The sequence below is a fragment of the Pezoporus occidentalis genome, unplaced genomic scaffold (assembly GCF_034315485.1).
Source record: "Pezoporus occidentalis ecotype Australia unplaced genomic scaffold, CSIRO_AGI_Poc_V1 ctg20, whole genome shotgun sequence".
NCBI lineage: Eukaryota > Metazoa > Chordata > Aves > Psittaciformes > Psittacidae > Pezoporus > Pezoporus occidentalis.
This window is the reverse complement of record NW_026913856.1, coordinates 7,213,259-7,284,053: the sequence shown is the minus strand read 5'-3', so window position 1 is coordinate 7,284,053 and position 70,795 is coordinate 7,213,259. Positions and strand designations below refer to the sequence as shown.

General features: G+C 41.7%; 3 protein-coding genes across 8 annotated transcripts in view; 1 reads left to right on the top strand and 2 right to left on the bottom strand.

Moving 5' to 3' along the window:
* The window catches only part of LOC134163487 (uncharacterized), an 11,340-nt gene extending 2,785 nt beyond the window's left edge, over positions 1-8,555 (bottom strand). The window contains exons 1-8 of the mRNA XM_062618352.1: positions 8,292-8,555; positions 6,016-6,150; positions 4,589-4,713; positions 4,228-4,296; positions 3,635-3,748; positions 2,091-2,206; positions 1,731-1,786; positions 215-267 (exon numbers count right to left, since the gene is read on the bottom strand). Coding sequence (XP_062474336.1) covers positions 215-267; positions 1,731-1,786; positions 2,091-2,206; positions 3,635-3,748; positions 4,228-4,296; positions 4,589-4,713; positions 6,016-6,150; positions 8,292-8,489 — 866 coding nt within the window. The 5' untranslated portion in view covers positions 8,490-8,555. The remainder of the gene's footprint in view (positions 1-214; positions 268-1,730; positions 1,787-2,090; positions 2,207-3,634; positions 3,749-4,227; positions 4,297-4,588; positions 4,714-6,015; positions 6,151-8,291) is intronic.
* Positions 8,556-13,407: 4,852 nt separating this feature from the next.
* On the top strand, positions 13,408-35,158 carry ZDHHC7 (zinc finger DHHC-type palmitoyltransferase 7). 4 transcript variants are annotated; one of them, XM_062618350.1, is made up of 8 exons: positions 13,410-13,561; positions 19,983-20,075; positions 23,680-23,996; positions 26,724-26,848; positions 31,777-31,873; positions 32,314-32,395; positions 33,568-33,698; positions 34,745-35,158. In XM_062618350.1, the coding sequence occupies exons 3-8, from the start codon at positions 23,691-23,693 to the stop codon at positions 34,919-34,921; spliced, it is 918 nt and encodes a 305-aa protein (XP_062474334.1). In that variant the 5' UTR covers positions 13,410-13,561; positions 19,983-20,075; positions 23,680-23,690; the 3' UTR covers positions 34,922-35,158. The 4 variants fall into 4 exon arrangements, with proteins under 4 accessions (XP_062474332.1, XP_062474334.1, XP_062474333.1 ...); XM_062618349.1 differs by having other exon boundaries at positions 13,411-13,561; positions 19,983-20,068; positions 23,674-23,996; XM_062618348.1 differs by lacking the exon at positions 19,983-20,075 and having other exon boundaries at positions 13,408-13,561; positions 23,674-23,996.
* Positions 35,159-41,129: 5,971 nt separating this feature from the next.
* LOC134163484 (hepatocyte nuclear factor 4-beta-like) lies at positions 41,130-64,873 on the bottom strand. 3 transcript variants are annotated; one of them, XM_062618342.1, is made up of 10 exons: positions 64,656-64,872; positions 57,765-57,936; positions 55,822-55,916; positions 48,029-48,135; positions 46,770-46,925; positions 46,203-46,290; positions 45,265-45,417; positions 43,284-43,520; positions 42,523-42,636; positions 41,130-41,309 (listed from the first exon to the last, which is right to left on the bottom strand). In XM_062618342.1, exons 1-10 carry the CDS (start codon positions 64,768-64,770, stop codon positions 41,245-41,247), a joined length of 1,302 nt encoding a protein of 433 aa, XP_062474326.1. In that variant the 5' UTR covers positions 64,771-64,872; the 3' UTR covers positions 41,130-41,244. The 3 variants fall into 3 exon arrangements, with proteins under 3 accessions (XP_062474326.1, XP_062474325.1, XP_062474327.1); XM_062618341.1 differs by having other exon boundaries at positions 41,176-41,519; positions 64,656-64,871; XM_062618343.1 differs by lacking the exon at positions 41,130-41,309 and adding an exon at positions 41,394-41,519 and having other exon boundaries at positions 42,462-42,636; positions 64,656-64,873.
* Positions 64,874-70,795: the final 5,922 nt, after the last annotated feature.

Sequence of the window (70,795 nt, the reverse complement as noted above, 5' to 3'; positions counted from 1 at the left end):
ATTGAACGGAAAACAAGTGATTGCAGGTAAAAGCTGCCCTTGTGACTAATTGCAAATGGAAAATTGGGTGGAGAGAGTGGGGAGCAAGAGGGTGTGGATAGAAATTTGGGTGTGCAGGTTCAAAGCAAGAATGTCCATACAGGTGTCCTGCAGAGTGATTTCTGCCACTTTAAGATGCATATTTTTAGCAGCATAAACTTCCTTGGTTACTTACTTAGTTGTGGTAGCTGGCAGATTAATAACTGTTAAATGTGCTGCAGTCCCATCCTGAAAGACAGCAACAAAGAAAAAGCAGTCTAATTTGTGTCATTGGACTTATTTCTGTGTGTCATAAACTGACTTGACCAAGAAGACACTGGATATAACCCGGGTTATGCAGTGGCCTCTGATTTTATACTTTTAGATCTTCTCAATACATCTTCGATGAAAATCTGGATGAAAATGTGTCCAAAAAATATAAACCAAACACATTAAATACAAATTAAGGACAACAGAAGGTCCATAGCAAACAGACTTAAGAGGAGGAGGGGAAAAATACATGCAAAGATGTCAGCTAGCCATGATCAAAACCGATGGACAGCCTACCAAAGCTGGCCCTGCTTAGGCCAGACATTTCTTCTTACTCTGTGCCTGACAGCAGCATACAGAAAAGATGTTTAATTAGAAGGAACTGGAATCTCATGTTTTACTCATTTCTCTTCCACCCTTGAGTCTGAATACCTTCATACTCCACTTGGGCTGCTCTGAGGCAACTGTAAGCCTACACTGTGCTGTTACAAATATGTACAGTATGAGGACTCTAAACTTCAATCATCCATAAACTTTAATTCCATCTTAAAAACCATTCAGATGGCTTCTAAAAAGGAGAGACAGGGCCACAGTAATTTTGAGTTCTGAATAACTAAGAAAAAAAGGAGAGATTACTACCTGATTATACACTTCACAGTGCAAAAGCATAGTCTTATCAAAAGGTACAAATGCAGGTGTGAAATCACAGCAGCTACTGATCTGCAGAAATGTGTGATTTTCCACAGTGTGTTTTTATGCTAGCCAGCATATATCTGGGAAAAGAACTTTTATGCTGAATTCAGTTTTGATTCCTGTAATGTTGCTTATAAGAGAGAGTTTAGAACTGTTTACACCTGCGTTGGCAAAGGAAATGCCTTTTCAGGAGCATCTGTTAGGGTTGCATGCCAGCTTGTAGGGCCAGAATTCAGCATTTCCCCAGGCTGTGCACTCCCAGCAGCCACAGCGATGACTCTCCTCCAGCACAGCCACCATTACAAAGCAAAGAATTAGATCACAGCACAGGCAGAAATACTTGCTGACTGCTGTCATGAAGGTTTACGATGCCTTCAAACACCTCAGGCTCTCAATTAGTGTGAATCAGCACTGCAGCAATTCCATTGAGTACTGGGTATTTGCAGCAGCTGAGAATCTGTCCTGTGAAGATGCCTACCTAATCTTTCTTCAAAAAGCCAAAACAAACAATTTTAAGCTACTCAAACAACTGTTGATTCAACCAGTGTACAGAATCTCAGTTTTTATGCACACAGCTCTGCTTTTGAGAGCTGCTCCCAACACTGATACGTGCTAATGCTGACAGCATTTCTGATTGCACATGGTGGATGCTCCCAGTGCCTAATTTCTGAATACTCAAATGTGACTGACAAGTTCAGAATCACCTCTAATTTCATGGTTAAGTAGCACTTTGACATGTTACCACCTACTTCAAAGTGTGCCAAAATCATGATGTAACGGTAGATCTCAGACCAGTCCCTGATACCTGCAAAAAAGAACAAAACCACACAACTTGAAGTACACCATTATTGGAAAATGTGAACTAGTAGTATCTGACTTGACAGTAACTGTGGATAAAGAAATATCCCATAATTGATAACATGTAATTGATCACATGGTAAGCATATGCATGTCCCCACAACAGTAACAGTGTTTTCTCTGAAATGTCTTAACTTCATGCCCAGTCATGAAATTGGTTATTTTTAAAGATCACCTTTAGTCCCACTGTCTTGCCAGTACCAGCTATAGTGAGGGAAGCCAAGTGAGTGAATTATTGCTGGTGCTGTTACCATAAGAGTGGCTCCGAACTCCTTTGAGGAGAACTTTGGTTTTCCCGTGATTTTCTATTTCAATTTCTCCAACAGACTGGCCCCACTCCTCATGTCGGAAATGTTGTTCCCTTTGTCTGGAAGAAAGAAAAGACTGAGTCGACACAGGCAAAATCAGTAAGTTCCCTCTTCAAACACCCTCAGTGCCAATCTGGTGCACCTATATCCCAAAACGGAGAAGAAATTTCAGAGCATCTGTATCATGGCTATGACAGATTTTACATGAGAGCAACCATTTTTAAATTTCCCAGTTACTGCTACATAATGCCTATGAGACACCTGAGAATGAAACAACAGCAAATCCCCACCCTGACAGACTACAAGAATGCCCTTTCTTTGAAAACATAATGTACTACCAAACAGTTGCTGCTTAGTAGTCAACAGATATCACCAGCAACAATGCACTATTCTATCACAGAATCATAGACTAGTTAGGGTTGGAAAGGGCCTTAGGATCATCTAGTTCCACCCCCCCTGCCATGGGCAGGGACACCTCACACTAAACTATCTCACCCAAGGCTTCGTCCAACCTGGCCTTGAATGCTGTCAGGGATTTAGCATTCACAACTTCCTTGGGCAACCCATTCCAGTGCCTCAGCACCCTCACAGTAAAGAACTTCTTCCTTATATCTAAACTGAACTTCCCCTGTTTCAGTTCAAACCCACCACCTCTTGTCCTATCACTACAGTCCCTAATGAAGAGTCCCTCCCCAGCATCCCTATAGGCCCCCTTCAGATACTGGAAGGATGCTCTGAGGTCTCCACGCAGCCTTCTCTTCTCCAGGCTGAACAGCCCCAACTTTCTCAGCCTATCTTCATACAGGAGGTGCTCCAGCCCCTGGTCATCTTTGTGGCCTCCTCTGGACTTGTTCCAACAGTTCCATGTCCTTCTTATGCTGAGGACACCAGAACTGCACACAATACTCCAAGTGAGGTCTCACAAGAGTAGAGTAGAGGGGCAGGATCACCTCCTTGGACCTGCTGGTCACGCTCCTTTTGACACAGCCCAGAATACAGTTGGCTTTGTGCTTGTATGTAAATAACACACTACCTATACTCATGTTTCCTTTCATATTTTCAGGTCTCCAAAGCTTGTATCATAATTACAATGCCCACTTTAGCTCTTCTTCTACACAATTATATTTAATCCTTTGCTTAGGTATACCTGGATTGATGACTTGCGAAGCAACCTAAATCAGGTTGTTAGCCATGAAAAAAAGAGTAAGAAATATGCCAGACGCTCAAGGTTTAGACCAAAGCTGCAGGCAGATCCCTCCATCCACATATTAGGAAGACCCCGCCTGTGTGCAGGATCCTTCTTTGAGGTTGCCAGGTCTGGTGTAGGAACGAAACCAGAAGACACCTGACAGGAGCCATGTCCTTTATTAGCTCACTTCAGATTAAACCCACCTGCTAAAGTCACCTATAACAACACATGACAGACCCTTAAGAGATCTTTAGAAAAATTACTGTTAAGCCAAGAAGAGATTAATCCTGCCTCTCACTTTTTGACCCTGTGGAAGAACTCTATGGTCCATGGTTCCTGAGCAAAAGCATGTGCAAATGTGCCAGGGTGACTGTCGACATTGAAGTTAAAGACTTCTGTGAAGTTCTCCCAACTAGGAAAAGGAGACAAGGGGAATAAAAGACATTATTAGCATTCAGGTCACTCTAGGCCAAGTTTGCATTTCCTACTCTGACAGTGGCAATGTTGCATTTTATGATTATTGGAAAATTCTGGTTTACAGAGTTTTAAATGTGTTTGCAAAAAAGCAAATGGAAGGAAACCGACAACAGTCTGCAAGAGTCAAGAGATTATCTAGGAAGGGAAGCTGGCAGGGCAGAGCTGCAAGCCAAAGAATGCTGCTTTCTCTCATGTATCTGTTCAGAGGCACAAATACAGCATCACTCCAGAAATGCTGTGCTACTTTGACAGCAAATCTTTTTTTATCAGACAAATACAGTCCATAAGCAAACAGAGAAAGCAGAGGCAAATGCTTCTTGTGTTACTTTGTGCACATGACCCTCTGAAAACAGTAACCAAATCCCTAACCAGGAACTGGATACGCATCCCAGAGCAAATGTGAAACACTCTTACTGGAAAGAGAATTTAACTGGTACAAGTTCGCCATCCTCTTCACTCCACTGCTGCCGGTAGGGTCCTTTTCTATAAGACAAAGCACTATAATTCTGTATCACTCCTAAACAAAGAGCAAAATGTTTCTTAAATGTTTGGAAATGGATGCAATTGGAGACATTGCAGAAGAATAATGCTGTTGTGTGCTAAGGTAGGATAGAAAAGCTACATACTAATCCCTGTTTTCATTCCATAAAAATCAATGCATGCTTTTTGTTATCAAACAGCTTTTGGTTCAAGTCAGTTAAATACATTTCCAGCTTTCAAAAAGCCTTGTTCTTAAGTGTGCATAAACAAAACTATAGATTGCTGCAATCAATACCTGAGTAATCCGTCAAAGTTTATTTTCCAGATTGTTTGGGGCTCTAAGTATTCAACAGTGAGCCCTCCTCCACTCCAAATCTCTTCAGATTCATCATTCACCATCATGTTTGGATGTTGTGGGTGCTAAAAAGATATTACAGGAAAACATTTGATTAATTCTGAGGATGCAAGGTGGGTGAATTCCTGCTCTGATGGTTCTCTGCAGGCGGAACTTTTGGTTGAATTGGATTTTCAGTTTTACCTGCTTTCTGGTAATCAGATTATCAGAGAGGAAAACTGCACCTCAAACACCAAAGATAACACATTATTGTTTCACATAACAAAACTGAATTACTAGTGTGAAGGTAGGGCACTGCAAGAGCTCAGCTCCTTATGCTAGTGACTGTCAAGCTCACAGCCAAGCTGATGCAGGGCTTTGGGGGTATACCTATTTTTAGACTAAATTTGATGAAACTCTAAAATGATGTAAACTTCCAGTGTATGCAACTTTTCTCCCAAAACTCTTCAGCTGCTCTTTGAAAAATATGTCTTGTTTCCTAAAGCTGTCACCTTTCTAAAAGAGACCTTATGCCTGTTGCTGTAGGGAAGAATCTATGAAGGTCCTGAACTTGGCTGGCAGTTCTAAGTAACAAAGCCACAAAGTGGTATCATTACACTAAATATTACTAGAAAAGAAGATAATTCACATCAATCTCATTTTATTTTATTTTATGATCTGCAAATAGGATGTCTCCTACTTTTTCTGGTCATGGCTACTTCGTGACACATATCTGTGAACATAAAGACAGTTGAGTGCAAAAGGCTTTATGCCAGATCTTCCCTCCTTCTTTACTATGTAGTCAGCTATTAACAAAATAAAAACACAGAGGCAAAATGATTATACATATACCAAATATTTATATATATCATATATACATACTCTATATGATTAATACTGTTTTCTTTTTAGCAAGAATGAAGCAGATGTACATATAAAGATTCCCCTAGAAGTCCCTAAAAGCTTTCCTTTCTCTTTTAAAGAGGCAATTCCACAATGTTTTTATAGCATTCACTACTTAAAACGGGACAAAATCAACCATAACCGTACAACGTAACTTATTAACCATGTGCTGCATGTTATCAGAAAGACTGAATGCTCAAACTCTTCCCGGGAGACATACCAAGTCATTTTATAGAAAATACGATATGTTTTGTGTGAATTACAGGAAAAAGGGAATGAGTGTCAGGCACCTACTGCAAAAATTAGACATAGACAGTAATCTTGCCAGTTCTGCCACTGTCTTTTGCACAGCACTGATGTCTTACTGTTAGGATGTTAATGTAGTGAAGGTGCAGAGAACACTGTATTTTGTTTGGGATCCTAACATAGGTTTGAGACAGGAGTTAAGCACTGCTCTTGAGTGTCACCCCACAGCCACCACTTACTTCAAACTCCCCTATTCCATCCACCCTCAGGAAGAGCCACATCTCACAGACCCCATCGGGACGTTTTGCAAGACGAGCAATCACAAAGGTCTTGTTGGTCTCTGCAAAGCCGGTGAAGTAAACCGAATCGATTGCCTAGGGAAAGGGAAATCGATAATGGATTTCAGCTCCAGCTGGAGGCTGGAAAGGGTGGGGAGAAGATGACTAATTCTTTGTTTTCCATAGATTTCTTCTCAGGAATGAAATTTTACTTTCACTTTCTATATCCGATATCAGGAACCAAAGAGAACAGCCAGGGAGTTCTGCTAGTAACAGTGAAGACTCATCTGTAAGACAGGACAGCCCATGTCCTCAGGAAATAACTGAAATCTGCAATAGTTAGTCTATCTGGCACACAATAATCACAATGTTCATTGACACAAAAGCATTTTTCCGTCTTGTTTGCCCATTTCCTCATCAGAGCGAGCACAGAAAGCAGAAAGACAGCAGACGAGAAGCAGTGTTAGAGAGGGAATGCAATTACTGCATGATAGCTGCAGACAAGGTGAAGTATAATAATATGAATTAAGATGTTTATTTTGCAAAAATTAAGTTCCCTTGACCATGAAATGTGTCCTCAAAGAGTGTCTGTGAGGAGGAAACTGAGCCACAAACACAGTTTCTCCATCTAACTCTGAATTGTATGGAGGATAACTTATATGTAGGGGAAACATAGGAATAAAAAAGGGAAAAAGGAAGAGGAAGGAAGTTATAGAAACCACAGCACTTTACCAACATGATTAGCAGCTGGGCTGCCGTATGGCCAGTTAACATCTCAAATCTTAAAACCCAGTAGAAACAGAAGTCCGCAAGTTCAAGTTCAGATGTCTGTATTCATATATTTCAGCAGAACTTACTTGAAGTTTTAAAAGCTGGAACATGGAAATTATGATTTATGTGTGAACTTTCAGGCATGGATGAAGTTCTGAGTCTGACAAATTATCCTTCTTAAAATGCCAAAAAAATACTAAACCTGGATAATTATTGCCCTTACACATACAGGTAAGGGGCAATTGCAAGTGCACAGAGCTTGGAAATATACATGGAGTGAGCCTGCTGGATGCCAGTGTAAAAATCCAGAGACATCATTTCTGGAAGTGTTTTCCAGATTCGTTTTTAGATCTCTCTTGTATAACTTGTTCCAGTGTGGCTGTTTGGAGGAGCAGACCTTGGTTATATCTCAAATCACTTTGGGTATCAGTTTTATTGGGAAGACACTGTCACTCCTGCCCTATCAAATCAAGATTGGCAAGACACTTCAATATGCTCCAAGCAGCAGCTTAATTAGTAGAAAGGGAAAGCTGTAGAAAACAACTTCGTTTTTTAAAGGCTAAGCAGAAGCATCAATGCATTTGTTAAATATTATGATTTAAGGATTACCACAAGGTTCCAGGATATGTCAGCAAGAAGTTCACAAAAATAACTCAGGATTCAGCATCTCAGCTGGCACCCACAAGGTAAATCTTGATGAGGCAAACAAAACCAAGGGACATTCTACCTCACCAGCCTTTCTGCTTCCCCCTTTCACTAAATAACACAGCAAAGCCAACTCAAATGTCCCGGTTAGGTACAGTGAGTATTTTGATAGGATAGTACATGAACACACGAAAGGTACAGGTTGTAGGTAGAGGGTTTATTATTTGTTAAGCAGACAAGTACACTAAATAACCATTAGATTCAATTCACTATGTGTGCTAAAATAGAAGGCACATGCCCTGTAGTGCATTTGCTTTTCCCCACTGACATCAGCTGCTCCGATTAGAGGTAAGCCTCCCTACAAGAGACAGCCAAGGTGATATCCCCAACCTGCCCTCCCTGGTATGTGTGAAAGGTGGGTGGAAGAAGGATGTGGGTTCCAATGCTTCAAGGGTTCAGTGGTATGGATGTCAGATACCAGGATCAGGGATGGGGGTCCCTGAGCGGTGTAGGTGCCAGATGGGTGCAAGGTGCTGGGGATAGAGGGGGCAGGTCCCTGAGGGGTGTGGGTTCTGCGAATGAAGGTGCTATGAGTGTAGGGGCTATGAGTCCAAGGAGAATGGGTGCTGTGGAGGTACACTGGTCCCAGGGGATGGGGGTTCCAGGGACTGGGGGGGAGGGATGCTGGGGAAGGATGGGGTCCTAGGGAAAAAGGGCTTGCCAGGGATGGGGATGCCGAGGAAGGGGCTGTCACGGAAGGCGGTAGCGGGGAAGGCTGTCCCACTATTAGGGGTACCGGGAGGGGGCTGCGGGACACTCACGTGCGGGTCGGGGCGGAGCGGGCGCGGCCGCCGTGGCTCCGCAGGGGCTCCGCCGGCCGCCCGCTGCCTCCAGGCGCCGTGGCAGAGCAGGAGGCAGCTCAGGGCCCAGCGCTTCAGCGGGGCCGGGGCTCCGAGGGCGGCCGCCCGCCGGGCCCCGAGCAGCGCCAGCAGCACCAGCAGCGGCAGCAGCAGCAGCATCGCGGGCCGCGGAGCGCAGGCGGAGCTGCGCGGAGCGTTCGGCGCTGGCTCCGGCCGCCGACAAACCCCGCCTCGCGGCCGCGCATCGCGGTGTCCCAGGCCGGTCGCGGTCATTTCCGCGAGAGGCTTGTCCCGACTCGCTGAGGTCACTTTGGGAAGTGGGATCGGCTTCTTTCAGTATGTTGTTGTTAGCATTATTGTTATTATTATTGTCAATATTATTATTACTATTTGTATTTTTCTCCCAATAAATGTGATCTCAGCGCGCATCCCGCCCAGCTGCATGGAAGTGCCCGAAGAGAAGTTCAAGCTGTTGCCCTGGAAAGGCACAAGCAAGTGTCCAGGAACCCTCCGGGTTAAGTGCTCTGATGCAGGAGCTTTAAGCGTCGGGGTCTCTCCCTGGGCCTGTCAGGGTGTACAAGGGCCGTATCAGCGGCTCCTCACGGAGGATGAGGGCTGCAGATGTTCCCAGCTCTTCAGATCGCAGTTGCTATTGCAGGTTTCTGACCCTGTTTTCTCTGGCTCTCAGCTCTCACCACCAGCTCCAATCCGCCCGGCAGCCCATTTCATCCTAGAACACCTAAAAATAAATCACAGTGGGCATCCCTTCAGCATCTCTTGTAGGTACCATTTCTAGAAGCCGTATTAAGGAAGGCTTTTGGTGGCTGCACAATAGATCTTTTTATTCCTTTTGGAATTAGCAAGCATTTAGCCTCATTTCCTTATGCTAAACCACACCCAACCTCTCAGGGGTGGCTGAAGTGTAGCTGACCTCACTTTGGAGAAAGATGGGGCTCTCAAAACCTGTGCTTTTGTCTGTTGGGCGTTTTGTCTCCCTAATAGCTCTACAGGCTCCTCAGGTGACTTCCTTTTACTTGAAATAGCATTTATTGTATGTTTTTATGCGTCAATTGTCCCTCAGTTTGGTTTTATAACCACCTGTGCTGCGGTCTTCTGTTTAACGGAACAGTGCTTCTGGTTCTTTCAATTTCTTCTCTGAATGCAACTGTTTTTAATAACCTCCTTAGCTCTGCTGCTTCTTTTTGCCCTTTATCTAGGCTTTTCTGATACAGATGTGCTCTTCCTCCACCTCTGTGATCATGTTTCTGTCTATCCTTCAAAAGCTTTTATTGTCTTAAATGTTCCTCTTACTTTCTTAAAAAGCTTCCTTGTCTTTACAGTTCCTCTTTTTACACAATTTCTCTTTTTCTGAGACTGTGAACAACTGTTCTGTATTGCTTTATTGCTATCCATGGACCACATAAAATCAAAACAAAAGGGCAGGAGCTAAAAAGCAGAAAGCACCAGAGATTAAGGCAATAAGGTTCAGAAATGTATATCTGTAAATTCCCATTCTTCAGTTAATATTGAAGGGGTACATCTTAAAGTCAACCACAAAGAGCAAGCAGAGAGTCAAAGAGATAATAAGGTTATTTTCTTACTTCAGATTGTGTTATGGAGGAACTGAAAGTGGTCTAAAAATAGGAGATGTGGCACAATGTTATCACCCTGCACCTGCAGCACAGCAGGAATGGTTCAGTCCAGAGAACAGCTGCAAAGGGAATGGACTATGAAAACAAGTTTTTATTTTTAGTTAGAATTTAAACACAGGATTGACATGAAGCAGTATCCAATGGGGAAAGTTTCACGCAAATGGCAGACCTCTGGGACCTTGCAAATAATTAAACCCTCAGCAGCTCTAGTCTGCTGGAGATGGAAGGGCTTATAGCAAATGTCAGATTCTTGTAAAATCTCCCTTTTCTCCCTAAGGCAACGCATGAACAGCTTTACTGCCCTGTGCCAAACTGCTGGAGTCCTCATACAAATCATGTCAGTTTCAGTATTTACATTTCTGAGGGGAGGATAAATGGGGCACAAATACTTCATATTTTCCTCTGACTGACATGTGATGGATGCAGAAAGTAAGTCTCACCCACGCACCAGTGAAGATATTGTGGCTGTCTCTATGCAATCTGCAACAGAGATAAGTGCTGTTCCTTCCTATGAGGACAGGAAGCTCAGAAACAATTTGCTTTGTGCAGTGTTATGTTCCAACCTATCTTAGGTAATTTGTTTGAGGACTTCAAATTATCTCTGGCAAACAATTTATCTTGGCAAAATTGTTTGCTGTGGAAATAGGCTCTAAACCAGCAGGGCTTGCAGAAGAACCAAAGTCCTGACATGGCTGGTAATGTTTTTAGCATGGTAAAACCAACACTGTGCACATTAAAACAAGTTTAAAATCTCCTACACATGCAAAGATGTGGGGAGGAAAATACTGAACCAATTGGTTTTAAGTTCAAGAGGAAATGAGGAACCTGCAATTGATGCACAGTGCTGAAAATACAGAAAACAAAGCAAGCTGAATTTAAGAATTTCTGCTAGCCTGCATTTGCTGACTTGCTCCTAATCATCTACAATACTGACCATAAAACTTCTCATTGTGTAGTGAACACTTTAAACAGCGTTACCTCTTTCAAATCCAGCTGCCTGGCAAAGGAAATTGGTGTGTTAGGACTATATTCCATCAGAAAAAATGTACTCTGGCACCCCGAGAAATCAAGGGCCTACAAAATCAGTGTTGCTGTGAGGTCCACACTGGTTCTCACAATCTTTGCACTGCAGTGAGCACCGATTCTATGTACTGTGCAAAGCCACCCAGTCTCTCTAGCAGTCTTCAAGCAGAAATCAAAGCCAAGAGAAAAAATATGTACCATTGCCTTAGAGAGCTGCAAATGTAACTGGATTTTCAGAACTACATCCAGAAATAGCAGCTAGACTCACAGCTGTAGTACGTGACCCAGACATGGAAAGCTCAGATCTCAGAGAGAATTTCATGGTTTCAGCCTATATTTAATATACACGTCATTATATGTGTCATACATATATTTCTTTAAAAAAAAAAATCAAATAACTGCCTTGTCTTGTACACCTTTTCTCCCTGTTTTCGCAGATGCGCTGTTTGCCAGCGTCGTATGGTGGTTATGACAAAGGCTATTTGGGCTGCCCCAGGGCTGCAGAAATAAGTCATGCACCATCCAGTGGACAAACGCACTCGTTGCACTGCGGCGACGAGTAATTAAGCATCAGTTCCACGGAAATCGCCTGCAAAACTTCCACTTAATTAGAAGGGATAAAGGATGTGTGGGAACTGCTGAAGTACATAGCTCCAGGGTGTGAGAACATGCAGAGTCCTCTCTAGCTGATAATGCTAAAAAAAAACCCCAATACAGTACCTAACTTTTTTGTAGCTCCTGCGTAACCATCATTTCTCATCATAGCCATCCTGAGATAAAAGTGCAAGGACATCAATGCATGTCAGTCTTAAGGGTTAAGCTCACTATAATCAGTGCTGAACCTCTTGTAAGTATGTACCCAAGAAATAAAGCATTTCTTCATTTTGTTTTTACTTCTGGCTAGATGACACCAGTTATATTAAGGGCAAACATGGAGGGAAATAGTTCTAGAAAAAGATCAGCCCTTGTAATTTGTGTCTATAGACGTTTCCATACTTTCATTTGACCAGCAGAGATATTGGCAGAGACTTACTTATTTTAGCATGTGAAGCCCCTGGAGACAGGAGACTACACACAAGCTTTTCTTAAATCCTTAATGTTTCATCACAGAAGCAGTTGGAAACGAAAAAGAAGCACACACAGAGGCGTGTGGGCAGCTGAACGTTGTACTTGCAGCACGCACAGCCCTTCACGCACTTGCAGCCCAGGTCCCACTAGGTGGTGGTGGTGCTGCAAGATAAAAAAGATGCAGAAACGTGCCCAAGCTGCTTTAGTTTTGGTTTGTTATCCTTCAGCATTTTTATGTGTTTCAAACATACCCTCAGCTCACACCCTGCATTTGCTATTTTGCATCAGATTTTTAAAGCTACTGGATATGTATTTTTTCCTAATGGAAAATTCTGAGTGTCATGCAATAGTATTACATAGGATCACAGAAGCTCATCCAGTTCCAACCCCTGCCTGTGCAGGGACACCTTCCACTAGAGCAGCTTGCTCCAAGCCCCTGTGTCCAACCTGGCCTTGAACACTGCCAGGATGTGGCAGCCACAGCTTCTCTGGGCACCCTGTGCCAGCGCCTCAGCACCCTCACAGGGAAGAGCTTCTGCCCAAGAGCTCTTCTCAATCTCCCCTCTGGCAGGTTAAAGCCATTCCCCTTGTCCTATCACACGTCCTTGTAAAAAGTCCACTTTTTATTTCCATATAAAATTAACTCAACTACTTCTGTTGTAGCCTAGAACGACCAACTTTAGTGAACACACTCTTGACTTCCATGCCAAATCACCCTCCTGAAGTAACACCTAATAAACTATCCCCATGAAAACCTTTATAGGCATAAAGCAAAAACCCACCAGAACTGGAAGAACTGAAGTAAACCCCGCTGGGTCTGTACTTTGTTACGGCGGGTGGAGAGCGATGCGCTGCTGCTGGGGATGAGGGAGGGCTTCGAAGGGACGAGGAGGGACTGAGCAGGGGTCAGCTCCCTGAGGCAGCAGCACCGCCATGGCTCACGCAATGACACGGTGAGCACGGCGCCGTGGCCGCGCTGCCGACAGGCCCCGTACCTTTACTCTGCACCCGAGTGAAGAAACGCAGTTTTACACCGAAAGAACCCAATTTTACCCTCGTATCACGAATTTTTGTCAGTCGGAACATCAGAAGCGCCTCCCCTCACGGCCTCCTCCACCCACAGCGCCCTCCAGCAGCGCCGCCCCACACACGCATCTCCCAGCCAAGGACATCCCGCTCGGGGCCGCGCATGCGCACACCAGGCCGTGCGCCTCTGTTCCTCTGTGCGCCTGCGCAGCTCTCCCACTGGGCAGCCCCGCCTCCCAGCCCGACTCGGCGCTTGCGCAGTTCGCCGCGCCCGGCTTCCGCCCTCCGAGTGCTGCCCTTCCCGCTTCCGGGAGTCCTCGGTTCCTCGGGGCGCACGGCAGCGGGCACGGTGGCGGCGACGGCGGCGGCTGAGCGGCGGGGGCTCGGCCCCGGCTCGCCCCACCGCACCGTCGGCACGGCGCCAGCCGCAGCGCTGAAGGCAGCGGGGCAGCCGCCGCTGAGGTAAATCCAGTCCCGTTCCCTTCCCGGGCTACCGTCCCCTCACCGAGCCGGTTCCCCTTAAGGTCCTCCCTTTGCCCTCTCCCCGTGGAGAAGAAGCGTGGGGGCCCTGGCGAAGGACGGGTGGGGAAGGTTATCGGGCTCAGCCGCTTCTCCGGGCAGGCTGCCCCTCAGTCCGCGTCCTTGTTGACGCTCGGTGCCAGGTCTTAACGGGGTGTTTCGGTGTCCTGCCTGTGCTCGTGCCTCTGTTCGGGTTATTTAAAACTGAAACCTGTCAGCAGCCATGGAAACAAGCTGAGGGAAGCGTCCCTGTCCGCCAGCACGGCTGTGTTGTGGAGTCGCAGCTGCCGCCGTGGGAAGCTGGAAGGAAAGGGGAACAGCAGCCGCTTTTCGGTGATGCCCTGGCGCTTGCTTTAGGGAGTTTTGCTGATTTCTGTGGTGCTGGTTGTCTTTATTTCCGGGAGGCAGAAGCAGAGGTTGGAGGAAGTGGGGACGCAGATAGTTCGTGCTCTGAGAAACGGGAGGGTAGGTTCGTACAGCACAGCACGCATGTGGTCTGCGCCGTAGAAAAAAGGATTGGGAAAGCGTTGGCTATTTCCAATACTATACATACAGTTGTATAATGGTGTTAGGATGCTGAATTACAGTGATGTAACTGCTCGCTTTGCTGAAGGCATAATTAGGTTGAAGCCACTGTGACTGTTCATATTAACAGATCTTTTGAAGTGGGTGCAGATAAAACAGAGATGTACTGATTCATTAGTAGGTTAAACTGATGTGAGATTTCAGTGTGCCTAGATTAGATTTAAATATCTGAAAGCTGTTTGTTGCTGAAAGAATCTGATAATACTTTTCATATCTAAAACTTTCTTGTTTTTGCTCTAATGTAGTGTATTTTCTATCATATATATCTGAAGTATTTCTTGCTTATGCCTTTTATGAAAACATAGAACTTTTAAGGAATTCTGCAGCAGCTGAAAGACTGACAATGAAGAATGAAGTGTGAGGCTTTATCTCATATGACAAATCATTGAAACAAAGGCTTGAATACTCTTTTAATGGATACTGAAAATTGCTGGTGAAATTAGTTGAATTTTGATCTATGGCATTACTTTTTGAGCCTGGAAGAATCACATGTGGATGTGGATATAACAGCTGACAGAAAAATGTGCTTGCCAGCCTTATATCACAGTGCAATGAGTGTGTGCGATACCCAAGCTACCCTCATTCAGTGTGAGGGTATAGCACATAGATACATGTGCTATAATTAAAGCATATATACCTTTAAATATAATTAAATAATGATATAATAAATATTATTAGCAATATTTATTATGTATATTCATAAAAATGATAATAAATGTTAATATAGTTGAGTAAGAACTTTTAAATAAATAGAATTTATTAAACATAATAAATATGAGTAAAGTAAAAAAATAAATTTGAGTAAAGCAAAAAACTAGAATTAAAAAATTATAGTCTAAAGTAGAATGTGATTCACTCAGTTGCCCTTGGCAAAGAAGTAAAATTTTCTATTTCCACTTAACAATACTGATACTGATTTAGGCATCTAGCTCTCTGGATTTTAATCTGAATTGGAATCTGTGGCCCTATTCCAGAAGATGTAAGATACAAAACCCAGACATAGACTGTGTTCATGTCTTGCTCTCAGATGAAGGTTATTTTTTAGCTCAGAAGTGCCCTGTCCTTTCTGTTGGAGCTCAGTGAATTCTTTGTGTATCAGATATAGTGCAGGGGAAAAATTGCTTATCAGAAAGATACCATGCTGAACAATGCTTGTGGAAAAGTGATTTGGTATCACAAATCTACTGTTTATTTCTGATAGCAGAGCTCTTTAATTCCTTTTATAAGTACACATTCTGAAGACATGTCTAGATGGTTTTTTCCTTTCATTTTGCATAACATGTTTTACCTTGAATTCTCATTGCTGGGTTTTGAGAATGTTTATAAATATGCTATTGCTATAACGACTTAAGTAATTAGAAGACCAGCTTCTGTGCAAGACATCCATACTTATGCTTAAATACTTCTTGTGTATACCCTTTTTCTGAGATTTATTTAGAAGCAGTATATCCTCTTTTAAAGCTGAGAAGAAGCAATTCCAGTGTTTTCCTATGGCCTGGCATTTGGTGTGTAATAAGAGACTGGCGTAAGGAGAATTATTACAATAGCTTGAAACTTGACTGTGTTGGAATTGTACTTACTGAAGATTGTCTCTTGAATGTGTTGCCAGGTGTTTGCATACAAACAGCATTGCATTAATTAATTGTTTCCACTTTAAAGTGTCATTGTGCTTGCTGTAGAGCAGATGTGGGTCAGTATAAAGAAGGGCTATGAGGCATAAAAGGAGAAATTCATGAGGTATGTACCATATTTAATATATCAAATATATGCCATGTTTATGGTACAAAATATATTAAGTTAGAGCAAAAGCAACAAGGATTTAGTGAGATGAAGAGCTATGCCACTGCAGGTACGAGATAGACTTGGGAATAAATTGGTAGCACCACTTTGGGGTTGTATCATGGGTTGCCATCATAAGCTATTTCAGCTGCTACTTTCCAGAACTATGTGCTCTGTGTTAGGTATGTCCCAGATTCTTGAAATTGGGCATATCTCTTTGTAATTTCAGATAGCAGAGGTTGCATCTGTTGGGGCAAATTGGAAATGTAGTTGATGGACTGGTTCTTCTGAATACTTGTTAACCTGTCCTGTCTCACATAATGGTTGCTGAGAGAGGTCAGTCCTGAAGCCCTAGCAGAGGTCTTGCTGTACAGAGCTGGGCTGCTGCTGGGGCTGAGCTAAAGGGTTTTCAGTGCTTTCACTGCTTGATGTAGTTATTAGAGTTGTTTTATTTGTTGTGAGGCTGTTTGCTAGACTAGCCACTAAGAAGTTGAAAGAAACCACAGTTTACTTATTAAATGGCTTTGCAATTTGGATTGCATGTATCTGTAATAAAAAGTATGCTCTTCACCTAAATTAGGCATGATTGTCTGTAGACATTATCTGATGGATATTTATCTGTCAGCAAGGAATGGTCCAAATTGCCCATGGTATTGGATGCAGTAGTAGGTGTGCCCATGAGCTTCACTTAAAAGTTCTGCAGTTATTGAAGTTAATGTTTACGCTGTAACCTTTTAATGAAATTACAGTTTGGTGATTTTGATTTGCCACCAGTGCAGTGCTTTTTAGGTAGGACTTAAATCCATTGTATGTAAGTGCTGTGGGATTATTATTCTAGTGTGCAATATCTGTTCCTGTCCCTGCAATTACTGACCTCTTATCACTGTGCAGTCTGAAATGTTGAAATAATCTTTATCTGCATCATAACTGAAATATGAGGATTCTTATGAATCTGTCCACTGTATAGTATGAAGGAAAAAGTGACCAAAAAGATTTAGGCTTTGACAGCTGATGGATTTTTAGCCTGTATATAAATTCGTATCTGTATATCTCTTTTAAAAAAGTAAAATAAAATTTTCCTACAATGTTTTTTGTTTCTTCTTCAAAAAATAGCAGGGAAAAGAGCTGTGCTTAACCCTGAGGTGCCCTTTTTGTTTAATTGACTGTACTGGGGCCTCATGATACAATAGTTGTATTATATCATTTGTCTTCCTAATGCCCTTGGTAACCTTCTTCCAGTAAACACAGGGAAGGAAGGCTTACTCTTGCAGTAGATCATTAGCGCCATTAGAAAACAAAACATCTTAGGCACAGCCATTTTACAAGACATCTTTACAGTGATCGTGAGTTTTGTAATGTAACTTCTTCAAAAGTTTGGTGTTTTGTTTTTTTTATTTCAATAATACATCTGCATTCGAGTCTGCATTTCATTAACAGTGAGGTGCAGGTCAGGTGAGGTATTCTCAACCTGAGAATTTCAAATAACCCCGAAGAGTGGAACTGCATTGGATCAGGTTTAATGTAATCACCTGTGCAAACAGATGATGTTTTGCATGAAACATTGGATAATTATATAATTAAAAGGTCATTAAATAATTAAAAGGTCAAATTAAAAGCAGTTGCTTGGCATATTAGATGTTGAAGTGTAATGCTTTGTCTTGGCGGCTTGTTCTTTAAGAATACAACAGAGACTCAATGTAAATTTGGTTAGGACAGGCACTGAAGCAAATAAATGATTGTTCTAGAGGAAAGCTGTGAGAATCTCAGTGGGGATGCTTAGCTCTTCATAAAGTCTAAATGCTTTTCAAACATTGATCCTCTTTCCCGTGAAGGGAGCCAAGGCAGGGGGTAATCTGGGGTGTAGGCAGCTGGAGAGGAGAACAACCTGCAGGAGCAGGAGAAGGGGAAATTACATGAGAGTGACTAAATCTATTATTCTCGCAAAAGCTGAACTGTGGCACTTCCACATAAACCAGTAACCAATGAGGCTATGGTAACTGCCGAAATTTGGCGTAGAATTGCATTTGGGATTAGGGAGCCAACTGAAAAAATCATGTCCCTGTCTTCTCAATAAATTCTCTGTAACAGTTTGGAATGATTACTCTGACTTCTAATGTTTCACCTGCGGAGGCTTAGAGTTTCATCTTCTATTGCTTGTCATCTTCAGCTCGAAGAATGGGTGGATGACACTGCAAATTAATGTGATACACTCAACTTCTTTTTGTGTGCTTCTGCTTAGCTTCCACTAAATGCTATGTCAGTGACAACTTAATGATTGTGGATTTCAAAATGTTGTGAGAACTGGTTTAACAGAAGTATAAAAGCTTATTTATAAGGCAAAAAAGAAAGCAGTCAGTAGCTTCATGCAGTTATATGTGCATAATCAGTGTTTGCATTACTGTGTAGGCTTGCAATAGAGTATGTGAGTTTGTTTAAATAAGAGGCTTCTCATTTTCAGGGGAAGTCTGCATTGGTATAACTCCTATTGAATTGGGAAAATTTGAAAATATATAGTGAAGAACTCCAACAGTAATGTTGTTTTGAATACCTTTTTCTAACAAGTTAGTTTTGGATGCTTTCATTTACAAGTAGTAAGTGGTGTTGTATTTTCTATCGCTGTTAAATGTCGGAATCCTTTTGTTTCTCTCAAAATATATTAATTTAAATTAACCATCCAAATGAAAGAGTAATGCTTTCATGTCACAAAGTTTATTTTAAGTACTAGAAAATAAAACAACTGAAGAAATAAACCTAGGTACTTGTTTAGCCAGCTTTAACAAGACGCATTCCAAGTTCCTACTCTAAGCTATAAAATAAAGCAAGAAAATCTTCCTTAATCATGTATTGGGGATTTAATTGGAGACAGATGTTATGATTTGCAGCAGTAGGACTGGGTGAGACAACAGCAGTGGCAGTCAATGTTGTTGCATACAACAGGGCTCCCAACTTAATTTGACAGAAACCAGTGCTTCACCACTTTCTGTGCATCATGCGTGTGGTCGCTAACTTTTCCAGTCAGAAAGTTAGGACCACATCTTTTCTGTTCTCTTCTCCAAATAGAAATCTAACTCAAAGTTTTGTGCTGCATTCACACTCCAGATGTCATGTGGTGATTTCCAAAAGTTGACTGCTAAAATTTTCAAACTGGTACCTGGTTTTCTAGCTAAAATAAGTTCATTGTCCTCTTCTTTCACTATGAAAAACGAAATCTTCTACACTTTTAAGACTACTAATGAGCACTTACTTTGCACAGTCTGTGTTGGATGTGGATATTGTGTCCTTGTGAAAAGGAAGGGGTATAATTCAAGATTGTGGAACATTTGAATTGTCAAATTAAGTATGGTTAGAACAGCTCATGGTAGCATTTCAGTCCTTATACTGATTTGTATGTCATAGGTTGTATGGTGATTATTTGTATATATGGTGGAATTCTAGCAAATGGAGCTTTCTAAGTGTATATTCTTTTTGGCGTAGTTATGGGCTGTTTTCTTTTATATACGTTTTCTTTTATATATTAATTTGAGTTAAAACATTTTTTTCCTATCTCATCATACAATTATGGAAATAGTGGTAGGCGTGTATACTTGTTAGTAATACTCTGCTACCAAAAAGCTTGCTGTAAGTTCTAAAGACAATCAAATAAGATTATTATTTTTTGCATATTCTACCTCTTAGACATACAGGCATGGGAAACAAGAAAAGCAAGTTGGCCTTTGGATTCATTATTTTGTAGTGCTAAAACCTGGATATGCAGCAAAACCAGTGAACAAGACAAATGCAGAGTTACTTGAAACAGTGTTTAGAGTGTTTTAGTTTTGTTCTTTGACAACTTAATCTAAAAGTTTTTTTTTCTTCTTGATCAGAAGTTTGATTGCTGTACGTACATGCAGCGTATTTCAAAGTACTGCTATCCATATATATATATAATTTGTGCTTAACATTGTTTTCCTGATGAAACCAGAGTGCTTTACTGATCAGTTTGTTCATGATATCTTTTCAGATTACATCAGCTATGACTATGTGAATAGCCTAGGATAGCCCAAAGGAAGGACATGATGTCAGAATAACATACAAAACATTTGTGAGGTATGTGGTTTTTTTCTGTTGTGCTAAAAATTTCTTGGTTGTCTTTAATACAGTTAAATAAAACGAGAGCAGTAATTTAATGCCATGTCATTTGTATGCAAAGGAGTTGCTTGCAGAATTGATCTAAAAAGTCACATTTGTTGTGACATACATAAATACAGATATATTACTTTCAGAATTACTTAAGGTAACTTGTTGATTTGAGCAGCTGAAAACTTGCCCTGGTTGAAAAAAAATTATTTGTTTTTTTTTTCTTCTCCTGAGGTGTTGCACCTTAGCTAGGAAGAATTCCAAATTTGTGTTCTGTAAGAAGTTTCAGAATTGGGAGGTTGGTTTCAAGTCATTGATGCCTCTCAAACAATTGAAAACATCTGGGTAATGCTGCTTACCTCTTTAGGAGAAGTTTGGCTTTTTGGAGCCTTTGTTGGGTATTTTGTGTGTCTGCTAACTTTGCTGTCAGCCCCTTATATACTTCAAAGCTTAATTGAAAATCTACTGTAGATACTTTTTTTTTTTGTGGTTTCTTCTTTTTGAGAGAGAAAAGGTTAGACAAAAGCTTTTGTTAAAAGTTTTATATGCCCATTGTTGATGAAATAATAGCTGCATGTTCTAGCTGCTAAGTACGTAGGCTTCATGAAACTTGAATTTTCTTTTACAAGTCTTGGCCACAAGGAGTGGTTGATGTCACAAAGTGCTATTGAAATGAATTGGCATGGATTGTAATTTTAACTGTAAACATACAGAAAGATTAAGATAATTGAAAGTGGCTGAAAAGTGGGCCTTATCTAGGTTAAGCTTGAATTGCTTTTAAGGGAGGTGAAGTTTTTTTCTTTTTTAAGGTATTTTTCTAGTATGTGAACCTTCTTCCATGGCTTAGATAGCTGCATTCTGGTAAGAGAGGGGACTTTGGTGTAAAACAATAAACCCACAAAAACAAAAACCCCCAACAACAACTCCCCCCCCCCCGAAAAAAAACAAACACCCCCCCCCCAAAAAAAAAAACACAGAACCACAAAAACCCCAATGTGTGGATAGAGAACACAGTGTAACTCCTAGAAATTTTAATACTGCATTGTTAGTGGTAACATCCAAGCAGTAATGTTGTCTTTCAGTTTGTTCTGTTTTAGAGCCAGAAAATGTAGCCCACACTTAACTGTGTTCTATGAGCATCTCAGCTAGTTATTTTAACTGTTGCTCTGGGATCTCTACACTGCAATCTGCATGTACTTGTTTTCATTTCTAGTCTCTTGGATTATTCCTGCCTAGTTCTAGCGTTAAAGCTTAAAGATCAGAAGGATTTACTGGGCAGAATGTAGTTATCTGATTCCTGTTAGATAGGACCGGGAGTTTTTAAAGGGTTTAGAAATACGCAGCTTAATCTGCAAACTGTCTTAGTGTAAGAGGCTCTTTACCTTGTAATGGACACTTTGACCATTTTAGACTAACAAAGTGATCCTGTATTCAAGGTCTTGGGATGTAAATTCAAGTGCCATAATTCCTACCAGTAGGCTGCCTTAACAAGAAATAAAAATGGAGACTTCTGCTTGGCTGTCATAAATCAATATAAATGCTTTCAAGTTTCCCTCACTTGTGGCCTTTAGTTGTATGAATCAATATGAATTTTAGAGCACAGTATACTTCTAAAGTAGCAGGTTATTCTTGATGCATAATGTTAAAACTGTATTTTGTCTCCCATTGGTTGAAAGCACTTCAGTTCTGTCTGGAAAATAGTGCTGTTTTCGAGGTTTCAGGTTTTTGTTCCATGCTGGAACCCCCATAAAGTCCTAGAAGGGTTTTCATGAAATTAATTAAATGTGTTTTTTGAAAATCTGATTCATATTATCCATTGCCATGCTAATTTAACCACTACCATTTGTTTTCCTGAAGGTTGGTCTGATCTGGGTGAGTTTTGTAAGTTATCCAATGTATCTTTGTGTCAGGTTTGTGTTTTTTTTCAATGCAATAGCACTTTTGTCAACAAATGTAGCTGCTTACTAACTTGCAGTGTTTTTTGTTGTGAACAATGTACTAAACAGCTTTATTTCTGTTCTGAGTTTCCTTCTGCTCTTCCCAGGGCTGCTGGAGCAGTATGAAAAGCCAACAGTTTGGTGCCATTACTTGCTGTGTTCTGAGAGACAGGGGTTGTAATTTAATGCCATTTTAGTTTGAGATAGAAGAAAGAGGTTACATTTTGGACAGAAGAGGAAGAATGGTTTACAGGCACAACAAAATGGAAACAGAACCATTCAAAATCACTTTGTCAAGCATTGAAGTTGCATGATTGTGGTGGGTTGACTCTGTGTGGATGCCAGATGCCCACCAAAGCTGCTTTATCCCTTCCCACATCAGGGGGGGAGAAAAATATAACCAGAGGCTTGTAGGTAGAGATTAGGACAGAGAGAGGTCACTCACCAGTTACCATCATGGGCAAAACAGACTCAGTTTAGGGAAATTGGTTTAATTTATTACCAGTCAAATCAGAGTAGGATAATGAGAAGTCTTAAAACCAGCTTCCCCCTACCCGTCCCTTCTTCCTGGCCTCGACTTTGCTGCCTATTTGTCTACCCTCCTCCCCATCACTGGCTTGTGGTGGTTGTGGTCAATTTATCACACGTTGTCTCTGCGGCTCTTTCCTCTTCAGGAGAGGACTCATCACTCTTCCCTTGCTGTAGCTAGAGTCCCTCCCACAGAAGAGAGTCTTCCATGAACATCTCCAGCATGGGTCCTTCCCATGGACTGCAGTTCTTTATAAACTACTCCATCATGGGTCCCTTCCCTGGGGTGTAATCCTTCAGGAACAGACTGACTGCTCTCGCACGGTTCCCTTGCAAGGTCACAAGTCTTGCCAGCCAGCCTGCTGCATCGTGGGCTCCTTTCTCCACAGGGCCACAGATTCTGCCAGGAGCCTGCTCCAGCATGGGCTCCCACAGGGACGCAGCCTCCTTCGGGCATTCCCCTGCTTCAGTGTGGGGTCCTGCACAGGCTGCAGGTGGATACCTGCTCCACCGTGGACCTTCATGGACTGAGTGGCACAGCCTGCCTCCCCGTGGGCTGCACCACGGGCTTCTCCTTTGTCACTGACCTTGGTGTCTGCAGAGCTGTTTCTGTCCTGTATTCTCACTTCTCTCTCTGGCTACAGTTCCACAGTTTTTTTTTACCCCCCCTGTTAAAATATGTTATAGCAGAGGTGCTACCGCTGTCACTGCTGGGCTTGGTCTTAACCAGTGGCAGGTCTGTCTTGGAGCAAGCTGCGTTGGCTATGTTGGACATAAGGGAAGCTTCTAGCAGCTTCTCCCAGAGGCCTGTAGCCCACCTTCTATCCAAGCTTTGCCATGCAAACCAAAGTGATAAGAAAAGAAAGTTATGGTATTATAAAACTCAGAAAATTGCTTACAAAATTGTTTATGAAACTTTGTAAATTAGTGTCTTTTGATTATAGAAATAGTTCATATCTATGTAGTCATAGAATTGTTCAGGTTTTGATTAAAAAAAAAATCTCAGTAATCTATTTTCAACTGGTTTTATCTTACACAAATAATAAACGAGAGCCACCTGTATTTCCAGTTTCCTCAAGCATAATAATGTTATATCTTTGCTTCCTGAAGGGCAAGGCCAGAAAACCATGCAGTCATCAGGGCACAGATTCCGCGATGTCGAGCACCACCCACTTCTTGCTGAAAATGACAGCTATGATTCCTCTTCCTCAGAGGCTGACATGGCAGAGAGGGTTTGGTTCATCCGAGATGGCTGCGGTATGGTCTGTGCTATAATGACATGGCTTCTGGTTGTCTATGCAGACTTCGTAGTGACTTTTGTCATGTTGCTGCCTTCCAAAGACTTTTGGTACTCGGTGATCAACGGTGTTCTCTTTAACTGCTTGGCAGTACTAGCTTTGTCATCGCATCTGAGAACGATGCTAACCGATCCAGTAAGTATGCAGTTGTTCCTTTACATTGGATTGTTCTCTCATGTAGCTCATTGTCTGCAGAGATGTGGGCAAGTGGTATCAGTTGTCTCCTGCTAGGAAAAGTGGTATTAGATTCAAAACCCTCAAGGTGAAGGCAGATATCTGTACTTTTCCTGTTCTGTTGAAACTGTAAATAATATTTGACTTGAGGAGCAGGCAGTATAAAATTAAGAGGGAGAGGTAGGCTCATGGGAAATTCAGTTTATTTGTAAAATATTAATCCAGGTTCTGAAGAAGGTGATAGAGTTTTAGTCTTTTCTGTCCAAATTTTGTTACTTTTGTTTGTCAGATATATTTTTGAAACTTCATAAGAAGTTGTAGCTTCACCCTGTTGTACTTTTTGAAATATATCTTACATTTATGGCACGTGAAAGAAGTTTTAGAGGTAGACATGCTGTAAAACCTCAGTCATGTATTGGCATAAAGTAAGAGCTACTGTCATACATGATTCCATGGTTACTGTATTTAATTATGTGGAGTCAGTGGTAAGGGAGATTTTAGCTGAACCCACTCTGGAAGGGTGTAGGTGTGGGAGATCTTGGAAGTACTCTTTTCTTAGGACTCTTGCTCTTCAACAGTTCAAGAGCTTAAATTGTTTATTTTGTATTAAAATCTACTACTCTTTTAAGGGAATATATCTGGGGAGAGAAGGGTAAGGGTAAACACTTCTGTTTTCTCCAGATTTTTGAGATGGTAACAGTGTATATTGAAGTTAGGGGAGTGTTCAAAAAAGCCAGGAGGGTGTTGTAGTTAATGGTTTCCTAGGTCTTTGACTTACTTCTGAGCCCACACCCAGTGATGAAATGTGCCGACTTCTACAGACCGCAACAGCTAAGAAAGTTAATGGTTCAAGGATATATTGCTTAAGAATTCATCCTGGTAAAACTGTATGTCTTTCTAGACCTATGTTGTTCTTTATGGCTAAAACATGATAGTAATTGAAATGAATCACTGCCTTTTCACCACTCCTTTCCTTGTGACTCGCAGAGTGGAAGACATGATAGTGTAATAGGAACTAAGATTGATGGAAAAAAGGAATAAACCGCCTCAAAACATATGAATAATATAAGTATTTAAATTGATTTTTTTCCTTATTGAAAGGAATTGGTGACTGTCAGAGACTGTGAAAGATGCTTTTGAAATAGAACATATTTTTATCAGCAAAATGCCAAAAGTACGGCCTGAAGTTACTGTCCTTAGTGACAGGTGAATAGGTGGATGTGCGATGTGTTTTATAAACACAGATTTACCTGTGTTTAGGAATTCTCTCTGGGATAATTCACCATCTTTACACCAAAGTATTCACTTCAGTGAGAGCATTCATGTTGCGAAAAACACTTCAGCAATACAACGTGGGAGTTTCAGAAACTCTCTTTGAGTTTGTGCACTTCCAAAGGACAGCTGGCTCAAGGTTGAAGCACCACTTAGCCAAAGAGTTCATCTAGGGCAGAACTTGGGCTGTGCCACAGGCAATACAAACACAAGATTGTTATTCCAGGACATGCACAACAAAAACTTTCTGCCAGAGTAGAGGGGTGTTTTGCAATTGAATCCAAAGTGCCTCCTGTTTTCTTCAATTCTGTCCTACAAACTCCCTTGAGGTGTCTCTGTAAATTCATGGTGTTGCCAGTGGGCTCTTTTTGAATGAGAAATAGAGTGTTGCAGATGATTTAAGACAACCTGGAGAAGGCTATCTCTCTGTCATGTAGGTGCTGGTCTGGAGGAGTTGGTACAGAAAGGCCACATTCATTTCACATTCCGGTTTATTTCACGATCACTTCCTGTCACAGATAAGCTTTTAGCTCTATAAATAAGCAAGATGACACTGGTAATGTCCATTATTTTCTTCTTACTAATCCAGAATTAGATTCTGATCTCACAAGGCTCTCGATTGATATTGTTACTGGAAGAAGCAATCCTGCCTACTTTTCCTGTCTGTTCCGTCATCTTCCTCATTGTGTTGAGCAGCTGCTAATGTAGCTCTGTGATGAGCAGCTCAGAGGACTAATCACTAAAAAAATAATTTATTTTCCTAATGGGTTATTTTTCTTTTGGATCAGTGCCTTCAGCTGTTTACCAGGTAGCTACACAAACTTCCACAGTAGCAGAAGGCAGAAGATGACACTGGATGCAGAATAAAGAAGGCAGTGGTGGTTCATGCTAACAGTGTCCAAACTAAAAGCTTAAGTATAAAGTTAAAAAAGGTGACTGTTGCTTCTCAAAAACCTGTATACATAGGGCTAAATCTTGGATGCAGAGATTTGAAATAACATCTTTCAAGTAGTTGTTGGTTTAAGTTTTGGGGATGTCTTGGCCTAATAATTGAATGTCACAATTAACATATGCTGCTGTAAGAAAGTATGTCTTCTTGTCAGCAAATATTGTACCCATAAAGCTTATATCTGCATGTAAAGATATTTTATGTATGCTGGTGACAACAGATTCTGTCAGAATTATGCTAATACTTGGCCTCAGATGAGTCTTGCTGAAATGAAGGTGCATTTGAGGTCAAGCAGAGGTAATTTATGCGTTTGTAAATGATTCTGGCTTATAGCAGACTAGCTTTGAATAAATGAATTCATTTCAGCAATTATGCTGAGATTACTGGTATGAAGTCTATAAAATGTATTTTAAAACACTCTCAGACCATTTAAGAAGCTTTCTCTCCTTTAATTGGTATTATTTCAGGGGGCTGTACCCAAAGGAAATGCCACTAAAGAATACATGGATAATTTGCAACTGAAACCAGGAGAAGTGATCTACAAGTGTCCAAAGTGCTGTAGTATCAAACCTGAACGTGCACACCACTGCAGGTATGCCATAGTTTTAAAGCAGTTATGCATATTGAGTCTTGGAATAATGTTCCTGATACTTATGTGGGGGGTTGTTTTCCACCACAGGTTCTTTTGGTATCCAGTAAACTTTCGAATTCATACATTGTGGAGTATTTTATGGATGTAATATACTATGGCCAAAAATGAATGTGGGTGATGGAAAAAAGCAAGAGACTCAGGAGCTTTTAAAAATAACCATACTGTGGTGTCTTAAATAACGTTTGAATATTTTTTCCTGAGCATCATTGTAATTATTGTGCCATACTGTTGATAATGCAGGGCAAGGGAGAATCTCAAGGAAATTTATTTTAGAAGCTCATTTAAGAAACAAACGTCTCCTGCAGTTTAAATTAACAAAATACAGATGAGTTGTAAACTGTCGCTTTAATTTGTGTCTTGTCTTCTTTGTGTGTCACTTGAAGTTACATGTGAATTGTCAGATTATTTTCCCAAAGTGGTGCGCATAATTGTTTAAATGCATTTCTGCCTATTGAAGATTCATTTTAATAACCACAGAAGTGATGATAATTTGAACTAAAGGAAGAGATAGTAAACATATACGTTCTGATTCTCAGTCTTTTGAGTTTTCAGGAGCTGTGGATATGCATTTGTAATGTTTATTGTGTGAGAGTTGAAAATAGATATGCCTGCATAATTAAGGCTTACATAAATATGTAAATGTTTCTGGTGGCTCTCTAGGTGTAAGGAGCGATATGTATTGAATTGTGTGGCATATTACAGTTAAGTCTGTGAGTTAGTGCCAATCAGAAGAACAGAGTGAAGTCTTGTCAGGACTCTGAAATTATTCTGTAAGTTTGTGCTGTCTAAATTAAATGTCTCAGTGTATGTTGCTTATCTTTGTGAGCAGTATGGCTGCAGAGCTATTTCCATTATAAATAACCAGCCACTGAAGTCTTGTTCTCTCAGATGTGAGTGGGCTTTTGTATCTGGAGTGTGAAGGGAAAAGTTCCATGTATAAATAGTCAAGTATAGAATTATCTTCAGCTAGTTTCTCTGTGTTGTAGGTTAGCTTTTGCATGGATGCAGGTACCAGGCCTTCCTTCCTGGGCAGTGAGTTTGCTTCTGGCTGGTTTTATTAGCTTCAGTAGAGCATTACATGAAGACAGCTGTACCCACTGCTTGGTGGGCCTGGGGGTAGAAGCAGCGCAGCTGCTTTCTTGTGGCAAAATATAAGTTGCTAATCTCTGGGGATCTCAAACAGCTTTGTGCAGTCTGTTCATTGGCGCTGTGTCCATGGGAGGCAGTAAAGGGACACCTGAGAGCCTCTGCTAAATGTACATTGGACCTTAATAATTTTCTCATCTTGAATTTAGGCAGATTCCTAAGGGACTTTGCAGGTATCTTTGCGTTTTCCACATCTTCAGTCCTGATAGGATTTACTAATTTGGAAGTAGTCTTAAATGAAGATATCTTATGTTATGCTCTGCATGTGGGCAGACAAGCTGGAGTACTGGAAAGCCAGGTTGTTCTCTCTGTGAGTAGTTAGACCCACATCTGTTAGACCTGGAGCTAACAGATGTTTCAGGTGCATCTTTCAGTGTCCCTTGGGTACATTTGGGCCATCATCCTTGGCAGGCACTGTGTTATCTTGGATGTTCCAGTAGCCTGTGATCCCAGTGAAGGTGGTATTTATTGAAAAGTTATTTCTTCGTGGAAGAAGAATGAAAATTAAGTAGGGACTTCAGAGACGTTATTTACAGCAAAAATTTGAGCAACATTTATTGTTAAAGCAGGGCAAGAATGGGTAGTGAAGGAAATCTGTGATACTTTCGAAGAGTTTCTTTTCAATAACCGGTGGCTTAAGGACCGAGCTTTGAATATCTTGTGCATTATTTTACTTTTTATGCTGTGGTAAAATACACTGTGAGATGTTCCATATAAAGGCAAAGGATGCATTCTGGTGCTTGTGCATTGTGTAACTGCCTTCACAGAACATCTGAAAGATGGCCAGAGCCTGAAAGCGTGTCTGTTGTAAGCCTGCTGTCATGTTTTTCTCAGTAGTTGGATATCTGGTTTAATTGTCTTTGTTTCTTTTAATCTGATTCTTTGCCCTGGACTTAGCACTACAGTAGTTTACTGAATAGAAAAAAGGTTTGTTTGATTATACTGCCAACTTTTTATTGGCTTACAAACCCATTCCAAGGACATTAAAAGGGTGGTCTAGTCCCAAGTAGTCAAAGTGGCAATTTGCTGATGGAAGAGACTTGAAAATGGAAATTGAAGTTGGTTCCTGTTGGGAAATACTTGCACTCAAAGCCACAGTGTTTTGAGTAGTAAATTATTAACAGAAGAGACTCTTATGATGTATTTATGAAAATTGTTGTGCAATATTGTAGCGGGATTTCTTTTAAGGAAGAAAAATAAGTTTCATAATACACATTAGTGATGGCAAAAAGAGCAAGAAACTTATTCACAGCTAAATAACTAGCCTCAGTGAAACACATTAAACTGAGATTTTACTAGGCAGTTAATGTTTTCAGCATAAAGAAGAGGCCTATCCTGAGTTAATGCTATTTCATTTTCACTGAAGGAGCACAGCTGTCATTATTTCTGGCCCATTCTGAGTGCCTTTGTTTGTGTGTGGGGAGCTGTTATCCAGAAACAAGTCACTGAGATGTCTGCATCAATCTTCCTGTGAATTTCTGTTATGCAGACCAGTTTCTCTTAAGCAATTAGCTGTGTCTTTCTGGATGTTACCTTTGGCATTCCAGTCTGTAACTGCATCTGCTGTTGCCGGAGTGCATTCAGCTGCAATGCCAAGCTGGAGGAGACTGTCCTTCTCCCACAGCTGCTTGTTCTCATTACCATTATTGCTCTTTCCTCTTGTGTAATGCATGAGTGTTCATACACAGTGACATGACCCAGGTTCCAGCTCATAGAGTGACTTCCCCAAACTCTTGCTGCAAAAACATCTGTGCTTGGACAAGGAAAGGACTAGAATACAAGTGACGGGGGTAGGAAGAAGGCAGAACCACTGTGTTAAGCATTGCTGTGTGTTTGTTGGCTGGAAACGTTTGTTGAAGCGTGGTGTGAGATTAGAAAGGAAGGCAGGGTTCCAGACATCTGATGTCTTGGAGAGCTCTTCGTGGGCTTGTGTGAAATACTGAATGAGCAAAAGTGAGTCCTGCCCACCTCACATCTTCTAATGTTTGGCTTGATTGAGTCTGTATGATTTTACTTAGTATTTCACATTAATATTCTTTTTAGAGTGATAGTGTATATTATGTGTTACGTTAAGAGGGTTGCACGGTTGTGGTAGCTGGAGTTAGGTCACCTTCCCACAGAGCTTGGGAAATTAATGACAGGCTGAACTTACAGGCAGCAGGCTGTGTGAAATGAAAATCTTTTGGTGAACCTTCTGAACGCCTTTCTTCAGTGATACTTGTTTCTTCTGCACTAGAGAATTGTTGTGGTGTTTAGTTATGATCTTGGGATTTTCATGTGTAACTGGCACTACCAGTTAAATTAGTAGCTAATATAACTAGTTTAATTATTAGTGAAAAAGTAGTTTGCATGTGAGGATGAATTGTCTTTACCATCCGTAAGAGGCAGTGGGAATGTAGGGGCTGGGTTATGATAGCTAAGGGCAAAGTGAGCTTCAGAGGAGCAGTGAGATATTTGGGATTCTCCCATACAACCTCCACAGAAGTTCTGTTTCTTGCTGAATTACCTTAAAATCATGCATATATGATGACTTAAAAGTTATTTTATGCGTTGGAGCATTTATTTCCCTACAGAAACACCCTTTTCTTCACTTTATTGACAGTCATCTGGCTTTGCTTCATGGCTTGTCACTGCAGCACTCACAGATACCAGACATAAATAAGCATGCATTAAACCCAGAGGATTTTGAATACTAATGCCTGCATTTTTTAGGCTTATTTGCCTTTGTAACTGCCAAAATGAAAATGCTCAATATTGTTTATTTTCTGCAGGAAAATCTGGAATGTTTTGTGTGTGGCTATCTTAAGCACAAAGCTAGGAGAATTCAGTATCAGTATTGCTTAAGCTGATGAACTTAGTAGAAGACCCTCAACACATATTGCAGCTGTTCTGTTTCTCTTCTCTAACTTTGTGTTTAGCTGCAGATGGACCTGAATATAGAAGAGCCCTCTGGTCCTGTATGGCTTAGCACATGTAAAATGGAGTTACTGAAGTGTTTGACTTGCGGAAATACCCTTGACTCAGAACTGGGCAGCACCAAAGCAATTAGTTACAGAACTAACAAGGAACACCAGTGTTTAAATATTCATTATAAGAAGGCAAAGAATGTGTGCTGCTTATAGTTTCAATGTTTTTGTTTCATGTTTGAGAAGGTGAGGAGTGAACTTGTAAGCTGTTCTTCATTTGAGATTTTGCTGGCATATGTTTACAATTGTATGGCCAGTTGAAACCTTGATTTCTCTTTGAATATGTGAATTTTTTTCTTTCTTTCCTTTTTTTTTTTTTGGTGATTCACAAACCAAATTTACAACTTAAAAGTCTGCAACATTGAAGTAATTACTTTGTGTAAAATAGCTTCTACAGAAGGGAAGATTCTACTGAATCTACAAAGAAGTAAAACTTGCCTCACTCAGTGCCAGAAGTGTCTAAAACAAGTTACAGGATTCCCTTGATTGTATTTTTTTGGATAAGCAGTGATTTTCATGTTAATACTGTTTTTCGTATATGAAGAAAATTTTATGTACACAGTCAGTTCTGTAACAGCCAAAACCAGAGTTGTGAGTGAGCAAATAGTTGCTTTAAAGAAATGGAGATATAATAACTGTTAACAGTTTGACAAGAAAGAATACAGCACATCATCTTATGACCACTGGGTATCCTTGTTGCAATATTAAAATGTGAAGTACTGTTTCTCAATGGAAGTCTCTTTTTCTATCCCTCAGTATTTGCAAACGATGTATTCGAAAGATGGATCACCACTGCCCATGGGTCAATAATTGTGTGGGGGAGAAAAATCAGAGATTTTTTGTTCTGTTTACGGTAAGTGAAAAAAACAGCTTGATTTCAGTACAAATCTACCCTGATTATAACAGTTTTGATTGTGCTTAGTAGTAATTAATGGCTTAAGGGCACAATTGGGTTTTGTTGTTGGTTGGGTTTTTTTGTTTAATTCTATGCAAGAAATTCTCCAAGAAGATACTTATTTTAATCTTGTACTCTTTAATATTGTTATTAACTGTGTTTTATGTAATAAGGATTAGTGAAATGGAGCTATATTTGGGGAGCTAATCCTTAAACTTTTGTTGTTACCCATGTTTTTAGATTTAAACTTACTTAGAATTTGGTTTTACATCATTTTGTTGAATTAAATATTGAAATAGGAAAGTGTATTTGCTGTGCAGTGGTGAAGGTTGGCTGGTATGAATGTCTGCTTTACTACCTGGCAGCAGTCAAAAGTAAGCACACTCTCTTATTTCCAGATGTATATAGCCCTAATTTCAGCTCATGCGCTCATACTGTGTGGTTTTCAGTTTTTCTCCTGTGTCCGAGGGCAGTGGACTGGTAAGCAAATACTTAACTTTCACTGTCATAATACAGCGGATATTAAGGGAAAGTTACACTTATTTTAGTCTCATGTATGAAATATTACAGGACTTCAATCTTTTTAAAGTGAGGTCCTGAAAATATTTCATACTGGTTTCCTGTTTACCCAGCTCTGTCTCCTTTTGGTTACCTTTTAGACATTCACTGTAAGAGCTGTTTCCATATAGTAAAGAATTCGCTACCTCTGTAACAGGAAGTAAGCAGACAGCTGGTCCTCAGCCACCTCAGTGCTATATTACCTGAAACTGCCAGCTGGACTTTGGGTGTCACAGCACAGTTCTGTGAACAACAGAATTTCTTCCTTGTTTTGTTACTGGAGCCAACTGTGGGGCTTCTGTAGAAAAGAAATTTCCTAAATTGACCCAGTTGTTTGTTTAGGCCTCTGATTTGGCTTTCTTAATGTTCCAGTGTGCCAGAGCTCATTCTGACCTAATGCTTTTGCCAGAAAATGGTTGATCGTATGTTCTTCCTGGTACCTGAAACAAGGGAATCCATTTGACTGGTTTTTGCTGAATATTCCATTAAATGGATGGAATCTTAGCCCTTTATTTTACTTGAAGCATTCTGCTTTCTTTATACTATCCCATTTCTTCTTTCTTTAACTATAATCAATTGATCAGTTGTTCTCCCAAGATGTAAGTGTAAGTTTAAGTCTGAATTTGCTTTCTTTGTGTAGGGATTAAAATAGTAATAGGAATTACAGCAAAATGGAACATCTTGCTAATATTAACTAGCAAGTCAGAGCTGGCAGTGGTGGTTCTTGCAGTGTTTGTCATGCATGAAACTTCAAGCTGCTCTCATCTTTATATATGTGCAGTTCTGAGTACTTAAATTGTCTCATGTGCAAACATTTATTTGATATCCTTGGAATACTGAGGCAGGATTGCAGCAATGCAGTACCATATGCTTTATAGGAAGCCAAAAATGTTACTTCCATAAAATTCTTTATTTCCTTGGGCAGCAAGTATAGCTGCTGCCTTGCTAGAAATTAGAAATTTGTTTTAATTGTTTAAAATACTTTTTCAGCTGCCAGATATTTAACTTTTATTGCTGTTTGTTGAAGAGATATCTTAGTATGAACATGCTCTGTAGACATTTATTTATTATAACTACATATATCATTTTCACAGAATGCAGTGACTTCTCACCACCTGTAACTGTGATCCTGATGATCTTCTTGTGCCTTGAGGGTTTTCTGTTTCTCACTTTCACTGCAGTCATGTTTGGCACCCAGATCCACTCAATATGCAATGATGAAACGGTAAAGACCTCTACTTTCATATGCTGTAACAGTTATTTTAGGAAGATGTGATTAGATGATATTTTATTTGATGAAGGCAGGCTCTTGCTTTGGAAAAAACCTCAAATCTTCATTTTATTTTCTGCAGTTTTAAGGATTGAAATACTTTGTTGGGGTTTGCTTTTTAGCAAGAGTTCTTGCATTATTTGCCTTTCTGACGTAAATTTTATAATTAGGTTTTCAGTTAAAAGCACTGCACAGATTTTGACCTCAGTTTGGTCTTTCACTTCTCATCTGTCACAAACTCCTGATACCTGCTATGAGAAATGTCTGCTCTTCTCAGGCTTACACTTAAACTAGGTATCTTGCATCAACCCTTCAGGCTTTCCTCTACTTCTGATACACTTTGTATTAGAGTATCACCATGCTTTGGACCTTTGGTTCCCCTGCCCTGCAGTGTTAAGCCTTGAGATGTTTTGTAATGGGTTATTGACTGGAAACAGAAGGAATTTGAATCTGGTGGCTGCTCAGAATTTTCTCATGTGAGGCTGTTTAAAAGTGTATTTCTGTATTGAAAAGTAGCTGTGAAAAAAAAAAGGTAAATATCAAGCCTTTGTCAGTGGGAAGAAGAAATGATCATCAAAATAGTGCATTTGGGAGAGTAAGCCTAGCTTCAGTAATTGCATACAAGAGCCTTCTTGGAAGCTTTATTGTCTCATTTCATTAACCGTGTAAACAACTTCTGGTGTAAGTATATTTTGTGTAGATCCTCTACTGTAACATCAGCTTTTCTGGTCATTTTATCTTCTAGTTTGAGGGGGGAAGAGGTAGAGGTAGACCAGCCTTCTTGCACACATTTTATGTTCTAAGTCTTCTGCCCTGTTCCTACAGGGCTAAATCAGCCACTCTTATTTCTTCCTTACTAAGTAGGTAATAGTAAGAAACTGATCAGCTCACTAGCTATACACTGAAAAAATGCCAAATACTCATCAGTTTCAGTAAATGCTATTAGACTTTCCTAATCTGTGGACCTAACAGTGTGTTGCTCCATGTCTGTTTATATACAGGAGATTGAAAGACTGAAGAGTGAAAAGCCAACATGGGAGCGAAGACTACGTTGGGAAGGAATGAAATCTGTTTTTGGGGGTCAGCCTTCACTCCTGTGGATCAATCCTTTTGCAGGATTTCGAATCAGGCGACTTCTACTGAGAGCAAAGAAAGGAGGACCTGAGTTTTCTGTTTGAGTCTAGTTATGCTGAACTTAGGAGAATACTATATAATATTTATTTTGGGGCCAGAGAAGGCTGTCTACATATAATCTGTGACCAGGTGAAACTGATATCAGACATTTGCTTGTAGCAAGCAGAGTTTTATACGTTTATTGTCACAGACATCTCATTAACGTTCAGAGACGTGAACTGGATCTGTAATGGTCTTAACAGCAAGATAACAAAGGAAAAGCACGTGGTCACACTAAAGAAGCCAAATGTTGTCATGCTACTGTAATTTATTTTGAGATTTAATTTTTGTTAAACCCTTTTTATTTGATAAATGTTTGGGGGATTACCTGTGTGTTTTTATAAAAAGTATATACTTAGGTGCAGTTGTCAATCGCAACGAGGAGCATTATGTTGAAAGTTGATCTCAAATGAGACATAGCCTTCTAAATCCAGTTTTCAGGGAAAAGAAAGTAATTTGCTCAGTTTTAATTTTTATTTCAGCTTGTCTTAATAAACAGAGCTGTACATTTGTGTCCCACTTCAGACACACATTCCTTATACGCAAGTGATTCCAAGGACTGGTGCACACAACAGCATAACACATCAGAGGCAGTCTTACACCCCTGCCAGATGTCTTCCCAGGCTCACAAAAACGTGTCTTGTGTTTGGCGGTGTTAATCTCATACAACATTTAGGTAAGCTCTAGATCTTCAGTAAACACCACTTTTGACTAATTCTGCCCTCAGATACGCGTCTCCAGTTCTTAATGCATTGGTTCTAGAGGAACTTAAGTGTAGATGTTTGGGGATTGTGTCTAATCCTCTGCAAGGATGACTGGAACCAGTGACTGTAACCTCCTGTGTGAGATTAAAATGAATGTACTGCAGATTGGAGACAGTTCACAGAAAACAGCTGTCTTTGTAAGGTCTTGCTGAGCCCCTTTTTTTATTGTACAGACTTTACACAGAAGGAAAGCTGTTAACTTAATGATCCCTTAAACAAAGACATCAGAGGAAAGCAGAATGTACTTTCTCAAGTACAACAGATCTTAAATGTAGAAAAATCTGCAGTCTTGGGTGACATGGTTTAGTGTGTGGTGCACCTGCCCATGACAGGGGGGTTGGAACAAGATGAGCCTAAGGTCCTTTCCAACACTAACTATTGTATAATTTAGAATTTAACCATTTTCCAACCAAAACTATGAAGAAATGAGAGCAATATACATCTAGAACTGCTTTATGTGGGCCTGACAAACAACAGTATTGCTAAGAAATGTTTATAAATTTTCACGTGCTGAAATACAACCTGCAAGTAATGAAATTCAGCTAAAAATGGTTTCTTTAAAAATTACATTTAGACTATTTTTTGTTTTATTGTTAATCTATTCTATAAATTGCAATATAAATTATAAAGCAGGAGCCTTGATGCATAGCTTGAAATTGTGCCTAGAAAGTAAATAGCTCCCTGTCCTGGGACTTGCCTTAAAATTGTCCTGTTCTTGCTTTTGCTTTGCCAGTAGCACTGATGATCTGTCCCACCTCAAGCAGTTCAATGTGCTGAAGAATTTTGCATTATAAAGTTTATGTACTACAGAACTTATAATTCGTTTTTTCAGTGACCTGCTTCTCCATTTCTTTGTAACTGTGTCATCTTGATTCCAGCTTCATCAGGTTTTATACCATTGGGTGGGTGAAATTCCTAAGGGATCCGTTTCTTGTCTGTGGCCCTGCGAACAAAACATTGCAATACTGTGTAATGTGTTCACTTTGCCTGAGAGGGTTGATGTGTGAGACTAGAGAGTTTATAGGTGGACACATCCAATGAAATTGCAGTAAAATGAACAAAACTTTGTCTCATGTAACTGAGAGGGAAGTTGGAAGTTCTGCAAGAATCTTTGCATATTCAGTTGCACTTCTTAAAAGATTGGGAAGAAATGTGTCTGGCTTTTTCATGAGGCTCTTAATGTGTATATTATTTAATAAAAAATCCTGATGAAAATCAGAAAATACCACTTCAAGCAGTTGAACCCTGTGATTTAGCAAGTGTGTGCGTGTGAAATCAGGTTTATTTGGCTTTTTGAACCCTTGTTACGTTGTAATTTTTTTAATGTAAAAAAATAATAAATTGAAGTCTTAGTTGATTATAAATTCTGCTCTTTATGTCTCTTTTCTTGCGCATATACTTGCTTATATTTAGATTATGACAGCTTCAGGGTAATGGTCTTGCATCCTTTGCCTCAGAATTTATGTGTGCCTGTTTATCAAGTAACATGATATTGCTCAAAGTTAAAGACCCTGCTCTGGTTCTTAAAGGTTTTAAGCTATGCTAACTGATTGGCTGTTTTTAGGCTGCTAACATTAGTGTTAGTAGCTCTTTGTCTGAGGCGAGTGGGGTAACACACAGTGGATGCTTCACATTTGAAAGCTATGAGCAGAGTACGTCAGCTTTGCACTTTTGAGGGATTTGTGTAAAATACAGGTTTGGATTCCCTGGTTTCTCTGTGCAAAAGGTGACTTTTTCCGGTAGTCCTGTAGCTTCTGGTACAAAGATAGCCACTTAGGCAGCCTTTAGAGTGGTGTTCAGGTAGCTGTCCACAGAATAACTGACCTAGCAAGGGTGAGTGTGAGGAGGAAACAAGGTTTACAAAGGCAATAAAGGGTGGAGAGTCTGGAAGCAGCTCATTTTCCATTTGCAATAATTCTAGAAACCCCTTTGGTACCTTTCCAGGGTACAATGTCATACTTTGGTGCATTGCTGTTTCTTTGAGGAAATATAAATGTTATGTCACTGCTGCTTGTATTTTTCAGTAAGTTAATGATTTTAATGTATTTGTATGCCAAAACAGTTAGGCTGTGCTTTGTTTACATATATTTTAGGGAAGAGCTTGTTTACTTTCAAATGGAACAGATGTCTCTGCAGATGGATCCTGCTAATTTATCTCCTTTTTGTTTTCTTGTTTAATTTCTAGTAGTAATGTCAGGTTGTTTAATGAGCCCTTTCTGAATATTAGACTGCAGCACTGGCAAGTGAAAATTCATTTATGGACTTCTTTATGTCTATCCTGCACGGAAGTGTTGTGTTTCTGTGATGTTTCTCACTTCCCTCTGTTGGCACTGTGTTTATGTGTGAATGTATTCAATGCTGCTGGAGAGGGAAAATGACATAAGAGGTTTTGAAATACAGAAATTGGACTGTAAAATGATTCTTGAATCTGTTAATAAGACTGAAATGCCACCAGGATTACAGCTCTATATTTTTTGCCGTGTTATTCCTATGAACAGAATGCAGAGTGTTCTGCGGTTGAATGTGGATTGGTGCTTCATGTCTGAATATGGATTGGTGGTTCTTGGCTGACAAAATCATTGCATTTTTTTTGCTCATGACACCCATTTTTGTGTGTGTGTTCTGAATATCTTCAATGGAGAAATACTGTCATCCATCTCTGGCAGTGTTCAAGGCCAGGTTGGACAGGGCTTGCAGCAACCTGGTTTAGTGGAAGGTGTCTCTGCCCATAGAATCATAGAATAGTCAGGGTTGGAAAGGATCTTAAGATCGTCCAGTTCCAACCCTGTGCCATGGGCAAAGTCACCTCACACTAAACCATGCCACCCAAGGCTCTGTCCAACCTGTCCTTGAGCACTGCCAAGGATGGAGCATTCACAGCTTCCCTGGGCACCCTGTGCCAGTGCCTCACCACCCTCAAAGGGAAGAGCTCCTTCCTTATATCTAACCTGAACTTCCCCTGTTTCAGTTTGAACCCATCACCCCTTGTCCTATAGCTACAGTCCCTGATGGAAGAGTCCCTCTCCGGCATCCTTGTAGGCCCCCTTCAGGCACCATGGCAGGAGGCTGGAGCTGAATGAGCTTTAAGGTCCCTTCCAACCCCAACCATTCTGTGATTCAGTATTTGCAGTATTGCCTGAGTGTATTGCAGTAGCATATATGCTATTATAATGCACATTACTCTTGTCATACCCAAATAGAGGTGTGGAAAACAGGCAGTATGCATCAAAGCAGTCACAGTTGTTTCTTAACAACATAAGTGAAACTTTGCACTTATATTTCTGCAATTTCTCTTAATACTGTAGTGCAGGATAAAGGTAATATAAGAGCTAGGTTCAATGTTAATAAAGCCAAATGTTAGAACTGGTGAGGAAATTGATAACTTAGAGAAATAGGTAAGACTTTATTACCTGAGATGCACAATTTACGTTCTAATAAAGCAGCTGGCATTTGGCCAGACAGCTAAACTACATTTAAACGGTGGCTTTGAACCTCTTCTGTTAACAAAATCAGGATTCCAGCAAAGCAGAATTCTAATAAAATAGTCACTTTCAAGGTATGTTTGCGTAAGGATATTGATTTAATATCGAGTGGGGTTGACACAGGGAAGCCAGAAAGAGATTTTTTTCTGTGAATCTATTATGACCCTTATTACAGGCCCCATAGACTGTAAATTGTTGTGAACATTCACCAGGCTAGCTGAACACTGGAGGCTAAATCTGTTATTCTATCAGATAATATCTTTGATAGCATACCAGTCTCAAGCAAAAGCTGGGCTTTGCAGCCACAGCTAATTCATTTTTTAAATGAAAAATAGATCCCGAAGGTATTTGCACTGGGTTAATCATTAGAGAAACTTGAAAACTTTATTTCCATTTAAAGAAAAAAGGCAAACTGTCCATATGAATTATGAGAATATGGATTTTTATTTCCTTTCTAAATTTATTTTCTTACCATTAATGAGTATAAATGCACATTTAATTTCTAGAAAAGTCATCTACATGATGGAGGAACTGGAAGTAATATTAGCTAAGTACTGCTGCATCTGTCATGCCGCAGGAATGCTTGCAGTGGAACCTGGTTTCCAGGTATAGCTGTTTCAAATCAAAGTTATCAGCATATAATGCCAGATCAAATTCATCATAGACAGTAGAAAAATAAAGCATTGTGATCCTAGGTGAAATTCAACCCAGTCTTTAGGGCTTTTCATATCTCATGCTGTAAAATGGCAACTCTAAAACGTATCCCCAGTGACTGAAATAGAAAGTATTTGCCTTCTGATCAAAGTTCAGATGCCCTTCCCCACTTCTCTTTCAGTCAATAAGATTGCATGTTGATAGAGTTCTCCAGCTGAGTATCTCAAGGTCCTTCACAAGCAGTAACGAAAGAAGCTTCACAAAGCCATAGCTGGGCACGGTTATCTCACTTTTGCCATGAACAGGGATGCACATGGGCTGATGGATTTGTGGAATGTGGCAGGACTAAGAATTCTCTAGCATGTCCTACTGTTCAGTACAGCTGCTCTTAATCCCTTAAGAGCTGTCTGATGGAGGTCACTGGACTTCTATACAGGTAAGCATAAGTGGTGTAGAAGTCTGGCAATCTAATAAATGCATTCAAATGAAGACCCTAACACGGTGACTGTGCTTTAGAAACATTTCAGGATGTATAGACTGTTGTGTTTATTTTAAGTAATTGTAACATGGTTATTAGTTGGTTACCTACCATTGATAAAGTTTTACATTAAAACCTTACATTTTAAATACGAATTTTTTTTATGGTAAGATGTGGCTGATAGGATACCTGCTGCTTCCTTTTTTGGCAGACATTACAAAGATATAAAACTACAGCAAAAATCTTACGTATGTATTGGGAAAAGGATTTTTTCCTTGTATTTTTGTTGCTACTCTTGCTTCTTCCAAATATGTTTATAGTAAAAGTTTGCAGAAGAGACAAAGCAGTGATTTGTTAAGTCAATGTCTTTTTGAGCTTCTGGCCAGTTGTGTGTTTTAGCAGTCAGCAACCATGGGCTGATGCAGAGATCCTTGTTCCTGTCCTGGAGCTATATTAAATGCACACACAGAGTAGAGGATATGTCAGATGGCTCACAACAGAACTGTGTACACTGGAAATCATAGACGATAACAAAAATGTTGGCGTTCCTGATCACAAATACCAACCAACATTAGATGTGGAACGAGATGCATCTGTTTGGTCTGCTAAGGGTTAAGATATTCTTCCTAAAGCTTAATATGCAGCAGGAGAATTGGGAGTGTAATTAAATCTTTAATGGGAATAGACCTATACTGGCAATTTAAGATATGCTGTACTCGGTAGCGATTACCAGGAACTGTGTAAGGCGTTTGGTTTTATGAAGGTAGCAGCCGAAGGCTTTAAAAGGGTTGTGATCACACCAAGTCGGGTGATAACAAATGCAATGGGAAGCTTACAGTCTTGGTCCTACTGACAAGGGCATTAGCCCGAATCCCTTATGAAATGAGGGCGATGGTGGTGGGAAGACCCATGGTGAGGCTTCTGGTGCAGTCTGGTATCTGGTGCTTGACTCACGGATGGGAAAGAGTGTGACTGAGAGATCCAGGTACAGGCAGGGGGTTGCTGTGCTTTGCCTCTGAAAGAGAAAGGGCCCATTTCACTTTCAGCACAGTTTCAACATTGCTCCCAGCTTTTCTTTCCACCTCTCCCTATAGAATCTCCTGCTTGGGTATCACTGTCTGAGGCAAGAGCTGTGCTACAGCGTTGGGTCCTGCACTAGAGCCTAGTTTATAGTCTTCACTGCCTGTACTTGTAGAAGGAGATGGAAGGGATGTTTCAGGAGAAGCTGTGGGAGAGAAAAGAAACAGGGTTAACATGGACTTGGATGCTGTTCGATAGAGCCGTGCCGAAATGAAATCACCAAACTATCTTGCAAACCAAGGGGCAGAAGCTTGGGGGACGGGGCAGAGGGATCCATCCTGAATTCAGGCATTTTCCATCATATTCTTCCTTCCTGGTTTGTGATGAGGCACAGGGTGGACTGGTAACCACATACCAACTCTTCTCAGTATTTTGCACATGGGAAAATTCCCCCAACTGCTTTTCAATCCTTCCTCTCCTCATCAGAGGAGAGCTCTACCTGCTGGCCACTATACATCATTTACAGAGCACATTTCTAATCTCCCTTGCTGTAAAGCAGCTTAGAAAAAACAAGCCCAAAAAGCTAAAATACATGATACTAAGATTTATATGGCTCAGAAACAGCAAATTTGCTGCAAGAGGTATAGGACTGTAACTGGCAGAAGGACACTGTGTGTGCTAGACATGGTGATTAGATGGGAGTGGTTGTTAAATTACAACTCATGTCCCACATTATTCTTTTTTAATTGCATGCTCCATTTGCTATTACAGTGGATAAATGCTTTAACCAATAGCCATTGCCTAGCAGCAGTGCCTGGAGAGGTTGAAGACGGTCTTGTATTCTGGTCATATTGTTCTGTTTGACAGCAACCAAGATGCTTTACGCAGGGAAACCCTCACCACTAATAACCATCTGTGCTGCTTTATGGCGTTTCCCAGTGCTGCCCACGTTCATAGGAGCACACTGTCACCAATCTTGATTGCTTTCTTTTTTAAACTTGTGATGTGTAGTAGCGTTTCAAATCCCTCTGGATCATGCTATCGTGAAAATCTCAGCTTCTCTTTAGAAGCATGTAAGGGAGTCGGCAAGGTGGGCCATTCAAGTGTAATGCTTAAGTGTATAATACCTAAAGGTATTTTTCTTAACTGCTTCTCTTATCCAGTCCCTTTGTTATGCTGACACTAGTAGCGTATAAATGGACACGTACGGTCTGGAGCAGTGTGAATCACAGAGCTCATGTTGCCTGAGAGGACATGTCCTGGCAGCGGTTCCAGGTTGAGGTTGGGAGGTCCTGACTGGTACTGGAGATCAATGGAGGTTCCTGCAGTGGAAATGGGAAAGTCATCATTCTTTGTATAGTTATGGAGAAGCCAGATGCTCTGGGCCAAACATCTTTTATTCAGATAATGTGGAAGACCTCCATGGAGGTTAATGGCCTGGCTTGTCCTTGCTTCCTTCCCACTCTCTGTCCTCTTTGCTCTCAGCGTTCTCACTGGCAAGGGACAATTTCTGGCATGGCTGGGGTTTCAGCTAATAATACCCAACTGCACTGTTCATTTGCCTCTGTGTGTCCCCCAGTTATTGCTCTTATCAGGGTTTCCCAGAAAGTTACAACTTTTGCATACTGCTAAGAAAAAGCATGTTGTCTTCTTACAGACTGCATCAGTTTGGTCTGGTGCCTAAAAGTCAAGTGTTCCACTGGTGTGAAGCACACAGAGTGCACCCACTAACTGATCCTGAGTCAGATTTTCAGAGATGGGCTGGAAAGATAAGGCTTGGGGATTAAGTTGGAGCGAGAAGGAACAATATTCAAGCTTCAATTCAACGTGAGCTTTCACTTCATTCCTCCCAAGACCAAATTCTCTCTACTGTATGTCCTCCAGAGAAGGACACAAACCCAGACATGAAGCCCTGTAAACGGCTTTGAAATAAGGCAGCTTTGCTGTCATGTCCCAGCAGGGCTTATACCTCCCAGCAGCATCTCCTGCAGCAGGCTGTCAATCCTGGCCACACCAAAGAGCTTCATGAACTGGACTTGCTCTATCATCTGCCAGGTGATGCTTTGCAGCGGGGGCAGCAGGAGGAGGATGTCGCTGAACCGGCCTCGAGAGTCGTACTGGCGGTCATTGATGTAGTCTTCCAGGTTGACTTGGACCTGGAAACGCATGTTCTTCACCTTCGCGGGCTCACTCAGGCCTTTACAGTCTGGGAGGAGGAAAAAGGAAGGTAATTGCTGGCCTGTGTAACCAGAAAGCGTTACCCTGTCAGTCCGGCAGAGGAAAAACAGTGAGATGGCAGTGATCCTCTGACAGTTATCTGTCAGAGTCTCCATGTTTATCTGACAGGTTAATATTAGGCTGCCATTACTGTATATCTCACGTGGAATATGGAAACAGTAAGGGGAAATTGAGGGGAAAAAGTAATTTGAGGGGAAATTGAGGTGAGACAGTAAGAAGGTAAGATCTTGTTTCAGACGGGCACATCTGGCTACTGCCTTTAGTGAAGAAGAAGGATTTAGAATTTGAACCATATCTGTCCTTCCAAGGCCTGGAATTTTCCCCTGAAAAGAGTCCCAAGTACTGAATCCATGCACGTTTAGTGCCTATATGGTGTAATTACACCCACTGCAGCATCAGATTCTTATCTTGATTTCCTGTCTTTAGCCTGTCAAGTCTGTTTCTCATGCACCACTGGTCCAGCTTTGCTTAAGCAAGAATGTGCACTCTGGGTAGGGTGAAGTGCAGGGATTTACAGCTTTCCACTCTCCTGCTATCTAAAACTGAGATTTCTGGCTCACTGGACCGTTTTCTTCACTGTCTAAAAGAATCCACAAGCGCCACATTTTCGGGATCGTCGTGCCAAGAGATTAGGTAAAGTGGTTATCAAGTTAGTGTATGTCAGCATGTAACTCTATGGACATGCCTACTTGTTAGCATGAATTAATTTCTCTTCTGCGGAGCTTTGCAGTTTTCCTTTCAGATGTAATCCCAGCGCCTCACTGTCTCAATGATCTAAAGCTCTGCTGAGATACCAATCAGCCGAGAAGGTAGTTTGTCAAACTCGTTTTGATCATACTACCCTTACTCAGGTTTACAGCAGACTCTTTGGCGAGCCAAAGTTCACGATGTTCGTAAAACTCCCGTGTCTTGATTTCAAACCAGTGAACACAGCAAAAAAGAGCTAATGGAAGTTACTCTTATTTCTCCATACTAATAGATGCCAAAGACAAAAGAGCATTGTTCTGGACTTGGGGTTGTTTCCTCATCTCTTCTCCAAACCACAGGGCAATACACACTCAAGAGACTCCAAGAGGAGGCGGTGTGTGGTGCAGGCATGTAGAAACAAGGATGCTTGGGGGGACCTGGTCTGAGACAGAACCCCCTGTGTTTGTGGAATGCTAATACAGCAAAGGCTCAAAACAAGCTTTTGTTTGCCTCTGTGTGTTTCCCTGTTCCCCATCCTGTATGGATCATCCCTGCCCTTGGTTGGTATTGGCTGCCAGCAAGATCCATTAACAGACATCCTTGTTATTTCTGGGTGCTCCGAACAGTGCAGCTGTCTTTGGCTTTTAATGCTGTTTTCTGAACTCTGATGGATGCTCCACACTGACGCTCAGTTGACTCACTTCATTTATGCATAATTCAGTATAGGCATATATGTCCTTAATAGTTATCTCACTCATTTCAGTCTGATGGGATTTCCTGAAGCCAAGCTACAGAAGGAGCAAAACTCCTTTAGAGTCTGCAGAGTCTTGGGTATGGGTCTGGCTGGAGTTAATAGTTGCTAAATAGCGAAGTGTTCAGCAATAGGTAGCTTCTAAAATGCCCTTTACTTCACTGCTAAGTATTGCTTGTTACAGCAGAGGCAGGATGAAATGTAGAGCTGCTGCCAAAGGTAGCCCCCAGTGCCTCTTCAAACCCCATGCTTGGAAATCAGGAAGGAAGCTTACCTGGATCAAAGAAGATGATGGCTTTAAGGCAAGCATACTCGTTGTCATCGATCTGGATGTCCCGCAAGGGTTTCACCAACTCATCCAAGATTCTGGTGGCCACACGAGCTATTTCCAGTTCTGGGCAGTGCATTGGGATGATGAAGTCATTCCCTGGGGAGACAAGAGAAATCCATTGTCACAACTTCGCTCGAGCTCTGCACACACAATCACATCCAGAAGTTACCCCAAGGCATGTTGCCGTAGTCCCAGTGCCCATGTGCAGCAGATTTCCAGTGTGCAGCTTCATATTGAGATTCACAAGTCAGAAGCAAGCCATGGATCTTATCCTTTGGTCCTTGTTTATCTCATTTGCACATGTCATGCACCACAAACTGTACTCAAAGCCTGCTTCACATTCTGCTCTGGTTTACCCTCTGTTATACCTAGCATCTATTTGCAAGTGGTGTGGCATCTTTATTTTTGGCATTTGTTCTTTTAAATGGAGTTATCCCTCCCTCTTTGCTTTAATGTGTGGCTTTCCAGGCCAGTATTCTCATTTTCCCAAGAATAATCCTGCCTGTGTTTCTGGTGGCAGAGAGCTACATGGAAAGGAAAAACCTATTTTCACTATAATTTTTAATAGACCTTTCTGCTAAGTTTTTAAGCACCAATACAAAAAAAGGCCCCACTGCTTGTGTCCAGGCAGCTCAGTTTGACATGCAATTTAAATATTGGGGGGTTTCTCATCCACAGTTTTAAGGAAGTAAGGGAACAGTTGTAAAAGTCCCAGTGAATTTGCTTGCTCCTTTTTACATGTATCCAGAGACATTCTCAAGCACTTCAATCTCAAGGCAGAGGAACAGACCCAGGGGTGCAGAGAGGACTGCAGGCAGGCAGGTTACTTGGCAATAACTCAAATGTGTGAATTATGAAAGGAGTGTACTTCATTACATTACCTAATAACAGAAAATCAGTATATGGTATGGACCGCTTGGCTACCCCGAGGAGCAGGTGCTCCCCTGCGTGGGCTCTGAGCAAGGCAACCTGGAGGTGGCACAGAAGAGAGAAATGTACAGATAACATACAATTAGGAGTAATTAGAAGTTATTAGTGTATTATAGCATATTATTAGTATAGCTTCACTTTTCAGAAGTCTAACATTCATGGCAAACTAAATAAAAAGTTGTTTTCAACTGAAAGGACAAAGGCTTGAATAATGTGAATTCTTATGAAATAAATGGCTTTTATATTCAATTATCAGCTAATAATAAAAGGAAAATTACTCTTTTTTTTGCCTGTGTCCTTGTGCATACAGAAGTGATCAACTCTTATATTTTGGGGGACTTGATTACTCGACTTATTTTTAACCAATCCCTGGTCCTTTGTTATTATTTCTCTCCTGATAGTTTATTGCTCTTCATAGGGTGATCTGTACATCAATGTTAGATTCTCCCATTGACAGGACTGGCTGGCAATTCCTATTGAAGGCAGTGGTTTGCAGGGAAGAGGCATTTTCATTATACCTGGTCATCCAGTGGGAGCTCACAGAACGCTGGGATATATTTTGCCCATTCAACCAGCACCAGAAGCTGCTGTTTCATAGATTCACACACATCGTTGATGGTAGCCACTTTCTTCATGGCAATATCCGTGCTGTGCACTGGGCTCAGTGATGAATACTGAAAGAGAAGTGACCCGGTTACACTGGGACCAGATTAGTGATACCTTGCTGCTCTCCTTAGCAGTGATTCATTGATAACACGGGGAGCTTTCGCAGATGTTCACCTCATCAAGTCATTGTTAAGGTGTTTGCTGTTGTGGCTGCACATGTACATGCTCAGCAGTGTACAGTGTCCAACGTACAGCCCATGGTGAAGCTTCCACGAGGTGGTGCTCGGTCCCAACAGACACCTCTCCCTCCTCCGCCTCCTTCCCCACTCTCCAGGCTGGCTCAGGACAAGGTCTGATTGATATTCCCATTCCTAGCAGTAGCCAGCAGCGCTGGGTTTCAGCTTTCCTTCCACCACTTGAGGCAGCCAAATGCATTACATGTATTGAGCCTTTCTCCCCTCCAAGTTGCTGTCTGGGACACGAAATACCCATTTCAATCCCTAAAGAGCCGTGTGGTGGGCAGAGGGTTAAAACAGTACTCTTTGGAAAGGAAGTGGACGCATGTAGTGTGCAACATCTGGACAGTGTGTTTCAGTGGGGAAAGAATATTTGCATAAGAATTTAAAGGATGCTCAGGGTGAAATTTATTGTGGAATATGAAATGAGAAAACAATTGGAGTTAGCTGAAGCTCAGCAATTCCATTATCTTTATTTTTCTACCCTAAAACTGTTGCCCTACTAAAGCTACAAGAAAAGACATAATCAGCCTTCTCAGGAACAATATGTTCTGAGCAGGACAGAGTGTGCAGCAAGGAGGGATAAACTGCTGTATGAAATGCAATGAGTTTTTAGGGTACAGCAGCAATTTAGGCTAAGGCAGAGGGGATCCGGGATCTGCAACATCCCTCAGCCCTTGGACTTTCAGCTTTGCATCTCACTTGCCAAAGGATGCATCTGCTCCTTGCAGGACATGTTGTCTTGATAATGCACTGATGATTTTTACTGTCTGGTTTTGGCTGTCTCTAAGGCATTTTCTTCCCTGTGGCTTTGTGCAAGAGCCATCCAAGGGCAGAAAAAGATCCAGTTCTGGTTGGTTCAGTCAGTTTGTAACCTTGTATGGAATAGCTGAAGGCCATGTACTTGTTTGGAGGGCTGTCACTGCGTTTCATACCTGCTGTGCCATGGCCTCTGCCTGAGTGAGCACGTTGATGGAGAGTGAGCTGTTGTCCTCGTAGCTGCTCCTGCGGATGCTGATCCTGTCACGCTCATTCTGCACGGCTGAAATGAGAGTGAGCAGTGGTTGTGTTAGCAAGCAAATTCCCCACACAACCCATGGCTGCTGTAAGTTGTGGTCCCCAAACAGGCGTGGCTGTGGCTTCAGTGCCTGCAAGAGCATCCACTCTTGTTGGACGCTGGAATAAGATTAAACAGGCCCCAGAGGAGGGGAAAAGGGCACCAGAGAAGGAGAAGACAAAGCACAGAAGCACCTTGGGAGATAAAGCCATTTGATGGTCAGAGCGCTGCTTAAGGGATGTTAGCAGGTCCCACTGGGTTTGGCGTAGCTCAGGGAGGAGTTTGGGGATGTGATGTCGACCATTTTCTTTTGTCAATGCACCCACACTGCTGGAGTCCTGGCCTTTGATACCCTCCTTGCCATGGCTGAATAGAGGACTCGCCTCCTGAGCTCTCGGTACAGCAGGATGCTCTTGAGGTTTTATCTCATCTCACTGCAGCACTAGAGAAACCATCCTCTGATCCCACCTCAAAGCAGCTTTAATGTGTCCCCTGCCCCTGAGGTATTAGGGGCACCACTCACAGTGAGCAGGAGCCGTCACTTCATGAAGGTAGCTCCAAAGAAAGGAAGCTTAAAAATCACCCATTCCCCTTAAAACTATCCCCTCAGACTTGCCCATCGTGCTGCTGATTTCAATGAGTGTGCAACCCTGATGCACTGCTGGCATACAGCGGATAGAACAAACCACAGCCAGGGTCTGGCTCCAGCTCTCCTTTAACTCTGGGCAAAACACTGCTGCAAATGAGCTCCGAGTGTCCTGACTGTTCGTAACAGTGATAAACCACACCTTGGACACACCACAATGACCACAGCCAAGTGAACATCAGCCCTAGGCCTTTTGCAAATAGAATGGTGTGGGCATGTCATGGTGAATTAGACAAAAGAAACACTCATTTTTGAGGCCTATTCCACCCTTGAAACCATCCTTTTCCCTGAAGGACAAGCTACGTCAACCCCCTGCTCCATCAGCCCTGCATGTTGAACATAAGGGACTTATTGCACTTTTGACAGCTTATTTTTGCAACTCAAGCTCCAAGAGCCGATGACTCCACTGCAGTCGTGAATAAAACAGTAGCAGAAAAAAAGCAGGATTAGTCCAACCTTGTTTTCAGTGTTAGTTTCTCCACCAAGTCCAGTTGCGCTCCTCCAGCAGCCAACAAAGCCATAGGGAGCTGGAGGAAGGAGCCTGAATGCAGACTCAGCGTTTTCCTGACATCTTACGTGTCTTGCCTATGTACAGCTTGGAAAGGCAATCGTCAAGTCCTTAAAGAAGAGGGAACAGGAAGATGTACCATGTGGTGATAATGCACCACATCCCTCCTTCTTCATACAGCAGTTCCAGGCTCCTTTCCCATTTATTTAGGGGGAATGACTCAGACATAGCTGCCAAATCATGACTCACTCTGCTTTAACCCCTTGGATGTGAAACAGCGCAGTTTTGATTCAAAAGTGGCCACTGGAGAAGATTATTCCAGCAAACTTTTGTTTCTGCAGAGCCATCGAAACCTTTTCACCATCCCTCTGTTGTGGCTTTTCCTGGCTGCTGGGAGCTGCTTTAGGGGAAGCATCACTCCTTGCATGGGGCAGGTTTCTCTGAGTTCATGCAAAGGAGGAGACATGCACACTGTTTCACACACAGGGTGGGAAGGTGAGTTTTTGTCAGCTCATGTCCAACCACTGATCTGTTTTCCTAATCGGCCTCTGATGAGAGGCCAACAAAGTCAAAGGGCAGAAAACAAACAACAGTGACAAAAATCAATGCCTCCTGTTATCAGCAGGAACACAGGGTTTATTTTCCAGGATTTGGGGCTGTGAGTGGGGACCCATTCGCTGCTGAGCTGGTTCAGCCATCAAAGCCGTTCAGCATCCCAGGGTCAGTCTTGCCTGAATGGCTGCAAGGGGCTGGATGGATGCAAGACATGCATATTACTGGAGTCTTTTCAGGCTGTGTAGACACTATGTAGAGGCAATTACACATCAGTTTAGAGAAAAAGCCCGCTGCAGCCCTTGGAACGCTCTGCTAACCTACCTGAGGCAACAGCATACATTACCCTATGCATGGGGGGGTGATGGAAAAGGCTGCTCACCCACCAGGGATCCCCAGCACTCTGAAGGTGAAGGAGGTTATAGGAACCATAATCTATGATTAACCTTTGGAACAGAGCAAACCTTCATGTCTTTTTGGTACACCAGATAGACAGCAGCATCCAGCATTAAGTAGAAACAAGCCAGCTCAAATCCGTGTCATCACTGACATCCTTGGAAAGTCCCCACCTAACCTTCTATGCTTGGTTTTGTATCAGATTCTTCCCCATGTAGCTGTCTATGGGCAATAAGGCTCTTTTTGCTTACTTACAAGAAAAGGTACAAATTTTGCCTTTTTGACCAAGTTACACATCTTGTTTTAGGTAATGAACCCAGGCAGACCTGGTCCTAGTCCCCAGTGGCAGACACCTTTAAGCAGCCTCAGCCTGTTTTTCCTTCTGGGTCCTTTTATAGCACATATTTCAGTGCTTCCCTCATGCTCTGATAAGCTCAATCTTCAAGTGTAAGTGGATGGTACAGAACAACTTTCTCAAGGTGATTTGGGTGTTATCACTGAAAGTACCCAAGATGTGATGGAATTAGATACAATGGAGTTAATGTTTTACCTGCCACAAAATTAATCTATTACTGTGTGGTAATTATATTGCTATACTTACTGTGCTTGTAAAAAGGAAGGGATAGGTCACTCCTGGTGAGGCATCGGGAGTGCTCGAGGGGTGTGCTGGCACTGAGGGTGCTCAGGCTCAGACTTGATCTTGGCTTTGCAGTCAATAAACCCCAGCAAACTTGTGGGAAGGATGAAAATCCCAGTGTTTCCCAAGGATTATTGCCAGCATGTGCCTGTCAAGAGCTTTGCTCCTCCTTTTATTTCCTCTAATCCTGTAATCCTCACAGCACTCCAATTCCCAAGGCCAGTAAACACCATCAAAGGCTGTTGCAGCCCCGCAAGAGGGGATGTCAGTGGGAGAAAGTCCCCATGATGCTGCTGATCAGGGACAGTGTGACCTAGACGTGGATTTTCCTCTGGGAAAAGGGGAGAGAGGACAAGATGATGCCCGCATCTCCCTCCAGGGAATTGTCCATGGTTGAGGCATGTCCTGACTGTGGGAAGCGGATGGGAAAACAAACATATTCTCCATCTGACGTGGAGGAGCCATTGGAGGGGTTTTGTTATTGAGGGCAAGCCAAGGCCCTTCTTGCCATGAGCCAGATGGCCCTTTTTGCCATCAAGGATGCTGGCAGCCATCAGGCTGCAGAACGCACACAGCGGCTTTTGAGCAAACAGCAGTGTGTTTGTGGGATTGCAACAAACCCCTGTTTCAGAAACATTTTGTCCTTGTTGCCTTGCCACACTGGTACAAAACCTGTGCGGAGGAAGCTCCAGGGAGTCCAAGAAATATGGGCAAAGGCATTGATTGGAAGAGGACAGCAGCAAACCAGTAACTTTCCACAGCAGCTGCAGAGGTTAAAGCCCTGCCTACGTGGGAATTATCGTTTCTATTATTATTCCACTAAAAACATCTTCATTTAACACCAGTGGAGTTGGAAATGTGTTAATAAATAGCACAAAGAGAAAGCAGGAGGAGGCAAGTGCCCCAGCATGGTGCTGGCATTCAGTACTCACAGTGTTTCTGTCTACAAATCTGTAGATTTACTCCTGCTGCCTGGTTAATTTATAGGCACAAATAATTATTTTTCCCCAAGCTACCTCTGATTGTGTAGGCGTGGTTTATTTTATTTGCAAATAAATCCCAATGGCACATGTACATTTAATGCTTTCGCAGGCTTTTGGCTCAATTTATGACTACCACAAAGTAGGGAAGATCCTTTATCATTTCCATTCATCTTTGCAATAAACGGCAGTCCCAGCCTTCTGAATGCTGGCAGAAGAGATGTGCAAATAAAAGGTATGAAACAAGGTAGAGGTTCTGTGATACCCTAATAAAACTGTCCTATAAACCTGCCCAATTTAAATATAAATTAAAAAATAGCCTCAAATCCTCCTACTATATTGTGTCGGTAAATTATACTGTAATTCTTTTTACTTCTGCATTAAACCCAGGGAGTCCATATACATGCATAAATTATATTAATGGGGATGAGAGGTTAAATATTAACCCTTTGTTTTCACCAGCAAACTGGGTCCTGACAGTGCAATGTTGGCATTTTAAAAGGCTTCCAGGTTTTCTGATGCTCAGCTCTATACAAGTAGATGACCTGGCTCACTTGGAAAATCACACCCTGCTAATTTACTCAAGGTTAAACAGGATCTCAGTAAGAAGCTAAAAATAGTAGCCTGCTGTTTAATTTGGGTGTTTAAGTATCTGGTCCACTCCTCATCCAGTGATGTTGTAGTGATTGAAAACCTGCCTGGTAATATTGTGTAAAACAATAGAAATCAAACATTCTCCTGTGCAAACAGAGAAAATATGAGAGAACAGGGAGAAAATTTCCAAAAGACCCAGACCTCACTAAGCTAGAGTCCTATTCTTAAGCACAAATTAAGAGTAAAAGAGGAAATCTCCTATAAAAATCTTAAATCCTGATCATAGTGGCGTTTCAGGAGTTAAGAAGGGCTTTGTGTTCAAACAAGCCTTTTCCTCTGTCCTCATCGCAACTTTAATGATTGTTTACTTGTAGTTATTAACGTGAATTATTGATACCAAAAATGTAATTGGGATGGGAGTGTTCCCAAATTAGCTAATTTCTAGGAAATCTGGGAACTGGAATTTCCACAAGGGTGAAGTTCTGGCCCTTTTGTGCTCTCACTGGCACAAGTGGAACCTGGATCCCATCTCAGCGCATAAGCCTGGAGGTGTAGCCCTCGTGTGGGACAGTCCTGGTCCTTTCCAAAAGCAGGATCAAATTGAGAGTGTACAAACAAGACATCCTGAAAGACCCTACAGATGCTTTCCTCAACAACCTCTGCCCAGCTGCTTCAAACCCATTTTGAACCTACAGGCTGACTATGCTGTGCTCCCAGGATCAGCTCATGCTAAGTCCCTCACACAGACCTTACTGCCCTTACATTCAGCCAGTTTAAAGCTAGTTCATGTGTTTATTTCATACTGGTTTTTATTTGCAGGACTTTTCCTCCTACCATGCTGTGTAACACAGCTCCTCACCATTTCTCACCTACTAGGTTTGTTTCCAAAATGGAAAAAAAACACATGAAAAAAGAAAAGAAAGATCCAAATGTGTCACATCATGTCTTACAACACAGGAAGATTGGAAAAAAGTAACTCTCTGGGTCCAAAATTCCAGTTTATCAGTCAGTTTTGCTGGGGAACAGCAAGTTTCCAGTATTGCACATACACCCGTTGAGCAGTAGGTCAGTGGCAGTGGGGAGCATATGAGGGTAACACAACCCTGCTCACCCCACCCCAGGTGTATTGTCACACACACAGGCTGGGAAAAGGATCATTTCCAGTTTCTTCCCCTCTGCTGTGAATAAACAATGCTATTACCACACCCTGGAAAGTCTGATTGCTATTATATGGGCTGGCTGGAAAGTGGTGTGCCAGAGAAAGAGAGTGCCAAACCCTTGCGTGCCAGTCCTGGGTCAATGGGTTATGTGCTGGGCAAGTGTGGATGTCACAGCTGTGATCTCCCAACATGAGCTGGTGCATTTGTATCCACCTAGTACTGCTCTACCCCAAAACCTGTCTTCCCTTTTTCCCTAATACTTCGCAATACTGTTTAATATTAATCTAGAACCACCCTAAAGCAAATATCTGTGTTCTTTTTGAGCACACAATTGTGCAAGAAAGTTTCTTTCACAGTCCTGCACACGTGCTTTGGATATAGCTCTGGTCAGCCAAGCTGATTTCTGCAAAGCAGTTGCTCAAGGTGCTTTAAAATCTTCCTTATTAAACACATGAGCAGTTTGTGTGCACACAACCTGGCTGTGCGCTCATAAAATGTTTCAAAGAATGTGGCTATGTGGAACTTGAGGTGAGTCATCTTCCATTGAGTGCAATCAATAATGAAGGCAGGAGCCAAGGGTTTATAACTTTTACCATAAAAACAATAAAAATCATGCTTCAGCTCAAAGAATGGGGCTGATAATCATATTTCAGCCTTCCCAAGCTGTGGAGCTTATTGTGTTGGCAGTTGGCTTTGTCCCCATCTAGAACTGACCAGATCAACCTTGATTTGGTCTTTATTAATATGAGGGCTGGGATTTTTTTCTATCAATCATCTGCTCTATTTACTCTATTTCTTCTCAGTTAAAGCAACAGGCACTTTTGCTATATCCATGACTTATGCCAGATCCCAAGCCATCTTGTTCTCCAGGAAAACATATGGTCAGAATGCTGGAAGATTTATTTCATCACCAATGAAATCTTATGAATTACCAGAAATCAGCAAAAAATTTCCCCTTGGTTTCAGTGGGACCATGACTTCACCCCTTGGGTAGGGGGTGTTTAATTCCGTGGCATGGAAAGAAACTCTTAAGTTCCTTTCCAGTTCCCTCATCCTTTAGCTGTCAGTGGGTTGGAAAACAGAGCCCTGCTGGAAATCAGAAGGGTGAAGAGTGTTGAAACCATCATGCTGCACATCAGGGGGATGTAGCATTTATGGTGGGTTGGGTGCCCACTTTGCTATCCACTCAGTGTACAAACGCAATCTCTGCCCAGAAAGCTTGGAGTAAGTAAAACAGTATTATCCATGGTATCCCACTATGCACACACTGAATGAGCACAGATCAGAAAGGCTGGTAGGTCCCATATTTTCCCAGGGAAGCTAGCTCTAGGAAGGTAAGGCATTGGTTAATAGAAGTGGTTTTTCTCTTGCTTAGGATTAGGCACTGTAACACTTGGTATTTCCTTTACTACATTGGAAGGGCACCTCCTAATGGTCACTGGTACCCAAATGCTCTACAAGGATCCACCTCCTTCTTAATAGAGCTAATGTGAAGTGCAACAAAAGGCCAGTATTGGATTGGTCCTTCAGTACGGGTGCTAACAGTGGCTCTATAGTTCTGTGATAGCTGCCATGAGGATAACACTACTGAAGGCTTTGACTGTGACTCAGGTCCCAGCTCACAGGACACAGGAGCCAGACACCTCTGCGAGTGCTGCCTGTGAGCCCTGTCCCATGGAGGAGCAGCTCTCATACCATGAGGCATCTTGTTTGGGCTAGACGTTGGCCAATGGGTTGCACCAAGGTACATGAGCATCAGCCAAGTCAACCACCAAAAGCACTCTGCAGTAGTCAGCTGTTATTAAATTATTAAATTATTAAATTATGTCATTTATGAAACCAAGTGTGGCAGGTTCATACTGAGATTGTCACAGCTAGCAGGTGTGTAGCAAGAAAATTGCTGTTGTGAAGAACTTAGAGACCAAATAAACCCTGAGGAAGCCCATCCCTTTCCGAGTATGATAATATCCCAGAGATACCAGCCTCCCAGGACGGGTGAATACCATCACAAAGCTCTCATTGAAACTACCATCTGAGAGAGAGAAAATGGGTCCTTCGAGGCAATAAGAAGTCTCTCATTGTGACACATAAGCATCAACTCTCTGGGCCAGGGCTGCCATGGCTCTCCACCATGCTCTGCAGTGGAAGCAGGGCCAGGGACAGCAGCAGGCAGATTTAGAATGTCTTTTTATGCCTACCTTCTTTCTTCATGCCAGCTCTGAAGCACTTCTTCAGCCTGCAGTACCGGCACTGGTTCCTCTTGTCTTTGTCTATCACACACTGTCTGCTGAACCTGGGAGGAGATGAGAAATAAAACATGGAGTAACCAGCCTCGTAACTGCAACCCACTCACCCCTAGCAGCCCCAGTAAGAAATACAGTCTCAGACCTCACCCGATTATGCACTGGTTGAACCTAGAGAAGGTTAACAAGAAATGGATTGAATCAATGTTGGCTTGGCCCAGTTCCTCATCTTCCCTACTATCACTCCTGCCAGCTGGGAGCACAGCAGTTTCAGGCCACCCACCTTGCAACGACTGGGGTGGTTTTGGCTGTGAAAGTGTGAATGTGACTCAAGTTGCACAGGAGTAGGAACTCCATCTCCTACTTCCAGACAGTTGTTGGGTGTTCGGCATCAGGGATTGTTTGATCCCAGATGTTAACACTGTCCTGCTTTGTATAGAACAATCACATTATGGGCCACAAGCCTTTTTTGTGTCTGCAGCTTAGTTTTCAGGCACATAGCTTCCTAATTCAATTTCAATGTAGGATTTAGGAACCTATGTGCTTTCAAGGTAGATTTGGCAGCTCTTTCCATGGCGGATGAAATGATGGAAGAGAAATCTACCACACAGAGAAGAGACGACATCGGTTGCTCTGAAACCATCATCAGGTTGTAAAATCTGAGGCACTTTCCCAGACTTGTAAACAGCCAAAGGTACAAAGGCCCAAAAACTTTCCAAGGAATTCATGTCTCCGATAAACAGCAGAGCTCTGAGCTGGGCTATGTGCAGCGCTGCTCACCAAATAAGGATGTGCAGACAAATGAGCATTTGCCATTTCCTTGGCTTCAGTGCTGTGGATCTTCCCCGAGCTGCCAGATATCACAGAGATTCATGGGGAAGGGCAACAACTCCATTCCAGGGGAGTGAGAGCTGAGATTTCAATGAAATCAGTAGTAGCTATGGCATGGTCCTGCAGGGATGGTTCCTGGGATGGTCACCATGCCTGTGAACACTCCTGTCACCCCAGGGTGTCTCATGGCTGGAGTGATAAGGACCCCAGGAACATTTTGAACAAAGAGGGTGACTCATATGGCAAGAATTTGAAACGCCCTTAAAGTAGGAAGAGCTTTGGAAAAGAAAGAAAACTTCCAGGTTTTAATCAGAGATGAAGGGCTTGAGTGTATTCACTTTTTCCTTCCCCCCTTCCTCCTGTGCTAAAATAAACACCATTTTTCTAAGGTCAACCAAGATAGCTGCTTTATAATTTATAGCCTCCTCCTGGTAAAAAAATGCTCTCAAATGCGTACCAAAGTGGACGTGAATCATCACTCGTCCATGCTCGGTTCTCAGAATGATTGTAAAATCATCAGTGATACGTCAGAGTATAATAGTTCAATGTATTTCAGAACAAAAATGGAGCTGTAGGAGAGGTGAAGCCTTTGGAGGTGACAGACTCTTAGATGCTTGATGCTTTTTACTGGGAAAATCAAGAAAGGCTGTGTTTGAGATGAAATCTCTGGAGCCTTGGTCCTTTGCCACCTTGGTTTTCCCTTGTTTGGCTGTGTTGAGGTGTCACTCCACACCCAGAATCCCTACTTATATATTATATACACTGGTCAAACCTCAGGACTATAAGTTTCCCTTGATTTACACCATAGGGAAAGCAGCAGCAGTGAACTCAACAAATGGATTACTCAGTGCCACAAAAGGTGTCAGGGTCCAAGATGAGATAGGACATAATTTACACCTTAGCTCCCTGTCCTCCAGCCATAAACTAGACTGCAGTATTACTGCTAGTATTCACAGCATGGTAATAGGGTATTTGGGATAGGGGTCCCAACATACAACCTGATCTTCACCCCAAATAATTTACAGCATCAAAAAATTGTATTTATTTATTGTGAAAAGGGAAGGTACCTGCAGGAATAGACGTGGTTCTTGCGGACACTCCTCCTGAAGAAGCCTTTGCAGCCATCACAGCTGGATGCCCCATAGTGTTTGCCAGTCGCCCGGTCCCCACAGATGGAGCACAGGGAGCTGATGCTGTTTGTGAGCAGGTTGGTATTTGCCGGCTCGTTTGTGATGGTCTCTGTGGGCAGACAATAGAGACCATTAGACTGTGATGGAAACCAGAGACAGCTGAAAGCAAGTTGCTTTTTACAAGCAAAACACGTGCTGAGTCAGCCCCACACGCGTGTGCACACGCAGCATGCATTGCTAGCAAAGCCTCCAGATTGAGGGTGATGCTCTTCTCAGTCTCAAGTGAGAGTAACCCAGTTGCTTTGCTTCTGCTATTGGTTCTTTGCTTCAGCAGACAGAGAGATTTCAAGCTGCATAACCCAACATGCTCATGATAATTTAACAGTTACCACTACTTTTCTTGACAGATGCAGAGAAACCTTACCTGGATGTGAGATACATGCTTTTGAGGGATGGGGAGCCACCTCCTCAGTCAGACACGTGAAAAACATAGTTCAAAGCTGGTGCCCACAGAAGGCAATGAAAAGAACATCATTAACTTGAATAAATGGAAAGCAGGCAAGAGACAGAAGGGGCAGGAAAGATGAAATACTTTATGCACTTTGTGTACATGATAGAGGTGTTGGAAGTAAAAGGCTGCTCTTGAGAGATCCTCTGCAGCTGGAAGACAGAGACAGCAGCTCACACAGGGACCACTTTGGTTCTCCTAAGTGTGGTTCCTGCTCTGAATTGCCCTCTAAAGAGGCCCATTGCTTTACACTGCAAAGCAATACAGGGGAGCAGGAAGATTGACTTTCTAAATTAGGGACCTAAAATTAGGTCATATGAATGCCCTCTGTCATGTCCTCTGTTTGCACCCTCTCATTTGGGGCAGGAATAGCTCTGCCCTTGCCTGGCCTGAGCTGTGTGTATACATTGTTGAAAACTCCCCTTTAAACTTCTCCCTCGGCCTCAACCACCAGGCTCGCTGCCCTCTTAATCCTCCTAATTTGAGGCACGGCTTGGGGAAGAAAAAATAAAGGAGACGCTTGAGGAGACGCAGATGACAGTGTTTACATCTCTCCAAGAGCAGGAATGTTTGTGGAGTCCGTCCTGACCTGGGCACTCACTGCAGAATGGCTTTATGAATTTATCACACCTCTGGGAGCGCGTTCTTCGAGCCAGGGGAGCGGATCTTGTGCTACAGTGACCTCAGAAAAGTCTCTGGGACAAGACACATCCTGCCTTGCGGAAGGGACGGGCAGTGATGAGGAAAGCTCAGCTGCTCTGGGATTGAGCAATGAGAAATCCTAGAGAAAATTACTCAAAGGGGAGGAATTGGCATCTGATCTGGACAGTCTAGAGAGATCTTTCTAATGCATAATGCATAAAAATAGCTCTGGGCAATCCGCACACAACTTGTATATATACAGAGAGAGGGGCTATTTCTGTGTATGAATACACATCAAAAATTTATAGTGAAAATATTTGCTGTGCAATGAAAATTGTAATCAAAAGCCAAAAAAAGCTTTAGCTTTTCAAAAACTGGAAAGGTTTTAGCTAAGGCTATGATATTTTTAGCTAAGAATTCACAAACAAAGGTCAGACTTCCCTTCCTCCTCCCCCCAGAAGCCCCTTTTGATCTATATTTCACCTTCTAAAATACTGACGAATAAATATTTAGTTTTCAGCAAGTTGGAAGCAATGTGACAAATAAAAATGACAGCATCGAAATCATCCTTTGGTCATAATGACAGGAATTGAGATTTACCTGCTCCCCAAATCGAGGCAAGGCTCCCCCAGCTCTGACATTTGTCAGAAAGTAGCACTTGGGCCCTTTGATAACATTGTCTGTGTCAGAGGTCCCTAATGGTAATTTATATTGATTTTTGTTTTTTTTTTTTACATAATAATCATTCGTTTAGTTTTGATTTATATACCTCAGTATTAAAGGGGTTGTACTAGAATATTCCTTCAAGGATAACTGTAACTTTAAACATTTGTGCATCTGTTGCTCCATCTATTTATTTTTTGAAGGAACATGTTGACCGCAAACAAAGGCACTGAATGTGCTGGATTCCATTAAAAAAATTCCACAACAAATAAACATAAGGATGCCAATTTTCCCTTCGGTCTGCTCATGCTTTCTCTACTGATTCAGAGGAATCAGTCCAAGACCATACAGTTTGGATCCTCCAATGGGCCTTTCATCCTTCACATGGGTCCAGACTGTAGAATGTCCCTGGTGCTGGAAAGCATTTGCTCACCAGAGAAGACTTCTTCCCCTCATGCTAGTAGGATATGCAAAGAGCTGCTTGTTGATATAAGGGAGAAATTAATTATCTAGCCTTAAAGTATTACTGGAGGAAGAACCATAAGAACTGAGTGTGTGAGGGGCCATGGAAGTTAGCAAATCACATTTTGCCTTCACTTGTACCCATGAAAACACAAAGAAACCCATGGGCTACAGCTTAGTTGAATGGCAGATACATAGCTGAAAGTTCAGTCCCTATTAGGTGGTCATGTGCCCTTTTCAGCTTGAACATGAAGAGAAGTTAAAAAGACAATAAAGAAAAGGAAAGCCCTAAGCCAGTATGTACATGTTAATTATTATTATAAATTTAATTACAAAATCCTGTCACCAACTAATGATGAGTTCCTAATTAGAATTAGCTCAGAGAATAACAAAGACACAACCAACATCACACTCAGGAAACTGTTTCAATGTGGCTTTCAAACCTACACAGTGTTTAGGGAATGTCTGGGTTTTCCCTGGACTGATCACTGCTAGGAAAGGCAGAGGAAAACCTGGATCCCTGTCAGCACAGTCACCTGCCTGTGAAACCAGCAGGAAAAAACTCTGTAGACCAGTTCCTTTAGCCCTGACACAAGGCTCAGAGCTTTATTAATGTGTCGTGCCTCTCTAGAGGGGTTGCTACCTGAGCTCAGCACCACGGTGAGGTGGGATCTGAACAAAGTCCGACTAGCTCACAACTGAAACAAGCTCACAACTGTCCTGACCACCCTGGAAAGAGATGCTCAGACACGCGTTGGTTATAGACACTCATCACTATGGTATAACAGAACAGTCCCTAAGTCATGCCACAGTGCCTCCGAAATTTCTCCTGGAGAGATTATGATGTTCTCCAAGAAGAAACCATAACTCATCTTGACATTGCATGGGTCTCATGGTTTTAACCAGACTCCCCACCAGGCATTGTCCTGGATATTCACTGACAGAAAACCCTGAAGTTTAAACAATCTTTTGTAAGTTGCTTATAAGCAGCCTTCAGTCAGACCCAATTCAAGACCATGAAAAAAGCCATCAAAGATCTTTTTGACAGTGCCTGACCATCTCTGAAGCTGCACGCATGCCTGTGAGGAGCTATGACCCTGCTGGCTGGGTTCTTGGTCATGTTACCATAGGATTTGTGGACAATAAATCAAAGCCATGGTTTATATCTCAAAAACTCCCCCTCTATTATTTGCTAAAAGCTGATGTAGAAGTCAGGATGACCTGCACATTGCCAGGGCACTAGTGCCAGCCCCCAGCCAGCCCTACATTTGTGTGCACAGGTTTTGCAATGCCAACTTAGTGCTGATTAGAGTGTCCCAGTAGCTTACTGGCTTTGGGGTCAACCAAGCTTGCAATCAAAATGCATACAAAGTTTTGGTACCCACTGCCTCTGTATGTAAGTCATTACCTAATCAGGGCTGAGGTGAAGATGCCAAGTTTTACAGTGATAGGAGATGACAGTGAGGATGGTCTTAATGAGGATGCTGCTGGAGAACTGTATCTGACTTCCATTCAGGGCTGGAGACCTACATGGTACCTGACCTTGCTGCTGCTTTTCCTTTCAGTTATGTTACTGTCTACATCTCTTCCAGATGCACATCTTATAGGAGGAGAATTATCTTGCAATACTTTCCAGAATGGCTTTTGCTTTTATCTACCCAGAAATCCAAGCCAGTCTTGGTGTGCACAATCTGCAGATGACAAATCCCACAGTTACATGTAATGGGCTAGAACTTAAAGAGATCATAAATGTGGGTTTAGGGCATGTACACACAGTCTAACTTGGTGGCCAAAGCCGGCATTGTGAAACCTGTGTATACAAATGTAGGGCAGGCTGGGAGCGAGCACTGATACCCTGGCCATCTGCAGGTCACCCTGGTTTCTACATCAGCTTTTAGCAAATAAAGGGGGATTTTTGAGATATAAACCCTAGTTTTGATTTGTTCACAAATCCTATGGTAACAATGACCAGGAGGACAGCCACAAGGGTCATAGCTCCTCACAAGCATGTGTGTAGCTTGAGGGATGGTCAGGCACTGTCAAAAGATCTTTGATGGCTTTTCCATGGTCTGAATTGGGTCTGACTGCAGCAGGGCTGGGAGAGGTGTTTCTCTAACCTTGTGCCAAAGCCCCAAGAATCAGTGTGGTATTTGAGTACTGAGACAGGAGAGCGAGCATCATCGCAGGATAAAGTGTTTGCTGACACTAGACTAAAGAATTAGTGCGATATTTCAATAATGCTTCGTATTTTAAGCAAAATGACAACTCTGACAGAGCTTGAGGAAATGGGTATTAACAGCACATAGAAACCCAGTGAGAATATGGCTTCTAATGCCAGCCAAGGTAAAGGAAAAAAGTTTGTACAGAAAGGGAAAATTTCTGCAGTTACAACACATATTTTATAAAGACAGGATCAGCATTGATTTTTGTTCATTTCCTTTTGACATTTTCTCTATTTAAAACAGACCATTTTTTATACTCTTCCTCCACTCCCATAATGGTTTCTATTCTTTATTTTGAATTAGACTCAAAATATTTGGGAAATTATGAGCTAGTTAAAGGTGGAAAATCCAAACTATGTATGTAGCCAAATCTCAAAATTATGGCAGCTTCCCGAAGCTTAAAGCTTATCATCAGAAGTGCTCCCCATCATTAATCAGCATAAAGCTTTGATGAAATAGTATTCCAAAGAAGGAAACAGTTGGCTTGAAGAAATTTTGACTTTTTTGGAAAGATTCTTATTTTCACTTTTGAAACTGTTCAGAATGAAAGAAACAGTTCTGAATCCATTAAAATAAACATTATTCCCCTTCCTGATCGTGTTTATAAAGGGCAAAGCTGCCATTAGATTTAGTAGGTGAAATAATACAGAGGAATCTTGACTAATAGGAAAGATACAGGTTAAAACAAACCTGTACATTTGTTAAAAAATACCTAAAATGAGACTATTTCTTAATTCTGACATTTTAAAAAATATTTCTGAAACTATGAAGTATCTGTGTGAATTTGAGTTACCTGTGGTACCTGAACTCGTCTGGTTAGCAATGTATTTCCATGCATGGATATTTCAGGTCTTTTTTGAAGTTATTTTTACAAACTGCAGAAGAGGACACTTGCCTAAGACAAACAAGCTACTTTCAAAACAGCTAGGCTCTGAGAGGATTGGCTACTCATTAACAGCTAGACAAATAACACAATACTGAGGTAGATAAACTTCAGAAAAGAATCAACCTGTCAGTTCCACTGCATGAAACAACAAGGAGGCCCAGATGGGATTTGGTAGCTAATTTGCAAAATTATACTGAATTTTGAGGAGATTTGTGCCACTCTAGAAAGTAAAAAAATATCCCTTTGTTCAGCAGCAAGTGACGAAGAGAAACGTCTGTGTTAAATAACATTTCTGGAGCAGGATGGCAAATGGAAACCTTTCTTCAAGAATAAGAAACAAGATCCAGTCTTTCTGGAGCTGTCAGAAAAACAATATATTGAAAACCCTTTTTTTGCGGACAGAGCAAGTTTTTCTTGAAGTCAACTTTAAATTCAAATTCCCTTGGGCCTTCTAACTTTACTTGCCTCCTGATGTCCCTCCATGTCTCACAATAATAAGCCTAATCGTTTTGCATTGTAGATAATAACCCCACTGAAACTCTGATTTATTTTGATGACACAGCTAATAAGCAAATGTGAGACCCTGAAAATCCCATCTTAATTTCACTCAGATTCATGACAAATTAAATGAAATGCTGCCAAATTCTCCAAAGGCATTGCTAACATTGGAATCTGTTTTGGCTACATGATTGGTTTCATGCTATAAGACTGAATGTCTTTTATTTTTCACACAATGAACCATTAATTTCATAGAACAGTGTTGTCAGAGTACTTTTGACTATTCAAAACCTAAATATCACGCATGCTTTGTTTCTGTGAACATACTTTATTTCTGTGAATAAAGCAAAAGTCTCTGCATATAAACACTCACGCCTTGCACCCAACTTCTTTGCTTGCTGTACAGGCTTTTAGACCACATTGGTAGCCAATAAAATATACAACAGAAGTTACATTTGGATATTGCTTCTCAATTCAAGTACCTAGGAACAGCTTAGGACAGATGGTGTATTGCCTGAGTGACGGACAAATTCCATTTGAGACAGCAGTTTTCCAAGGATTAAATATGAACCTAAGTCATATATAGCAATGAAACAAACATTTTAAGTAAAAAATATTGGTAAATAACTCCTCTAAGATGTCTTATGGGAGCAAACCTATGGCATGCCATGAAGAGCTCTACCAACCTTTGAAATACCTTGTGGGCCCTTCAGGACGTGACGCTCAGCCCACCAGGGAAAAGAATAATTCAAAGTGGGACTGTCAAGTGAAAGGGTCCCCTTTCAGCCCAAACATAACCGGAGATACAGCAGAAGTTGACAAGTCAGCTGCTTAAATATTATCCCTTTCACCCTTTGCCCCACACCTCCTACCTGACTTTCCTAGGTGCTCAGCTTTACAACAAAGGTAGTGGAGGCTGTTCAAGAGAAAGCGAAAAGAAACCTTACCGGTACTACTGGGGAGCATCCGAAGGCTGTCAAACTCCAGCATGGTATAAGAGGAGTCTAAGGAGTCAACGTAATCTGGCATATCCATGTCCATGATGGGCTGACAAAGCTTCATTATTACTTGTCAACAGCAAGCGAAGCAGCAAAAAAACAGCCCAACTGTCAATCACAGCCAAGATTTCCTCTGCAAAGAGACACCCCAGCCTTTGCAATGACAAATCATTACCCAGCTCTGCCCGCAGTCCCCTCCCCGTGCCAGGAGAGAAGGGATGAAGCCGTTCCCTCTTGTGCTTACAGTCCCCTCCCTTCCCGGGGTGCATCTGTGCTCTCTCGGTCCTGATAATATGATATAGATAAGGCCTAGACTCAAGCGACTTGGATTGCATCTTTGGGTCAATACAGCCCGTTTTATGGCTGTTCCTGCACAAACATTTTGAGAAGGGCTGCAAGAGGCATTCGCACACACGCGGTGCTCTTCCAGGGCAAAGCAGTGGTCACGTCAAATAATACCTGGGCCAATGTCACCTTGCTCAGATACCACCCCTTGGGAAAATAGCAAATGATGTCACTTTCAACTGGTGAAGACAATGAGTCAGTGTCACAACTGGCTGAAGAGAGTCAAGATTGAGAACCTGAGACATACCCGTGTGACACCAAAGGTGCTGCACCACTGGTTCACACCTTGAGCTACTGCTAGAGGGTAAAAGTGAAGCTTCATTAGAGCCACATAAGCAGAGAGGAGGTGACTTACCCCACCCACTACCCACCGTCCCTGTCACTTGTGTCTTCTCTTTCCTGACTCCAAGCAGCCCCAATCTCCCAGATTTCCCATTGAGAAAGGGTTCTATTTTGCTTGAGATGTTAGGGAAGAAGGTTTCAAGCTATGGCAAATGGTGAAAATGGAAAAGACTGGAAGGAACCAGCCAGACTCCCTTCCAGATGTGTGGTGTTGCATTTCATGTTGACCCGTGCCTGTCTTTTCTGGAAAAGGCCTGTATTATGGAAATACAATTCCAACTTTTACCCACAGGACTCTGGTGGTTTTCTCTTTAATTTACTGAATTTTTCACAGTTCTTTCCTTGTTAAGACTCATGAGCTGTACTGCAAAAGACTGGAAATAAAACACGGCCATGCAAAGTGATACGGCTTGAAGTACTTGGCTTATTCCTGGTTTCATCTTTCACATGCCTTCCCTGACATTACAGTTCCCTCTGCAGTGACGTTGGTTTGTGTCAGAGGGTCTTTCCTTTCCATGAGCTGTTCTGAGAGATCCAGTTCAACATCCTGTTGAATCTGGAGGAAAAGAAGAGTCTTGAGAAATAAGGAGATGTGTTGCCAGAAAAGGAGCTTTGGCCAAAGGAAGAGGATTGCAGACTGCCTGAACTCTCACTGAACCAAGAAGTTGGGCGGCCCCATGTGTCCTAGCAATCTTGAAATAGCATGAAATACGCCAAAACCGAGTTTTGAAATGTCTTGGATATACTCATTTTTATTTCATCTCCATTTCACTTCTTTTTTTAATAGATTTTTTTCCATATCCTGGAGACTTACAGTGGATATTGCAATGGGTTAACTCTAGGTAGGCTTTTATCCTATAAAGATTGGATGCAGGAACACTTAGCGTTATTTTCTTATCTTTTCTGAGGCATAAAATAATTTCATGTGCCATAGATATGTTTTTTTCCTTCTTTCCTTTTTTAAGAACATGTTGTAACTAGTGGTGCACAAATGACTCCTTGGTTAGATAAGATGTTATGTTTTTATCCTTGGACTATGTCCCCAGGCTTTTGGTAATGCCAGCATCAGCTAAGTGAGTATCTGATTAGTTGTTCTTGCCTCTTACTCAATGTCAGTCCTGATTATGCCTATTAATCTGAAGAATTTCTTTTAACTGAGCTATAGGCAAAATCCTACCTGATTCTCAGCACTCTGTGACTATCACAGATAAGACTTGTCCCTTCCTACAGTCCCAAGGGAGTTTTTATGGGTTTCTCACCTTCAAAGTATTGGCATTCATTATTCTTTCGGGCAGCTGTGGTCCAGAGAGGAGGAATCTGTGTTCCTGAACTGATACCGTTGGCTTTAGAGACCCCTCAATGTTCTTGATTTCTCAGTCCAAAGTGAAGATTAAGGCTTTTTCCCAAAGAAAGCTGGGTGATGAGCATGTGCTTGGACAATTTTCATTCTGGGAATGAGAAAAGGGTATTGAGAACGACAAAAGGTTATAGAGCAAATTTAGTGTTTCAGAACCAGATTTCAACATCACACCCATACTGATAATCAGGACTGACTTGTTAGGGAAGGTGGGGCACCTCTATCTATCTCTATGCGGCATCTCTATCTATTTCAAACAGATGTCAGCGCCCTGTTCCAAACTATTCCAGCACAAAAGCAGCCATGAAGAATACCAGAAGTTTGCTGAGGATTGATCAGTTTCTTCTTTTGCATCTCCTGGCTTTCTTACATCACTTTCTGACTCACAGCTGCAACTCAGCTGTGATCTATTCAAGGCTGGGACTGAGTGTTATTAACACCATGAGAAGTCTAGCTCACTTTTAGGTGTCCTAACATCTGCTTGGCGCTGTTCATTATCACAATGAAGCAGACACCTGTCCCAGCCAAGAGCCAGAAATCCCTAGTTGTTTTATCACCTTGTGTAGGTGAATTACATACAGAGATAATGGCATTTCTTGCGAAACACCTTGTTGGTTTTCCACTGAGGGGGCAGGACTAGGGGTGTCTGTCCTGCTTTTGGGTGTTTGGGCATTGACTCATTTGCACAGGCAGCTTAGGTGTCTGGATAACCAAAGGCAAAACTGGAGGGTATAAGAGAGTCCTCCCAGTTTGCAAATTGATGTCGGTCCTGTTCCATGTGGACATAATCCTCTTTTAAATATATTTTCTATTTATCCTTTTTTTGACTCAGTGAGGCTGGATATAGCTGGAGGGTGCAGGGGAAAAGGGAGAAGGGAGAAAAAACCCAGGGTTATGTTTAATAAAAATAGTATGAATGTTCAAAGACAGTGCTCTGGGAATAAATCAATATGGTTTCTCATCTGTACTGCAGAGAGGACAGAGGGCAGGCTCTGACGAAACACATGGTACCAATAAGACAACATGCTCATTCCTAGAAATCGAATCTGGGTGCTTTTGGGAGTACTTGTTAGACAAGATGAAGTACAGAAAAGATAAGAACTCGTTGATTAATTAAGAGACAACACAGATCACTGCAGGCAAGCCATCAAAACAACATTTCTTTGGCAAGGTAAGTGGTGGGAGAAGATGATCGCAAGTTATGGCAGCTGCACGTTGATCTCTGGAGGCTGGATTTCAAAGGAAAATAACTCTGTGTTGCATATGGGGAGAGGTGTCTGAGACACTGAAACCTAACAAAAGAGTTGTTGCTATGCAAATGATGAGGCAAACTCTAACCTGCTAACTGTACTTTTGGCACAGAAGTTTTCCTCTTTTATTCTTAGAAGTACATTTAAAAGTCCTACCACTGTTTTGATGAGTTTCTCCACCTGAAATGCAGCAATAATTATACTCTTTCCTGAGCCTGAAGGGATTAGTGTTCAGGTGACTCTCAGGTACCAGAAGCAATAGTAGCCATGAAATTACCTACGTGAGAGAGGGTGTCTGGATAAAACAATAATTGAGAGACAGAAACCAATATAGCCTTTTTTTCTGGGCGAGGTATAATGAGAAACAGCATGCTTCTGAGATTATAAACTGTGTGAAATCGTATGATTAGCATATAATTACAATGGCAGACATGACAAGTTTATCTAGACCAGATGTCTATTACATCAGTTCCCTCCTTTCATGTGTGTAGTTTTTTATGGCTTATATCACTGAATGATAATTGTGATTGATGCAGTTAGCAGCAAAATCACTCTTTACATTTTCAGGTATTTGTTATTACAATGAACATTACATATCCACAGTGCTGTGACTGTCAAAGCATAGTGAAGGCCTGCTTGTTTTTCCTGTTATCTCCTAAAAACATTTTTTCCATATAGTGATTAGTCATAAAATAAAAATAGTGTGTTTTAAACTCACCACATGTTTATAAAACAAGACAGTCATCCAGGTACCTATTGGGAGTGTCAATGTCATGACAGCCTAAGCTGAAGGTGACAGGACTGACTATGGAGGATGCTGGTGGGGTTTACAGCTGATATTTAGCATCCTATGGATCTTGACAACAGCTATGTGGACCACCACCAGTTCCAGCCTCACCCACTCTCTGAACAGGTAGAAACCCAACAGAGGCAAATTACTCCACCAATAACACCAAAACTGAACCACTTATTTCTTCCAGTGCTGCAAAAGAAGCATATGAACAACGAAAGGGAAATGAGGTCCTGCTCCAGTCTTATCCCCTGCTCACTTTCCTACAGTACCTGAAAGTTCCCTCCATCTCCAGCTGATATAATTCCTATTAAAACTAATGTCAACTGACCAAGAAACAACATGTCCTGCCAAAAAATGTTAGCCAAAACCATCAACAAATTTTGGGTTTGGTTTGGCGGCAGTTTTACATTAGCACAAGTTTAATCCCCTTTTGGAAACCAATCCGTTAGTAGCTGTGCCTTAAAGACCTCCAGGTATAACAGAGATGCTCTAGAGTCCAAACCCACCAAATACGGGGTTGTTTAGAGACATAACAAATTTCTGGGCTAGTCACACACTGAGGTGGTGAAATCTAAGTAAGGACATTGCCTTTTCCCTGTGATGACTTGAGAGCATCTTCAGCAGGGATGGTATGAACCATACAGCCTTTTTCAAATCCCTGTGATGGACATGACATGATGGACAACGATGTGATGGACATAGGGAAACATCACCCCTCATACAAGAAGATGGAAAGGAGGAAAGCAAAACACCAGGAGTTTCATTCCCTTTCTCTCCAAGCTTATTTTGCTTTCCTGCTCCCAACACATTTATTAAACATTTATTGATTTTGCTGTTAGATCAATTAGATTCAATCTTCCATAACAACACTCTGGGGAAAACAGAAGGTTTAGCAAACTCTAACCACTATGCTGAAAAAAATTCCTTCAGGATTACAAAAACACAACAAAAGAAAAGAAAAAAACACCAGAAAACTTTTTCCAACAGGTTTGAATGGTGGATTTCGGTCTTTACAAATTATCAAGAGCAAATCACATGAGGACCCTACTGCCAGCAATGACTTCGGGTTGGGTAATTCATTATGTTCACAGTTATTTCACTGATGCAATGACTGTTCCAAGCAGAAGAAGCCTGAACTGGATTTGGGGAATAAATCTAAGATGCTTTACATTCTCCTAATGACCAAAGGTGAATCTGATTGCTTGTTCTTTCTGAGTTTATATAACTTTCATTCTTGGCTACAGTGTGTTTGGTCAAGGCCAGGATTTCAGAACTGCTAAGTACTCATTCAGGTTTCTAAGAAGGAAACAGCCTGAATTTTATATCTGTTGAGAAATGGGAGCTCCCACTGGGAATAACAACTGGATCTCCAAAGATATCTTTATGTAGCTACAGGTCACTGGTGTCTTAGATATAAATCCCCCTTTTTGGATACCTGAGTTAAACCTCATTTTCTCATCCACTTGGGGTCCCCTGGAGTCTGATGCCCTTTGCAAATCTGTCTTTTGCTGGCAAGCACTTCATCTGATACCTGCATGCATTAGTTTGAATTTTTCTTTGTTTTCCATAAGCAGGAGTAAGAAAGAGGAAATGCCTGCAATATTTTTGAAACAGCATATTTTTCCTCGCAACAGCAATACTTCTATCACTGGGTATTCCTTGGGGATATTTCAGAGGGCTTCTTGTTTCTTTTCCTTTGTGGAACGAGATCAACTGATCGACACTTGAAATAATTCTGAAAAAGAAAAAGAACAAACTTCATTAAATACCTTTTGGTATAAAAAAACTTATTGGTTTCAAAATGATTCCTTATTTGTAATTGAACTCTGAAAGTCACAGGAGAGGGCAGGGAAGTGAAAATATGTAGTAATGAACAACATGAAAAGTACTGAAAGAACAGAAACAAAACATTTTTGTTCTTATTTTTGTTTGCAAACAAAAAGCGCAGCTTCTGACTTAAATTTGAGACATTTGGCAACTTGCTTTCTGCTCAGCGCATGTA

Coding starts and splice junctions, on each gene's coding strand:
- LOC134163484 (XM_062618341.1), bottom strand. CDS start 64,770: ATGAAGCTTTGTCAGCCCATCATGGACATGGATATGCCAGATTACGTT. Junction 46,926..48,028: donor CAGAGGCCATGGCACAGCAG/GTATGAAACGCA, acceptor CTTCTCTTTCAG/TATTCATCACTGAGCCCAGT. Junction 43,521..45,264: donor CATCATCTTCTTTGATCCAG/GTAAGCTTCCTT, acceptor TCCTCCTCCCAG/ACTGTAAAGGCCTGAGTGAG.
- ZDHHC7 (XM_062618348.1), top strand. CDS start 23,691: ATGCAGTCATCAGGGCACAGATTCCGCGATGTCGAGCACCACCCACTT. Junction 23,997..26,723: donor GAACGATGCTAACCGATCCA/GTAAGTATGCAG, acceptor GTATTATTTCAG/GGGGCTGTACCCAAAGGAAA. Junction 31,874..32,313: donor GATTTTTTGTTCTGTTTACG/GTAAGTGAAAAA, acceptor TCTTATTTCCAG/ATGTATATAGCCCTAATTTC.